General features: G+C 45.5%; 3 protein-coding genes across 15 annotated transcripts; 2 read left to right on the top strand and 1 right to left on the bottom strand.

Moving 5' to 3' along the window:
* Positions 1–15,217: 15,217 nt before the first annotated feature.
* Positions 15,218–22,753, top strand: myo1eb (myosin IEb). Of its 7 annotated transcripts, none has more exons than XM_049730177.1 (27): positions 15,218–15,380; positions 16,291–16,428; positions 16,508–16,597; positions 17,053–17,147; positions 17,225–17,312; positions 17,382–17,471; positions 17,544–17,675; positions 17,852–17,986; positions 18,084–18,216; positions 18,276–18,472; positions 18,540–18,620; positions 18,719–18,805; positions 18,880–18,966; positions 19,164–19,331; positions 19,400–19,485; positions 19,562–19,643; positions 19,702–19,907; positions 19,972–20,143; positions 20,227–20,341; positions 20,405–20,574; positions 20,658–20,803; positions 20,983–21,129; positions 21,224–21,381; positions 21,442–21,516; positions 21,591–21,774; positions 22,031–22,206; positions 22,305–22,753. In XM_049730177.1, the coding sequence occupies exons 1-27, from the start codon at positions 15,378–15,380 to the stop codon at positions 22,415–22,417; spliced, it is 3,354 nt and encodes a 1,117-aa protein (XP_049586134.1). In that variant the 5' UTR covers positions 15,218–15,377; the 3' UTR covers positions 22,418–22,753. The 7 variants fall into 7 exon arrangements, 5 of the variants coding, with proteins under 5 accessions (XP_049586134.1, XP_049586136.1, XP_049586135.1 ...); XM_049730179.1 differs by having other exon boundaries at positions 22,318–22,753; XM_049730178.1 differs by having other exon boundaries at positions 19,972–20,116.
* A 154-nt stretch (positions 22,754–22,907) lies between these two features.
* On the top strand, positions 22,908–37,859 carry prune (prune exopolyphosphatase). 3 transcript variants are annotated; one of them, XM_068651876.1, is made up of 9 exons: positions 22,908–24,700; positions 25,772–25,882; positions 25,952–26,157; positions 33,771–33,955; positions 34,019–34,177; positions 34,248–34,339; positions 35,810–35,968; positions 36,113–36,203; positions 37,586–37,859. In XM_068651876.1, exons 2-9 carry the CDS (start codon positions 25,844–25,846, stop codon positions 37,792–37,794), a joined length of 1,140 nt encoding a protein of 379 aa, XP_068507977.1. In that variant the 5' UTR covers positions 22,908–24,700; positions 25,772–25,843; the 3' UTR covers positions 37,795–37,859. The 3 variants fall into 3 exon arrangements, with proteins under 3 accessions (XP_068507977.1, XP_049586146.1, XP_068507978.1); XM_049730189.2 differs by lacking the exon at positions 22,908–24,700 and adding an exon at positions 24,958–25,348; XM_068651877.1 differs by lacking the exons at positions 22,908–24,700; positions 25,772–25,882; positions 25,952–26,157 and adding an exon at positions 26,177–27,813.
* Positions 35,134–58,219, bottom strand: LOC125975076 (DNA-directed RNA polymerase III subunit RPC7-like). 5 transcript variants are annotated; one of them, XM_049730207.2, is made up of 8 exons: positions 57,946–58,206; positions 54,850–54,956; positions 54,642–54,780; positions 54,505–54,576; positions 43,996–44,052; positions 39,425–39,516; positions 39,108–39,206; positions 35,134–36,239 (listed from the first exon to the last, which is right to left on the bottom strand). In XM_049730207.2, the coding sequence occupies exons 2-8, from the start codon at positions 54,949–54,951 to the stop codon at positions 36,165–36,167; spliced, it is 636 nt and encodes a 211-aa protein (XP_049586164.1). In that variant the 5' UTR covers positions 54,952–54,956; positions 57,946–58,206; the 3' UTR covers positions 35,134–36,164. The 5 variants fall into 5 exon arrangements, with proteins under 5 accessions (XP_049586164.1, XP_049586160.1, XP_049586163.1 ...); XM_049730206.2 differs by lacking the exon at positions 35,134–36,239 and adding an exon at positions 38,840–39,051 and having other exon boundaries at positions 57,946–58,195; XM_049730203.2 differs by lacking the exon at positions 35,134–36,239 and having other exon boundaries at positions 36,705–39,206; positions 57,946–58,210.
* Positions 58,220–70,676: the final 12,457 nt, after the last annotated feature.

Genomic DNA, 70,676 nt, shown 5'->3' on the forward strand with positions numbered 1-70,676 from the left:
ACACAGACAAAGGGATTCTAATCCATCTCTCATGTAGCTTCTTTTGATACAATCTCCTATCGGTAACTGTATAGCAGACGTTTTAGCATATAATCCCATACTCTGCTCTCTCGCTTCTACTTTTTCATGTCGGTGCAGTCGTAGGTGGCCCCTATTGCAGTCATTGTCTTGTTAACTGTCGCCTTGTGACTCCTATGCATGATTGTGTGAATGTCAAAAATTGAACGTACCTAACTTTCTGACCATCCAACCTCCACTGTGGAACAAAAAACCTTACTATTGTATTGAGTAGGTACATTAAGCAACCTAGCTTCCTCCTGACTGCCAAATGTCCTGTTCTAAAATTTATATAACTCGACCTCTACATTTTAAGCTTGATGAGCCAAAATATCAGATCTTGCTCTTGTTTCCTACCGTTTTAGCCTATTTGTTTTATCCAAATCCGTTCAATCTCTGATTATAATGCTTTTCTCTGTAGCCCTACGTATTTTTCAAATTTTTATTTATTTATTTATCAAATCTCCTCAGTTCTGTCAAACTCAGTGCACAATGAACCTCCCTTCCACTTTGAACCAAGCTTCACCAAATTTGGTAACGCCGTAGCAAGGAGTGCGATTTGGTTGTCGGACACTCCAAGTCCATATCTTTTTGCTGCACTTCACCCTCTCAAGTTGGTGTTCTTTTGTTGTTGCTTCAGAGCGACCCCATCCATCACGCTTGAATGAGTCCATTGTTTAAATGAGTCAATTTTCATCATTGTGAGTTCCTCCGCTTTTCACTGTCTTTTCTCGTCCCCGAGGATGTTGTCTGTCCTCCGGAGTGTACTTGTCCTTCTCCAAGCACGACAGCAGTCTTTTCTTGTCCTTCGCCAAAGGTCAAAGGTGCTTCAGAGCCAGGCACCATTTTGTAGTTGTTCACGGCTGCAGGCGAAGACTCGGATTGGGTTTCAGGGGCCCTGACACTGAGAATGACAGGCTGGGACGTCAAACTTGTAAGACTATCTCCAAATGTAGCTGCTTCCATCAATTTGCTGGTAACATGTATTTACCAAACTTCAACTTCTCCTAATAACAGCGGTCTCGTTTTTATATCGTAAATCCTGCAACTCATCCTATTTTTGAGCTACATTTTATCTATAGTTCCAATTTAATCGGACAGTATCATTATTGAAAATCAACTCATCGAGGTCTGCTTTCCACATCAAGCCCTGATCTGTATGTCTTGACCTCTCACATGTTATTGTCATGCTTGCTCAAAAATGTGACTTAGAGTATGGTGCTGTGAATTCTCAATCTCCCCAATGAAATTGGATCCCACCTCGTAGTTCTTATCGTTCTCATGTTCCTGTTAGCCTGCAATTGTCCAAATCAAAAATGTTTTCTTTTAACTGTCTTTCTTTTGAACCTCTAAATCTCTCGTGTTGCTAACCTATCTACACCAGAACAAAAAAATTACCACAATATAACACCAAATGTATTCGAAAATTCATTGTCATAAAGTGTTGTATTATTACTATCTTCCACTATCTGTCCTACTCACTCCCCCCTTTTGAGGCTTGGCAACGCCCATGCCTCACACCTTGACCAACTTTTTGGGAGAATGCGTTCTTTACTACATACGATTCCATCATCATTTAATTTGACTTTCTTTCCAAAACGCTTCTCAATTTCTCAGTTCACACATCTTCTACATGTGTTACTGGTTCTCCAGTTTTTTTTTCTAGTTAATTATCAATCCAAAAGCTACGTGTTTCTTTCTAACATTCAACCTACTCAAAATCACTCTTTCATCAAAGACGCTCTACTAATTTTCTATAGTAGTCGCCAACGACTTCAACCATTCAACCTTTCATTCATCAATGCTCATCATATGCATCTCACACAGTCTCCAAAAAGGAGTCTTCCCATCACATTGGTCCCAATTCATCCAAGCTCACCACACAACATTCATATATCATTTTCAACTCAGGTTTCCTGGTAGAACAATCCACCAATTCAAAAAAACTTAACTAAAACAAACAACTGGCAAATTAATCTAAATGTTTTCTTTGTTTTTAAATTTGAAGAACTCAATCTCTCAGATTTAGCTTGCATTTAGAATTTTGCATAATCTTATAACACAACCAATCAATTATTCCTATTAAATGTAGCATTGCAAAATCTTAAATTCACAATTTAGCTTCTTCCAATTCCTGAAAGCATGTTCTGTTGTTTTGTTAACTCCGAATTTCTCATGAGGGCTTGACACTAACATGCACTAGTGTGGATTAGTTTCTGCTCGCAAACAGATTTCTCTCTTTTTCTTTCATTTTTATCTGTCAAAATTGTTTCTGTTCTGCGGTGTAAATTGAATAGAAAACAGTCTAGCAAATTTCTTTATACTAAAAGTTTAGCCAATCTTCATCAACTTAACACATACGCACACACATGCACAGCTCTCGCGTGCGGAAGGTAGGTCTCAGCAACAATGATTCGTCACAGGCTGGCCATTTCCTGTGGTCGATCATGAGCTGGTCCCTCCCATGCACACGAGGACAGCACATTCTAATTTTATTTATTTATCTTCTAGAAGCAAGTTGCATTTCTTTACCACTTGATTTGCATATTTTAACTTTAGTGTAACACAATTTGATCCCTATTCATTTGTAATTGGGCCTAAAAACAGCATTGTCATACTTCTTGTGTGGACATGGGCTCTAACAATCTAAAAAGATTTTTGATAACCTGACAATGACATGTTTTGCTGTCATATGGGAGAGGTTTCAGATGTTTTAAATTTCGATACATGATTTGCATAGGACCGGAAACTTCTCTTGCCCCTTGCTTGAGCCGCGGCTTGAGCTGCGGCCTTGCACCTGCTCACAGGGGCCTTATTGTCTCCTGGTCTGACAAACACTTGTGACCGCATCAGTTTTCATCTTTCTAGCTTTTGTCTCTTGAATTCGTTCTCATCTCTTTGTGAAGATTTCAACCACACTCTAGCACTTCTACCACTTCTTCCACATTTCAAATGTCCTTGTACTCCATACATTTTCTTCCACTCCAGCATCTATTGCATACAATTAAGAAATCTACTTGCCATGAACTTCTCGTTTTAAAGAAGAGCAGAGCAAGAGATTTACCGTTCTTATTTCCCATCTTAATTTTAGTACCGTAATTTCCGGACTATAAGTCGCGCTTTTTTTCCCATAGTTTGGGTGGGGGGGCGACTTATACTCAGGAGTGACTTATATATGTTTTATTTCACAAATTTTCACTTGAGCATTAAGACATCACTTACTTACAAGTATAGTTGACCACTTCCCATGTTATTTTTAGTATAGTTGATCACTTCACATGCTTTTATATCTTTATCTTGAACATATTCAAAACATAAAAAATAGAGAAAACATCAAATAAAGCAATTAACACTTTAAAGCACCATATCCAAGTCCACTGTCTGCTGTATGTACACTTGCTCTATTTTTGCTCCTCTTATATTTATTATTATTATTTATTATTATTTGGCCCGTTCTCAGCTCTTTGTTTGTGTTTGTCACGTTAGCATACCTATCGTTTAGCCTGTTGTTGCTATTTAATGAATTGGAGTGACACCGATGGTTTTATGAACATGTTATTCATGTAATAGTTGTCCTTAATCACTCTATATGTTACGTCTTTGTTTGTATTTGTCACGTTAGCATACCTATCGTTTAGCCTGTTGTTGCTATTGTTTAGCCTGTTGTTGCTTGTTCATGACTGTTTTTGGTGTGGGATTTTGTCGAATAAATTGCCCCCCAAAATGCGACTTATACTCCGGAGCGACTTATATGTTTTTTTCACTTTTTGGGGCATTTCATGGCTGGTGCGACTTATACTCCGGAGCGACTTATAGTCCGGAAAATACGGTAGTTTAAGGTTTTACAATTTTTTTCAAATTTTTTTTTCTTTGAGGATCCTCAATGCAGGTTTAAATTGACCTTTCAACAGATTACTAGCCTGTTTTATTGCCGTGGATCAACGCTAGAACTGCTTTTTAGTCAATTTATCCTACCAGTCACACACTCAATCACACAAACTCCAGCGCTTTTTTAGGCCTATCCAGGGATGGGTGTAAAACCCTCCCAAACAGCTTTGGAAAAACGGACAAAAGAAAAAATCTACGCCCTTCTTCAATTAAGAAAAAGAAGCTCTGTTTTTCTTAGCCCGTTTCTTCCACTGGGACTTGAACCCAAGCTGTTCTTTGGCTTGGAAAAACATACAAAGAAAAATCTACGCCCTTCTTTGATTAACAAAAAAGAAGCTCTGTGTTTCTTAGCACGTTCCTTCCACTGGGACTCTAACCGAAGCCAGATCCCTCAGCTCGGAAGAACAGACAAAGAAGAGTCTACGCACCTCTTCCAAGAACAAAAAAGAAGCTCTGCTTTTCTTAGCCTGTTCATTCCACTGGGACTTGAACCCAAGCTGGCTCTCGTGCACCTCTACATTTTACGCGTTTCACAACAACACAATCACACAACTTCAGGCCTTTAACTTACTTGTCCCCTGGTTCGTTGCACTGCCGGGTCCCGTCAATCCACCTCTGTCAGACGAAGGCAGACCTAAGATGCTGGCCCAGCGAAGAATTCTCTTCCCAGGACTTTCTCCTCCAGGTCCTCTTAATGGACGCTGGCTTGTCGACAATGCAGCACGTCCTCCTTCGTCAGCCAGATAGCGGGTATGAGAGGTCCCGGGTTTCGGCACCAAAATGTTAGAGATTTGCTCACTCCAACTTATTTTGCAAGAACCACACGGTAGACAAGCAAGTTCTTTTAGACACCTGCAGGTGGAGAGTCCATTCGTCGCTGTGCGTGCAGCAATGTTCGAATAGACCTCTGGACTCTCCTTCCTGCAAGAGAATATTTATTAAGAGAAACAGAGTGGGGGTATGAGTGGGCTGAATAGAAAGCCCTTGTCCTCTAGTCTAAACATCTCAGGGGATGTTTTACGATCTTGTGATAAGGAGGACAAGGTAAGGTATTTATTACCTGTTGCATTCCAACATAATCCTATGATAAAGATAACCTGGAAAACCCTAACATCATCCAAGTAAACGAAAACAAAGTGGTCTAAGAAATCACTCAGAACGTCATTGATCATGGCTTGGAAGACCGCGGGGGCATTGGTGAGGCCGAACGGCATTACCCGGTATTCAAAGTGTCCCCGGGGGGTGTTGAAGCCCGTCTTCCACTCATCACCTTCCCGAATGCGCACGAGGTGATACGCGTTACCTAAATCTAACTTGGTGAATACCCGAGCCTGCTGCAACTGATCAAACACGGCCGACATGAGTGGGAGGGGGTACCGATTCTTTATAGTGATTTGGTTGAGGGGACTGTAATCTATGCAGGGGTGCAGGGTTCCGTCTTTCTTCCCCACAAAGAAAAATCCGGCCCCTGCAGGCGATGATGACGGCCTGATCAGACCTGCTTTAAGTGACGCGTCAATATAGTCATTTAAGGCCTTCTTTTCGGGGCCCGAAAGGGAATAAAGTCTACCCTTGGGGATCGAAGCACCGGGCAATAGGTCTATGGCGCAGTCGTAGGGACGGTGGGGTGGTAAGGAGCTCGCCTTGGCTTTGCTAAATACCTCCGCAAGTTGATGGTAGCATTTGGGTACTTGGTTTAGATCTGGAGCTCTAAAATCTGGTTCAGGAGACGCAAGGTCCGAGGGAGAATTGCAGGTGGACTCGATCGAAGGGTTCGGTTTGACACACGATACTTGGCACTGGGATGCCCACCCCTTTATCTCCCCTGACTCCCAGTTTATTGCAGGGTTGTGGTGTTTTAGCCACGGATAACCGAGGATAAGCGGATTCAGGGGGGAGGTGACTACATGCAGTCTTACTAGTTCATAATGAGTGCCAAACGACAATGAGAGGGGTTCGGTTATATAAGATATGTCAAAAAGGGCTTGTCCGTTAAGTGCCTTAGCCTTTATGGTTGTGTTCAAGGGTTCGGTCTTTACGCCTATGCTGCGAGCAAAAGCCCAGTCAATCAAATTCTCGTCGGCCCCTGAGTCAATCAACACCCCGAGCTCGAGTTCCTTGCCTTGGCAGGTTAGCGTCCCGACGGGTAGAACCCTATTCTTCTGCCGGACCACGGAGAAGGTGCTTACCCTCAGCGCACTCCGCTCCGGGCAGGAGAGGAGGAGATGACCAAGCGCCCCGCAGTATTAGCATCTGCCCTCCTGGCGTCGACGCTGTCTTTCCTCTTCGCTCAATTTGGCCCGGCCGAGCTGCATGGGTTCCGTCCCCTCGAGTGGCCCGGCCGGGATCGATCTTTGGTGGTGCGTCTCGTGGGATGACCGCCCGCCCAATGATGCGGAAGGAGTAACGATCGCACCCCGGCTTGCGCGCTGCTTCCTCCACTCCTTTAGTCGGTTGTCAGTTCGGACGGCCAACGCGATGAGAGCGTCGAGCTCCACAGGAAGATCAAGGGAAATGAGTTGGTCCTGGATGGTCCCGGAAAGACCCTGGAGAAAAGCATCGTACAGAGCCGTCGAGTTCCATCCGCTTTCCGCGGCCAGAGTGCGGAAGCGGATCGCGTAGTCGCTGACTGTCTCTCGACCCTGGGTGATATGGGACAGCTCTCGTGCCTTCTCTCGGTCCATGGGAACTGGATCGAACACCATGCGCAGGGCCTCGATGAATCCGGAAAACGAGTGACAGGTAGCGGAATTCCTGGCCCATTCTGCGGTTGCCCACGTCCGGGCTCTTCCCGTCAAATAGGAGATTGTGTATGCCACCCGGGAGCGTTCCGTTGGGAAGTCGCCGGGAGCTCGCTCGAACTGCATCTCGCAATTCGTTATAAAGGCTCGACTCAGCCCGGGTTCCCCTGCATATCGTTCTGGGAAAGCCAGTCTGATCCCCCTCGCCAGAGGCGCGGGCGCCGGGTGGTCCACAGGGGGCGCCGCTGTGGAACAGGGCGTCGCAGCTCGCCCCGTGGTCAGCAGAGCGAGGACGTCTTGCATCTGACGACTCAGCGAATCCACCTGGGCGGCCACCGCCTCTCTGAAGCCTTCCTGGTTCTTTACCAGTTCCTGAACGCCAACACTCAGAGCGTCTACCTGCTTCTGCTGTTGGCCCAGTTGCGCAGTCTGGGAGCGTACTTGGGCGACCAGCTGCGCTGTCTCTGCCGAGTCCATGTCTGGCCAGTGCGTAATGTCAGGCGCAGAGCAGGGAGAGGACTCGAATGCAAAGAGTTCAATGTCCAAAAAGGCTTTTATTGTCGCCACTGACAGTCGAACAAAAAACGCCTCACTAGGAGGGAAAAAAGGGAAAACAAAGGCGCCTTGAACCGAGGGAGAAAAAGGGGAAATCAAAGCGCCTCGAACCGAGGGAAATACAAAAACAAGGTAGCGATGTAACCAAGTTAACATCGGTGATCAAGGTTGCTCAAACAAGGCTTCTACGTGGAACTCGAGGGTTTTGTGATCGCTAGTGTTCTGACAAGGCAAGACGCACTGGCACTGGATACGGGGAAAGACGCGGGTTATATGGACACAGGAGGGGAACACAGGTGAAGACAGTTGGTCATTGGCGCAGGTGCACACACTTGGAATCAGGGGTTCACGTGACCGGACGCACAGGGGAAGGACACACCGACTGGAACGAGAGGAAAATCACACAATAAAACAGCTCAATTTACCAGCTCAGTGGCCTAGTAGTAGAGTGTCCGCCCTGAGACTGGAAGGTTGTGGGTTCAAACCCCGGCCGGGTCATACCAAAGACTATAAAAATGGGACCCATTGCCTCCCTGCTTGGCACTTAGCATTAAGGGTTGGAATTGGGGGGTTAGATCACCAAATGATTCCCGAGCGCGGCACCGCTGCTGCTCACTGCTCCCCTCTCCCCCAGGGGATGGATCAAAATCACATGGGGATGGGTTAAATGCAGAGGACAAATTTCACCACACCCAGATGTGTGTGTGACGATGATCATTGGGACTTTAACTTTTGACTTTAGGAAGTGATCTGGACGACACATGACAGCATGACACTTTTCCTCCTTTGAAGCGACTATGTACTTCAAACCCAAACGGCACCATTTTATAGGGAAAAAAATTGTTGAATTTATTCGTTTTCGACATAATACTGGTCGCAAATTTGCATGTGGAGCATTTTTGAGTTGTTGATCATAGACATCAGTTGAACACTCTTTCTGGTCTGTGTCTAAAGTCTTCAAACAACTCATCTTTTTGTTTAGTTCGGCCAATGTCTGTGTAATTTGCTCTACGTTGGAATTTTATTTTTATCCTGCCCAATAGTTGGTCAATTTGTATTTGTAATGGCACCCCGTTATATTCCAATGGACGGCCCTGGAGATCAAAAGGACTCCAGGTGCCTTTAACGCTTGCCCAATGTTTGGTTAAGGATGCCATGAAAACCTGTTGTACTTCATCACCTCTCAAATTATAGGAAGCAATGAGTTGTTTAATTTGGGGTACAAAGACGGAAAGGATGGTTCGCTTTGCCGTGCCGCAACATCTGTCTTTGTAATTTGATCATTTTTCTCATCTTCATTCGTCACATTCTCAGCTGCGGTTCATAAGCGAGCTCGCGCTGACACTGTGTCATCATCTTCCTGTCTGTGCAACAGCAAGTTCTTTTTTATCTTTTCTTAGTCTTCCTTATCTTTCAATTTTCCTCTCATCTGGGAAAATGAGAATGTAATTTTGCTTTTTAATTTTTAATTTTAAGTCTTGCAAAATTGCTATATCCTTACTGCACCGAGATAAACTGTTAAATATATCTTTAAAAATAAACAAACAAAAACAATCTATGCTCTTCAAAATGGGACCCAAATGTCAGATTACAAATCAAACCTCCTCCTTCACGCTCACATTTTTTGATAGAACAGTCTACTTAGCTAGACACTGTCATATCATACTAAATAATGGCCTGCAAATTAAATATAATGTTGTTGCTGTGGTCCCTCAAAACATGTGACTAGAATTTGGACCATTACTAACCCCCATCAATTGATAAATTATCTCCTCACTAAAGTCCTAGCCTGTTAACCTATCTGCATCAAGAAGACATTTGCAATGCAGGGGATAAGAGAATAATAATAACACCATTGATTTCTATTCATTAACCTAATTTTATCCAGTTCTACAATGTATGTTTTCTCTTACTCTCACATTTTTATGAGGGTTGGGCACTCTCCTCGTCGGACGGGTTTCTGCCCACAACCTTCATATTAGTCTATAATTTCTAATTTTTACATTTAACAATGCAAATCTGATAAACCATTGTCTAGCACACCGTTTTCGTGCACCAATTTAACGCAATTCCAACCTTTATAACGAACTAATACACAAAGACAAACATACACAGAAACAAACACACGGGCCCAGCTGATAACAAGGGTGGGGGGAGCAACTGAAGTGCGGAGAGCCTCGCCACCGCCACGTCGCATAATGCCACCCCCCATCTCTGTCCAAAATATGCATTTGTCAAGATATTTTATATTTTCGGTGTCGACCCCTTCCATTAATTTCCAATCTTTGCATTTTAATTCATGTTGGGGTAGCGACTTTTGTTTGCTATTTGATTTTCCCATGGTTTACTTTTCTAAAGTTGGCAATTCAAATGGCACCTACAGTGTCCTAAAGCCAATTTAATTCACAGGACAGTGGTAAAATATTCAATGAGTGGTAAGTCTCCTTTCCTCTGCTTCCACACAAAGCCACTGTTTACAATCCAGTGTGTTTTATATAAAGGAGAGCTCAAATGAGATCACTCTCAGTCAAACCATACACACACACACACACACACACAATGCGCACTCTTATCGTCTCACAGGCAAGCAGGGGAGTCCGCCCTCCCGTGGATTTTAACAAACTCTTTAACCTTCCAATGTGTAAAAAAACTTATTTTTACCCTTTTCTTGAAGTAGATATAAAACCTAACTTTTCATGGATAAGGGACCCAAACCAGCTAAACAAGAGTTAAGAAAAACATTGGATGAAAAAGATTGTTTTTAGGGTATTATTTTTTTGGCTGATTCAATACACGGGTCAAAAATGACCCGCTAACACCACAGATGGCAGCAGAAAGCTAACACATTAGGAAGGTTAAGTTAGGAGGCCCCACGACACCTCAGCGGAATTTAACTGCTCCAAATTACCTGTACTTCTTTAGAAAACAGAGGAGTCCGCCCTCCCATGGAATTTAACTGACTTATAAGTCAGGGGACTCCATCATCCCAGCGGAATTTAACTGTTTCTAATTGCACTTGATAGGGTCTAGAATTGTTAAGGTTTTAAGTGACCTCTTGTCACTGCACATTCATTCCTTTTAACAGAATCAATATTCGTACTCACAGTCTGCTGGTTCTTTTCCTCGGATGTTCTCGTCAACCACTCTGGTGTCCAGCCGACTGATCGAGTCAGCCCCGTGATAAGGGTTTCTTTATGTGCCTTGGAAAAGGACTTGTCCTGCGTCGAAAAGTCAGCTGGACCCCCGAAATAGGTCTGTTGAGAATCCCGGACGAGCCCCCAATTTCTGTCAGGTTCAAAGTGCTAACTGAATATCTGAATAAAAGAAAAGGATCAGCAGACAAAAACAAGTGAGGCAAAATATTGATTTTTCTCGCGAGGAGTGCGATACAGATTGCTTTCTACAATCTGACTACACTAAAAATCTGTTTACACTCTCGCTCTTTTTATTTGGAACGCCCTACCCACAGTGTGAGACGATTAGCCCCTGAGGGTGAGGGGAAAGAGATTGTGGGCTTCGTCTCGTAAGAAAAGAAACAAAAAGTAATGCACAAAGTGTTGCGTGCAGATATGGCTATATCAGCAAAACAGTTTAAGCAATATTCCGAGAGATAAAAAGAGAAAGTGATGTACTTTAAGGAAGATCAGAAGGTTTATGGCGCATCGTTTGACGTGTTGTTTTCACGATCTGTTCTGGTGGACGTCATTTTTCTGCTGAGATGTCAGCAGTATCTTGTTTGACACAACCGTCATCTCGCCCCTGACCCAGCCGTAATCCTTCTGTTCTGTTGCACAAGATAAGAATAAGCAAGGCAAAGCAGCAAGCAGACTGAGCAGTAACATTATGAATAAGTACTCATTAGAGAACGCATGATAACATATATATACAAATTTTCTAACGGTGTTTGTTTTTTTCTAGCATGAAAATTTGCACTCAATGTTATTGGAGTGGCAAAAAAGTCACAGTTGTAACATTTGTGCTCAGCAAAACATGAAAACACGCACAATCCCCTGCTGTTCTTAATGTGATTTGCTTTATTTTTTGGGTCGGTTGGCAAAAAATGGTGCATTTGTGCTGCCAGATGGTTTTGGACTGCCACTTGTGGGCAGATGTAGCAAATGATGCCGGCGCTATCTAGCTGCAAAGGGTCTGTATTGCATCACCATCTTCCATTTATCTTTTTTATCCATCAACATAATGAAAATGAATTTTAAAAAAAAAAAGTATCTCGCCATGCAAGTGGAAACTTGGCGACCGGCGTGTGTTGTGTGTGTCCTTACCGTAGTCATAGTCAAAGGTGGCCGTGTAATCGTCGTGGGGGTCACGAGGTCGTCCTCCCAGTGGCTCGCTTCTGGACTTCCTGCTGGGATGATGACAGACAAGGTGATAAAGGGAAATGACCTTTGACCTCTCAGCACGCCGGCGACTCGTCTTCCCGAGCGGGGCCACGTCGCCACCACGCACGACAATAGGTGCAGGGCTGCCGCCATTGCACACGCTCACTGAAAAAGTCATGCGATCCTCCACGCGAGTTCTCAAGAACAAATCCTAAATGTGCACACGCATGCTGCATGTGTGGAGGCAGTCGCTGATGGTGTAGGGGTTCGCTTGCCTGTCTTGTGTGGCGATACCGTGAGTTCGATTCCTGCATATGACGGTGCGTGTGTGCGCGTGTGCGTGCATCTTTATGAATACAATACTCAAGAATGTCAAGCCTCGAATCAACAAATCCTGACACGTTAATCGACTTTTTCGTGACAGTTGAGAAGGATGCCCGAGCGTCTCGAAACTCTCCATGCTGGAGCTGTCGTGGTGAGTGTATGCAATGGCGACGTCCGTCAGAGCAAAACGAGCAAAACAACCTCGCTGACATGAGTACCGCGCTGGAGCGCCGCTGTGATCTCTGCACATATGGTGTTTATTTTGTGTCAATATAGAAAACTTTTTAAAACACAAGCAAAAAATATCAATTCAAATTACTAAACGCAAAAAAAATCACACGAAAAATGCAACATTGCAAAAAAAATTGTGAAATGGTATAAAATATTTGATTGCGCTCCCTGACAATTTGCTTCTGCTCCCTGACATTTTGCTTCTGCTCCGTGATTCTTTGCTTCTGCTCCGCGTTTCTTAGCTTTTGCTCCCAGATTGCGGTTTTGACACAAACGTGACGCGTGGGTGGGATTTCCATGAGTGCATTCCCATTAGTGTATTTCTGTTTGACGGGCAGCTAAGCAAGCGTATGAAGCTGCTCTGGCCGCACCAGTTATTCTGTTTCTGATTGGTTCTTCTAACAATGTCATCACCAGATTGTGGATGCAATGTGGCTGTTGTTATCATACGGTAGATATTTATGGTCGTTATCGTCACACACACATACAGTATCTCACAAAAGTGAGTACACCCCTCTCATTTCTACAATGTTTTAATTATAACTTGTCATGGGACAACACTGAAGAAATGACACTTTGACCCAATGTTGAGTAGTCACTTTAGAGCTTGGCTAGCAAAGTAAATTTATTGTTACTTCAAAGTATCTCAAAATACAACAATTAATGTGTAAAATGCTGGCAACAAAAGTGCGTACACCCCAACTGAAAATGTCAAAATTTGACCCAAATGTCAATATTTTGTGTGGCCACCATTATTTTCCAGCACCACCATAACCCTTTTAGGCATGGAGTTCACCAGAGCTTCACAAGTCGCCGCTGGAATCCTCTTCCGCAATGACATCACAGAGCTGGTGGATGTTGAAGACATACACTTCTGAAATAGCCAATTTGCTCAATTTGGCTTTCACCATGTGTTATTATTGTCATTTGCAGTTCAGATGTAAGTGTGATTTTAACAAGAATAGCAAAAATAGTCAAACCTTGGTTTTTGACCACAATCCGTTTCAGAAGGCAGTTCGAGAAGCAAATCGGTTGAATTCCGAATCAATTTTTCCCATTACAAGTAATGGAACATTTTTTAATCCGTTTCAAGACAAAAAAAACCCTCCTTTTTTAAGCATTTTTTCATTTGCGCATATTTGTCTGATCGCGCAACTGCAGCGCACCGCCGAACGCGCAACCGTAGCGCGTCGCCCACCGCGCAACTGCACCGCGCTGGTCCCATTATTGTGACAGACCCGTTGCTAGAATTTAGAAAATATTTTTAAAGTCCTGATGTACTTTCCAAAATTTAAGTGGAACTAAGTGCGCAGGGAGCTTAATTTTGTTCGATCGCGCAACTGCAGCGCACCGCCGAACGCGCAACAGTAGCGCGTCGCCCACCGCGCAACTGCACCGCGCTGGTCCCATTATTGTGACAGACCCGTTGCTAGAATTTAGAAAATATTTTTAAAGTCCTGATGTACTTTCCAAAATTTAAGTGGAACTAAGTGCGCAGGGAGCTTAATTTTGTTCGATCGCGCAACTGCAGCGCACCGCCGAACGCGCAACAGTAGCGCGTCTCCGACCGCGCAACTGCACCGCGCTGGTCGCATTATTGTGACAGAGCCGTCGCTAGAATTTAGAAAATATTTTTAAAGTCCTGATGTACTTTCAAAAAATTTAAGTGGACCTCAGTGCGCAGGGAGCTTAATTTGGTCCGATCGCGCAACCGTATCGCGCCGGGCGCTCACTGTCGCATTGCTTTAAGAGCGTCTTTCTGTTTTAGGATGGCTTTAGTGCTCCTACTTGCTTTTTTTGGAGGCATGATTAGGGGTTAATACAACCCTCAAAGAAACGAAAATACAATAATAACGGAATCAGTCGGCATCTGGGCCGCGCGGTCGAGTTTTCTCGGTTCCACCCGGCTCATCTCGCGAGGTTCGACCTCCGAATTTTGTTGGACAACCGAAGCAAAAAAATCTCGATTTTTTTATTTCGAATTCCGATTTGTTCAATAACCAGGACGTTTGAAAACCGAGGTTTGACTGTAAAATAAATAGATGCAGCTCACTGACAAGTGCCGCTATTTGAGATAATTTTGGAACAGTCCTGCGGGCGACTCATGCGGTCCTCATGGGCGGGTGTTGGTGACCCCTGGTGTAGACTGATTTTAGACGCGTATATAATTCGGCTATCTATAGACCTAATATCCATCCATCCATCCATCCATTTTCTGAACCGCTTAGTCCCCACGGGGGTCGTGGGCGTGCTGGAGCCTATCCCAGCTGTCATCGGGCAGTAGGCGGGGGACACCCTGAACCGGTTGCCAGCCAATCGCAGGGCACACAGAGACAAACAACCATTCGCACTCGCACTCACACTCACACTCACACCTAGGGACAATTTGGAGTGATCAATCGGCCTACCAAGCATGTTTTTGGGATGTGGGAGGAAACCGGAGTGCCCGGAGAAAACCCACGCGGGCTCGGGGAGAACATGCAAACTCCGCACAGGGAGGGCCGGAGGTGGAATCGAACCCGCACCCTCCTAACTGTGAGGCGGACGTGCTACCCAGTGCCCCACCGAGCCGCCCTAGACCTAATATAGACGGCATAATTAAATCCATCAAATATGATCATATTTAGAAATATTAAACTCTAAACCAGCTGTAAGTTGTATAAATAATGTACAGAAGTTGTACTGCTTCGTTTTAAACAACCATTAATCCGTGTAAAGTGTGGTTATTATTTTAACCACATTTAGACGTCTAAATGTAGACCTTCTCTACACCATGTACGATTGAATTAAATACATTAAACAGTGTATATTCATCCAAAATATAACTCCACAACTGGATCTGAGTAAAATAAAATATCAACTCGCACGAAGGGCGATCGGGGAGAGTACCCTAAATCTTAAATAAAACGCATGGACGTAAATAAAACTTAAACTAGACGTATATGGCTCAGTGGGGAGGTTTTGGTCAGGTTGTTGTGCTATCGATCTTACCGTAAAAAAAAAAAAAAAAAAAAAAAAAAGGCATGAAGACTTGTTGTTTTGTTTCCCGACAGCAGGGGGCGGGCACGCGTGGGTTTTCCCCGGAATTCCATGAAGGAGGAGGCGCGGCCATACCTGGCCACACCTGCACGGACTCGACTTGCCTTGACACTGTCTGCCTCCGAAGTAGCTGGGTGGACTCAAGTGGACTCGTCTGATCTGGATACATTGCGGGTCAACTTTCCAGGAAGTGACAGCAGCAGACATGGTGAGGCCAACGTCTTGGTGACACACCTTTATCTTGGTTTTGCTCCATGTGTGTGTGTGTGATCGTAGTTCTGGTCCTTGTCTTGTTGCTGGTTCTAATCCACATCTAGCCTCCGATCCTTGTACTTGGGGCTGTGAACGCTTGCTTCTGTTCTGTAACATTTACCTTGACTTGTTTCTTTTTCCTGGTGGTCCTGGTTTCAGTTTTGTTTAGCAGATCAGAAGATCAGTGTATCAAACGTTTTTCAAGCAAAATGGTTGAAAAAAAAAAAAGAGACAATGCCAAAAAAATATTGTAACCCAAAAGTACATTGCCATATCAGCTCTGGGCATCAACACACATGCACGCACACACACACACACACACACACATGCACTCACACACATGCACACACATGCACACACACACACGCACGCACGCACGCACGCACACACACACACACACACACACACACACACACACACACACACGCGCACGCACACACACACACACACACACACGCACACACGCTACCCTAACTCCAGGCACAGGCTGAGTGTGTATGTGTGTCCACTAACATGAGCCAACAGGACTTTGGAATGCTGGAAATTCAGGAGACACACCCGCAGCTCACATTATCAGGACGTTCTCTGACATTGTGCACCAGTCAAGCCTGAAGCCAGTTCGAGTGCAAAACCACCATTTTTACCTTTGCCCTCAAATCTGTCTTCAAATGTGTTAAACAGAGTGGGTTCACTCAATTTCCTCAGCCTTGCACTGGAGGTGTGTGATTGATAGCTGCGTGTGTGTGTGTGTGTGCGTGCATTCGTTCGTGTGTGCGTGTGTGTGTGCGTGTGTGTGTGTGTGTGCACGCGCGTTTTTGGGGACCAAAAAAATTAAGTAAGTGGCCGTGATTGCCCCACCCACACAGGGCAGCAAAGAGCGCTATCACTGGCTGGCTCAGGACGTGAAGGTGAGCGGCGTAGACGACATGGTGCTCCTGTCCAAAATCAACGAGGACACCATCACGGAGAACCTCAAGAAGAGATATATGGATGACTACATCTTTGTATCCTCAAACACACGTGCGCACTGTTTTCAGTCCATCACAGCCACTGCTCGTGTAAACCTTGACCCATTTTTGTCAGACCTACATTGGACCAGTTCTGATCTCCGTCAATCCGTTTAAACAACTTCCCTATTTCACGGACCGAGAAGTAGACCTCTACCAGGGCGCGGTAGCACACGCACGCTTGCACATCCGCATTTCTAATCGTCAATCTGCAACGTCAGCTTTGGCTTGCTGGTAGATTTTGAAGCTGTCGCATATGAGCCTGGCGCGGAGATACTCAAGCGTTGAGTCCAAAAGTGCCTTTGAAAGCTCTTTAAGAAAGTGAGGCCCAACGCAACCCCATAAAAGTCAATCCAGTCCAAGGAAATATCCCAAGTGCACGAAATGCAGTTTCCATATGTCACATCATCATGTTTTATTTTAGGAAAGTCTCTGAAGCCGCGAGGTTGCTTGCGGGGTGTAGCAATGCGCAAGACGGTCAGAAATGCAAATTATTATTATTTTTTTTACTACTAGTTGTCGTAACCACCCCAAGGTGGCTCCACCGGCTTGTTTTGAGTCCTGAGTCCCCCACCACCAACACCACCACCATGTGTCTCTTGATGATGTCCTGTGTCGCAGGCTCAATACGAGAACCCGCCTCACGTCTACGCGTTGGCTGACGACGTTTACCGCAACATGATGATTGACTGCGAGAACCAGTGTGTCATCATCAGGTGGGCAGGACTTTGTTTCCTAAAGCAGAGAGTGCCTCTCCACTGACTTCCCATCTGACTTTGTGGCCCATCCTCAGCGGTGAGAGTGGCGCGGGGAAGACGGTGGCGGCCAAATACATCATGAGCTACGTATCCAAGGTGTCAGGGGGTGGTGACAAGGTGCAGGTGAGTGGAGGTGGTGGGGCTCCAGCGGAGGCGGGGCCCTAAGTAGTGTGCGTGCTGGTTCTGGTGCAGCACGTGAAGGACATCATCCTGCAGTCCAACCCCCTGCTGGAGGCCTTCGGGAACGCCAAGACGGTCCGGAACAATAATTCCAGCCGCTTTGTGAGTACTGGAACGAGCACGCAGGTACACACCCCAACCCAAATGCGCATGACAAGTGCACTCCCCTGACAGGGAAAGTACTTTGAGATCCAGTTTGGCCGTGGCGGCGCTCCCGACGGAGGAAAGATCTCCAACTTCCTGTTGGAGAAGAGCCGAGTGGTTTCGCAAAATCCAGGAGAGAGGAATTTCCACATCTACTACCAGGTACTAGCAGGTCCCAGCGGGCATCAGCAGATATGAGTCAGGACTGCCGGATAGCATCCCGGATTTTGCCAGGCACGAGCTGTTCCCACTGCAGCAAGCTATTCCCACTGCAGCAGGCAGCGCTCGGCCAGCGCTTCAAACTCAGTCTGCTCACCTTTGACCTCTCTGGCCCTCAGCTGCTGGAGGGAGCGAGCGGGGAGCAGAGGGAAAACCTTGGCGTGACAATCCCCGACTACTACAACTACCTTAACCAATCGGGAACTTTCACAGTCGAAGACGTCAATGACAAGAAGGAGTTCTCTGACACCTTGGTGGGTCCGCACCTTCCCCCTCCCTCCCCGTTCGTCGCTGCTTCAATGTCTCCGTCCCCTTCTGTACGTCTGTATGAATGTGTGTTTACCGTGTCAGGGCGCCATGTCGGTGGTAGGCCTGTCCATGGAAGACCGGGATTCGGTCATTCAGCTGGTCGCGGGCATCCTCCACCTGGGCAACATAAACTTTCGCGAGGAGAACAACTTTGCGGTGGTGGAGAGCGCTGACTGTAAGTTACGCATGATGGGGTGGCGGGTGAGCTCATGTAACGCCGTGCGCTTGCTTCAGTTCTGGCCTTCCCGTCCTTCCTGCTGGGGATTCCCCAGGACGCTCTATGCAGCAAACTGACCAGCAGGATCATGGACAGCAAGTGGGGCGGCAAGAGTGAGTCCATCTCGGTCACCCTCAACACGGAGCAGGCCTGCTTCACCCGCGACGCCCTGGCCAAAGCCCTCTACAGCCGCCTCTTTGACTTCCTGGTGGACGTGAGTCTGCATCCGCACTGTCCTGGTCCATCGCTTTTCGCTGATTGTGTGTGTTTGTGTGTGTCAGTGTGTCAATAGAGCCATACAGAAGGACCGGGAGGATTTCAACATCGGAGTCCTGGACATCTACGGCTTTGAGATCTTCCAAGTGCGACCACCATGTGCACGCACGCACGCACACACACACACACACACACAAACACACACAGACTCCTCGCTAAGCCCTCGTTTGCTTTGTGACTTCAGCAAAATGGGTTTGAACAGTTCTGCATCAACTTTGTCAACGAGAAGCTGCAGCAGATTTTCATTGAACTCACATTGAAGGCGGAGCAGGTGTTATGATTTCACGAGCCATTCCTGCCATCCAAGAACCTCCCTCTCAGACTTCTGTCCCTATGCGTGTGTAGGAGGAGTACGTTCAGGAGGGCATCAAGTGGACGCCCATCGAGTATTTCAACAACAAAGTTGTGTGTGACCTCATTGAATCCAAGCTGGTGAGTTGTCCAATGGCACAGCCTTTCGACATTGTGTCCTCTTCATTTCAAATTCACTCTTTGTTAATTTTGGCTCAGGTTCTTTGCAATCTGCCATTTTGGCAGCTGCTGAGGACCTTTTAATACCAAAGTTCTTGAGCAATGTGAACGAGTCTTTTGGATGCAATGTCTGAGTTGACCACCCTACATCTTCCCAGAATCCTCCTGGCATCATGAGCGTGTTGGATGACGTGTGCGCCACCATGCACGCCAAAGGCGATGGCGCTGACCAGACCCTGCTGCAGAAACTCCAAGGTCAAGTGGGCTCACACCAACACTTCAGCAGCTGGAACAAAGGCTTTGTGGTGCACCACTACGCCGGAAAGGTGTGGGCAGGCGGAGCTTGTGCGTCCCCTGCTCAGTGACCCCGTCTGACGGAGTGCGTGTCTTTCAGGTGTCCTATGACGTCAGCGGCTTCTGCGAGAGGAACAGAGATGTGCTGTTCAACGACATCATTGAGCTGATGCAAGGCAGCGAGTTGTAAGTCCCCGGCAGCGTGCTACGCCACAACCTTGTAGTCGTGAGCTGATGGCAGCGCGCCACGCTTTTATGTCAGCCCCTTCATTCGAGCGCTTTTTCCTGAGAACCTGGAGGCGGACAAGAGAGGACGGCCCACCACGGCCGGCAGCAAGATCAAGGTGGGCGGCTCGCTCTCGCCCTCGCTCGCCTCCTTCTGATCCTCCCTCCTCTGCGTAGAAACAAGCCAACACGCTGGTCCAGACACTCATGAGGTGTACGCCTCACTACGTTCGCTGCATCAAACCCAACGAGACCAAACGCCCTCGGGACTGGGAGGAGAGCAGAGTACGGCACCAGGTGGAGTACCTGGGCCTCCGCGAGAACATCCGGGTCCGCCGAGCCGGATATGCGTACCGGCGCCTTTTCAGCAAGTTCCTGCAGAGGTCAGCGTCGAGAGATGACACGGCAATGGCATCGCCCGCCTTCTCTGACATCTGGGCTGCTCAGGTATGCTGTCCTGACCAAAGAGACCTGGCCCACCTGGCAAGGTGATGAGCGTCAGGGTGTCCTGCACCTCCTGAAATCTGTCAACATGGACCAGGACGAATTCCAGCTGGGGAAGACGAAAGTCTTTGTCAAGGCTCCCGAGTCGGTACGAAGGCATGCGGCGACAACGCAGGTGCCGGTGCAGGTGCCGAGGCTGGCGCAGGTGCAGGTGTTTTTTTTCCTTTTAAAAGCAAAAATCCGCTGTCTCTCCTGCAGCTCTTCCTGCTGGAAGAGATGAGGGAGAGGAAGTACAACGGTTATGCCCGGCTCATCCAAAAGGCCTGGCGGAAGCACGTCGCCGTCCGCAAGTACGTCAAGATGAGGGAGGAAGGTGAGACCTCATCTCCGCTCGGCACCGTCATCGTCCTCGCGGTTTTCTTTCTTTGTCTTCCAGCGTCCGACATCCTGCTGAACAAGAAGGAACGGCGCCAGAACAGCTTGAACCGCAACTTTGTGGGCGATTACATCGGCACCGACGTCCATCCGGAGATCCGGCAGTTTGTCGGCCGCAGGGAGAGGATCGACTTTGCCGACGTGGTCATCAAATTTGACCGCAGGTTCAGGGTAAGAGGAGGGACACTGAACTGGAGGCGCCATGGAGGAGAAAGCTGCTCGGCCTCACACCTTGCTCTTCTCTTTTGGAGCAGATGGTGAAGCGTGACCTCATACTCACCCCCAAATTCTTGTACCTGATCGGTCGTGAGAAGGTGAAACAGGGGCCGGACAAGGGTCAAATACAGGAGGTTCTCAAGAGGAAGGTGGAACTCGCCAATATCCAGTCTGTCTCCTTAAGGTACGACAGTACGGTCAGAACCGTATCACGGGAACCCAAAGGCAGACTTGGACCGGTCTTGGAAAACCAAGCGCAAAAAACATTGAGCAAATGGCACGACAACAATTTGAGGAGCTCACCGTTTGGTGACAAAGCTGCAAGCCTGCTGAAATGTGGCAATCTTTGCGTATTGCATGTAGTGCCCTTCAAGACGACATCTTCATCGTCCACCAACAAGACTACGACAGTGTTCTCCAGAGTGTTTTCAAGACCGAGTTCCTCAGTCTACTCGTCAAACGTCATCACGAGAAAACTCAGAGTAATCTTCCGCTTAAGTTCAACAACCTGTTAGTACCCACAAGTCCATCGGGCGTCCTCGCGCCAGCCGAGTCGGGCTCCCGGTTCAGATGGATTGGGCTTCACCTTCCCCTCCACTTTCAGTTTGGAGTTCAAGGTCAAGAAGGGAGGTTGGGGCCCGTTCAGCTCATCGGGTTCCAGACAGATCCAGTTCCAGCTGGGTCAGGGGGACGAGGCAGTCCTGAAACCCAGTGGCAAGGTTCTGCGTGTCTCCATTGGACCGGGTCTTCCCAAAAGCTCGCGTAAGCACCAAACGCTCTGGTGAGTGCAAGCAGGCTTTCTGACTCACTGTCTTTTCTCAGGACCCACCAGGAGGGACAACCGTAAGAGTTTCTACCGAGAGAATCGGGCCGCACCCACTGCCCAGAACGACTCGGGTATCAGTTGAACATCCCACCATTTTAAGGACAGGGAGTGTGGGGTTGATTTTCCCCATCCGTGACTTCCTCAGGTCCTCACAACGGAGGCGTCGGGACACGCCGAGGAAGCTCCTCCAGAGGCGCATCGCTGAGGCAGCAGTCTAACATGGAGCAGCCCAGTCTTCCTCGACTCCAGAACCGGCATCGGCGCAACAGCGGCCATGCTCAGCACGTGGACATGGGCTTCATGAACGTCCCGGACCAGGGCGCTGCCGGGTGAGAACGCTCAGTGCTCATTCTCATGCCAACGGATTTTGAGCAGGGGGCAGGCGAGTCGAGCCAAACGCATTGGCCAATCGCTATGTGACGTGCGCACAAACCCGAGTAAAGCCTTTCAAAGTCGACCTGACACATATACTTAGTGACCTTAATGATAGCTGCATGCAAAGTCCGGGACATGAAGTTAGGCGAGCTGGCGGGGGACGTGTCACACCGGTACAGCTCCACCCACTCGGCTTGTGTTTGCCTTTAGGCTGCAGCGTCGGCGTTCCAAGGAGCTGAAGCCGGTCCCTGGAGCAGGTCGACCAAAACCGGCGCCCAAGTCAAAGCCTCGTTCCCCGCAGTGTCGCGCCCTCTACGCTTATGATGCCCAAGACACAGATGAGCTCAGTTTCAACATGGATGATGTCATTGAGATTCTCACTGAGGGTACCAGTGCACCTGCCGCACTCGTCTTCTTCGCCTCCTCCTCTTCATATTTCCCTTCCTCCTCTTCCTTCGTTTTCTCTTTCTTCTAACCATCATAGGTTTGTCATTTAGATCCGTCGGGCTGGTGGTTTGGACGCCTTCGCGGACGAGAGGGAATGTTCCCCGGAAACTACGTGGAGAAGATCTAGATGTTGAGGTCATAGCAAACTGACCATTCTTTTACTCCATCAGTGGATGGATGGATGGATGGATAGATGGATGGAGTTCTTTTACATTTTCTTTTACATTCTTTTACTATTTCAGAAAAAAAACGTTCTTTTTACAGACTGACATGTCAGTCTTCACCCCAGGGGTCACGGGTCAATGTGCTGCTAGCTGGCATAAAAGTGGCTTGTTGCCATGGAAAACGGGGAAAAAGTCAAATTGACAGCTGAGATTGGTTCATTCACCTTTATTCATTTGGAGCCAATTGATGTTACTGAGGGTTCTGTTCGACTGAAATCAACTAAGTCACTCATCTTGAATAAAATGAATGAGTTGGGATTCACACTTTTGTTCTTTTTAAGCCTTCCAAGTGTTCCAGCCGGAGGTCAACGACGCCAAGAAAAAGTGACATTTGTTGTGTTGTCTGGATTAGAAAAGGCAAGGCACCTTTATTTCTGTAGCGCATTTCATGCACAATTAGCAACTCGTTGTGCTCTACATGATTGACCTTTGAACACTGTTGGATTTTGTCCACAATTTAGGGAGCGCGTTATCTGCGCCTCACGGCAAAAACCTTTGCCAATCGCCTGTTATCCAATTTACTCACTGCATGCTCGTTTGATTTCTTCAGATTTAGGAAAATGCAAAGACACTGAAGCAGAAATTAGACTTACACAGATTGGTTGAGTTCAATTACAATTCTTGTTCAAAAAGCTCTGTTTTCAGGAAATTACAATACAGCGCTGGGCCCTTCAAGAGCGGAAAGTCTCCATTCAGAAAAGGCAACGTCCAAGGTTGTTAGATCAGTTTTATATTCAGTAGCACATTGTGGGCCGAGATTGATGGGTGATGAGTCTTCGGGGTGGGGCAAGTTCGAAGGAGAGTCTGCTTCCATGGGAGTGGTGTTGGTTATGGGCGATTCGGTGTGTAGGTGGGGGGGCTGTTAGTGTGTGTGTGTGTGGAGGGGGGCTGTTGTCTTCCATCCCGTCTTTTGGCCTTGGTGATCATCTTTGGCCGAGTTCTCGGGTGGGGGCTGTTGTCTTCCATCCCGTCTTCCGGCCTTGGCGATCATCTTTGGCCGAGTCCTTGGCTGGCTCCCAGTGGCACCTGCTGGTTTTATCTCCACGTGACCTTCCTGTGAACATTCTTCTCCAATCTTGGACATACACTGTCGTACCTCATTCTTTTAATTTCGTCATTTTGTACGAAATTATGTTAGCTTTTGGCTGTGACATCATTAATCTATTGCTGTTCTTTTGATACATCATGTCTTTGCTTATTCTTAGTTTAATCATGCTTCCAACCGTATCTTTTCTTTGTTAGGCAAACTATTTCCCTCTGTGCAGAGCGTTCAGTAGTAATCAAAAACTGGCGTCCAGCATTCGTAAGATACAATCAAGTACTGAACGGTCAAGACGACTCTGGCCGTGTCCATGATTCAGAGAAAAAACATCAGGCATGCATTCCACAGTTCCTTAAGGGTCATTAAGCTATTTAGGCAATATATCAAAAGTCATTTGTTATTTCAAAGTGCTCAAATATATCAGATCATAAAGTTATAGAACCCTTTCTCATCACCACTTATCAAACATGTCTAGTTATGTCTTCTTTATTGATTTGGTGTGTAGGTATAATTATATACTTAAAATGTTTCTTTTATTTATTTAATATGTGAATATACTTGTCTGCTTATGTACTTTATTCAATGAGGTTTGAGCATACCTGTTTTTGTAGCGAGGCAGGACTTTTTGTATTTCGACCTCATTCCTTCAACACCAACCCCACTAAAGCTTACTGAAATTACTAAAAGAACGTAGCTAGCGTGCAAATAAAATATTTGAAAATGCTCAAATATGAGAAACAGTTCTCGAAAAACATAAATTCAAGATTTGCCTTTTTTGGTTCGGTCATGTTGCTTCCAGATGCTGGTGGGAAACGTACGTGCCTCGAACACGAGTCCCGTCCTGTTCAAGATTCAAGAGTTTTTTATTCGCCATGTTTGAGCGTGCCAAACAAGGAATTTGATTTCGGTAAATCACAGCCTCTGTTCAACATTTAGGTGACTAACAACAACACTCGGACATGTGAAGAACGAAAGATATTCTCAAACACCCCCTGATCTTAAACTGATCTTAAACTCCCAAGAGGGCAAGGAAAAACTCAAAACTCCAGCTAGGGGAAATGAGAAACCTTGAGAAGAGACCACAGATGGGAGGGTCCCTCTTCTAGGATGACCAGGCTGCAATGGATGCAGAGAGGACACGTAGTACAAACAGTGTAGACAAAAAAGGTGTGGAAAGTGGGATGTTATTGCACAGTAATGTTATGTTTGAACGTGAGTGAACGCAGCGACGTTGCTCGGCGCACGCGGGAATATTTCGTAAAAACCACCAAATCGTGCTGGCGTGATATGTATTTGCTCGTTAATGGCGTCACTATACATCAAAGGAAATGATGTGTGTGTGTGTGTGTGTGTGTGTGTGTGGGGGGGGGGGGGGGGGGGGTATTTGAAAAAGAGCAACGTACACGTATTTCGCCGAAAATTAGGCACGAGCGACACAATGTGTACGTGTTGATTCTGTTAATTGGAGGGGCTTCTAAAGCGTCTCTTCATAAACAAAACTCAGAAACACTTTTTTTACAATTGCGATAATCGTACGAGATGGTCGCTTTTTGATGACGTATTCATCGCGCCGAACAACGACCAGGCTTCTCTCACAGCCAACGCTCGGACTGGAGCTTGGATGGATGTCAAATATGGAGCCTCGGTGACATAACAGTAGACGAAGCAAAATATTCCCATTGGGAGAAGACCGTGAAGGCAACGTAACCTCTCACACGCTCATCGCCACACAGCAACACAAACATTCGATCACTGGACCGGAACCGTGCATGACCCATGGACGACTTTCTCTCCGCTTGCCACGCAACCGTCCAGGTAGCGCACGCACACACACGCACACATGACAGGCATGCGTCCACGGCGGGGATGACAGTCATCGAAGGTGGGGTCGTTTGACATATTTTTTGTTTGACATTTTCTCCCTGGAGCAACGCGAACGTGAGCTTGCCTCAATCCCGCGAGACATGGAGCTGCGTCAAGCGCAAGAGAATGGCAGGCAGTCACACGTGGCCACTGCCAATCAAACTTTAAAGAGAACAGTTTTTGCGGTTGGAGATTTGCCTTGTGTTGCCAGTCTGATGTAGGCTGCTAGACGTCGAATGTCGCCTGTTGGATGTTGACTGCCCAGTGTCGATTGTCACATGTTGTGTGTCGAATTTCACGTGTCGGGGGGTGGCTGTTGTAGCTCGTGAGATGGATGCTGCATGTCACGTTTTTTGTGGGCTGCCCTTGGCTCAGGCAAGTGCCGGCTTGCCGTCGGGCTGTCCGTTCCACGTGGTTCTGGGAAACGAGGCCTGCGACCTGGATTCCATGGCGTCCTCATTGGCGTACGCCTACTTCCTGTCCAAGGTGAGCCCATGTCCCGTCTCGCCTCGTCTTGTCCAATGTGCTGTGCAAGCGGCCACCTTTTCTGGGCAGACCTGTGGCATCGAAGAGGCGCTCGTTGTGCCGCTGCTCAACATCCAGCGGGAGGAGTTACCGCTCCGCTCCGACAACGTGTTCCTGCTGCGCCAGATAGGCCTGTCTCCGGACCTCCTGCTCTTCCGGGACCAGCTTGACTTGGTGGCGCTGCGGCGGTCGGATCGCCTGCGCCTCACGCTCGTCGACCACAACGTCCTTCCCAGGTAAAAACTTGGAAGCTGTCTGTCCTGCAAGTAGGCACGAAAAGCTCATAAAAAGTGCATCAAAACAGCCAGACAGGTTCCACTTGTAGTGATTGTTAGAGGTTTGCTCACTCCAACTTATTTTGCAAGAACCACACGGGAGACAAGCAAGTTCTTTTAGACACCTGCAGGTGGAGAGTCCATTCGTTGCTGTGCGTGCAACGATGTTCGAATGGAGGTCTGAAATCTCCCAACTGCAAGGACATATTTATTAAGAGAAAGAGTGGGGGCTGGTGTAGACTGAATAGGAAGCCCAAAACATATCAGGGGGTGTTTTACGACCTTGTTTAGGATGAGACAAGGTAGGTTATTTATTAGTCAAAGTCAAAGTCTTTATTGTCAATTTCTCCACATGCCAAGACACACAAAGAAACCGAAATTTCGTTCCCCCCTATCCCACGGTGACAAGACAGACAAACAAGTAAACAAGTATAACAAAAGCGTGCTGAATAAATAATGAATAAATAACACAACAATAAATAAATAAATAAGAGGAGCAGAAAAAAAAGGAGCAAGTGCGCGTACAGCAGACATTCCCGAAAATAACGCAACAGTGCCGCACGCTACGCAGAAGGGGGGTAGCGTGTTCAGGGCCCTAACAGCCTGGAGAAAGAAGCTGTTGGCGAGTCTGGTGGTGCGGGAGCGCAGGCTCCTGTACCTCTTCCCAGAGGGCAGAAGGTCAAACAAAGAGTGAGCCGGGTGACTCACATCTCTGGCAATCGAGGTTGCCTTGCGGGCGAGATGGGAGGTGTAAATGTCCTTCAGGGAGGGGAGCGAAGCACCAATAATCTTACCAGCCGTATTCGCTATGCGCTGCAGGGCCTTCAAGTTCTGTTCAGTGCAGTTACCACCCCAGACAGCGATGCAACTGGTGAGGACGCTCTCAATGGTGCCACGGTAGAATGTAGACAGGACTGCCTGAGGAGCACATGCACGCCTGAGCTTCCGCAGGAAGTACAGGTGGCGCTGAGCTTTCTTTGCCAGTGACGAGGTGTTTGCGGACCAGGAGAGGTCCTCAATGATGTGCACCCCCAGGAACTTGGTGCAGTTCACCCTCTCCACCACAGCACCGTCGATGATCAGCGGCAGGTGTGTTGTGTGACCCTTCCGGAAGTCAACAATGATTTCCTTGGTCTTATTGACGTTCAGCAGGAGGTTGTTGTCCCTGCACCACGTGGTCAGAAGGTCAACTTCCGACCTGTACCGAGTCTCGTCGCCCTTCGTGATGAGACCCACCAGAGTCGTGTCGTCAGCAAACTTCACTATGCGGTTGTCGCTGTAGGTCGCAGTGCAGTCATGCGTCAGCAGGGTGAAGAGCAATGGACTGAGCACGCAGCCCTGGGGGGCCCCCGTGCTCAGCGTGATGCTGGTGGAGATTTTGTCGCCAACACGCACCACCTGAGGCCTCTGACAGAGGAAGTCCAGTATCCAGTTGCAGAGGGAGGTACTGAGGCCCAGCTCGTCGAGTTTGCAGATGAGTCGCTGCGGCACAATGGTGTTGAAGGCAGAGCTGAAGTCCACAAACAGCAACCTCACATATGAGTCCTTTCTCTCCAGGTGGGTGAGGGCCGAGTGGAGGGCAGAGCAGATGGCATCCTCAGAGGACCGCTTGGCACGGTACGCAAACTGGAAAGGGTCAATGGTGGGGGGGAGAACGGACTTGATGTGCTCCATGACCAGCCGCTCAAAGCACTTCATGATGATGGGCGTCAGTGCCACAGGGCGGTAGTCATTGAAGCAGGACGGTGCAGGTTTCCAACATAATCATACGATAAGGATAATCTGAAAAACCCTAACAGTGATGTCCAACCAGAGGCGATTCTGGCTACTTTTGCCCTGGGGGAACCATCCATCACGGCCCCCCCACCCTGCTCACCCCCCAAAAAATTTTTGGGCAAACACCATCTGGTCTGTCAAACATCCTTAACATGGATCACGTCACGCATGCGTGCATCAGGTAATGCGTACACTGTCCAATTTTTCATATAATAATAATAATAATAATAAATAATAATAATACATTTTATTTATAAGGCGCCTTTCAAGGCACTCAAGGTCGCCGTACAGACATAAAATAGCATGCACAATTAAAAGGAAAAAAGAAAAAAAACAGTATAAAAGCAAAAAAACATCTGCAGCAGAGTGATGAATTCAGACATATGCCTGCCTAAACAGGTGAGTTTTGAGGTGGGATGCGAACAGATGAATGGAATCAATGTTTCTGATGTCTTGGGGGAGAGAATTCCAGAGGCGAGTGGCAGAGCAACTGAAGGCTCTAGCCCCCATAGTGGACAGACGGAATGAGGGGACAGTGAGGGTGATAGTGGAGGCAGACCTGAGAGACTGGGTGGGAATGTTGATGTGCAAGAGGTATGGAAGGGCAAGGTTATGGATGGCCTTGAATGTGTGGAAGAGAATTTTATAGTCAATGCGCTGTTTTATAGGAAGCCAGTGGAGTTGGTGTAGAACAGGAGTGATGTGATGGTAGACAGGGGTTCTGGTAACGATGCGAGCAGTAGCACTCTGGACCAGTTGCAATCTACGGAGGAGTTTGTTGAGGAGACCAACAAGGATGGAGTTGCAATAATCCAGATGGAGGTGACGAGCGAGTGGACCAGGATAGCAGCGCTGTTTGGAGTGAGTGATGAACAATGGCGGTTGATGTTACGGAGGTGGAAATAGGCAGAACGGATGATGTTGTTGATGTAGGTGCTAAATGATGGGGTGCTATTGAGGACAACACCCAGGCTCTTAGCCTGAGGGGAAGGGGAAACCGAGGAGTTGTCAATGGTGAGTGTGAAACTGGGTTGTTTGTTGAGGGAAGCTTTAGAACCGATGAGTCAAGTTTATTTATATAGCCCTAAATCACAAGCAGTCTCAAAGGGCTTCACATATACAAAACAAATTGACAATTATTCTCAAAGCATCCCCTGATCTTAAGTTCCCAAGAGGGCAAGGAAAAACTAAAAAAAACCCTACTAGGGGAAAAATAAGAAACCTTGAGAAGGGACCACAGATGGGAGGATCCCCCTTTCAGGATCACCAGGCTGCAATGGATGTTGAGAGGGCACATAAAATACATAATGTAAAAAAAAATTAAAGAAAAAGTGGATATCCAATTCAAAGCGAAGAGCTGCAGGAGGTGCCCTTGATTGTCCTGGCAGTTTCTTCGAGGGAGGTAATCCGCTGCAGTTCCCTCATCTTGATTGGTCCACGAGAATCCAGACAGCCGCTGTCAGCTTGGATGTCACCAACCCACCAGGGGTGGAGGGGGATGAGGGGGAGGGAGCGAAAACACAAACTCCAGCCGAATCGGTCATCCGTCCGTCCATCCATCCATCCATCCATCCATCCATCCATCCATCCATCCATCCATCCATCCATCCATCCATCCATCCATCCATCCGTCCATCTTCTTTCGCTTATCCGGGGTCGGGTCGCGGAGCAGCAGCTTTAGGAGGGAATCCCAGACTCCCCTCTCCCCAGCCACTTCATCCAGCTTATCCTGGGGGATCCCAAGGCGTTCCCTGGCCAGCTGAGCGACAGTCTCTCCAGCGCGTCCTGGGTCGTCCCCGGGGTCTCCTACCGGTGGGACATGCCCGGAACACCTCCCCGTCCAGGAGGCATCCTGATGAGATGCCCGAGCCACCTCATCTGGCTCCTCTCAACGTGGAGGAGTAGCGACTCTACTCCGAGTCTCTCCCGTATGACCGAGCTTCTCACCCTATCTCTAAGGGAGAGCCCAGACATCCTGCGGAGAAAACTAATTTCGGGCGCTTGTATCCGAGATCTCGTTCTTTCGGTCACGACCCATAGCTCGTGACCATAGGTGAGGGTAGGAGCGTAAATCGACCGGTAAATTGAGAGCTTTGCCTTTTGGCTCAGCTCTCTCTTTACCACGACAGACCGGTACAGAGTCCGCATTACTGCTGACACTGCACCGAACCGCATGTCGATCTTGCGCTCCATCCTCCCCTCACTCGTGAACAAGACCCCAAAATACTTGAACTCCTCCACTTGGGGCAGGATCTCATCCCCGATCCGGAGAGGGCATTCCACCCTTTTCCGACCAAGGACCTTGGACTGGCATTTGGAGGTGCTGACCCTCATTCCGACCGCTTCACACTCGGCTGCGAACTGCTCCAGTGAGAGCTGAAGATCACCGCCTGAAGAAGCCAACAGCACCCCGTCGTCTGCAAAAAGCAGAGACGCGATGCTCAGGTTCCCAAACCGGACCCCCTCAATGCCTCGGTTGTACCTAGAAATTCTGTCCATAAAAATTATGAACAGAATCAATGACAAAGAGCAGCCTCACTGGGAACAAATCCGACTTACAGCCGGAAATGCAGACCAAACTCTGGCATCGTTGATACAGGGACCGAACCGCCCTTATCAGTTGGCTCGGCACCCCGTACTCCCGAAGCACCCTCCACAGAACCTCTCGAGGGACACAGTCGAACGCCTTCTCCAAGTCCACAAAACACATGTGGACTGGTTTGGCGAACTCCCATGCACCCTCGAGGATCCTGCTGAGGGTGTAGAGTCCTGTTCCATGGCCATGACGAAAGCCACACTGCTCTTCCTGAATCCGAGTTTCGACCTCCCGACCGATCCTCCTCTCCAGCACCCCTGAATAGACCATACCAGGGAGGCTGAGGGTTGTGATTCCCCTGTAATTGGAACACACCCTCCAGTCCCCTTTCTTAAAGAGGGGAACCACCACCCCAGTCTGCTAATCAAGAGGCACTGTCCCCGATGTCCACGCAATGTTCTAGAGGCGTGTCAGCCATGACAGCCCCACAACATCCAGAGCCTTTAAGAACTCCGGGCGGATCTCATCCACCCCCGGGGCCTTGCCACCGAGGAGTTTTTTAACTACCTCAATGACTTCGACCCCAGAGATTGGAGAGTCCGCCTCAGAGTCTCCAGGCCCTGCTTCCTCAATGGAAGGCGTGTAGGTGGAATTGAGGAGGTCTTCGAAGTATTCTCTCCACCGACTCACGATGTCCCAAGTCGAGGTCAGCAGCACGCCATCCCCACTGTAAACAGTGTTGACGTTGCACTGCTTCCCCCTCCTGAGACAGCGGATGGTGGACAAGAATTTCCTCGAAGCCGTCTGGAATTCATTCTTCATGGCCTCGCCAAACTCCTCCCACGCCTGGGTTTTTGCTTCACCAACCGCCGAAGCCGCGTTCCGCTTGGCCATCCAGTACCTGTCCGGAGTCCTGCAGGCCAAAACGGCCCGATAAGACTCCTAAGGCTTTTTGAGCCGTGCTTTGTCTGGCCCCTCACCTAGGACCCTTTTGCCATGGGTGACCCTACCAGGGGCATGAAGCCCCAGACAACATGGCTCCTAGGATCATTGGGACACGCAAACCCCTCCACCACAGTAAGGTGACAACTCACGGAGGGGCCGAATCGGTCACTACAGGTTAATTAAAGGCCATATCATAGAAATGTGTCTTTAGACGTGTTTTAAATGTTCCTACTGAGGTAGCAGTTCGAATATCCATTGGTAGGGCATTCCAAAGCTCTGGAGCCCGAATAGAAAATGCTCTAGACCCTGCAGACATTTTTTGGGCCCTCGGGGTCACTAAAAGACTAGCGTTTTGCGAGCAGAGGTTACGAGACGGAACGTAAGGAACAACTAGGTCGACGAGATATGAAGGCGCTAAGCCATGCAATGATTTATAGGTTAATAGAGGAACCTTGAAGTCACATCTTAAATGGACCTGGAGCCAATGTAAGTTGGCTAATATGGGGGTAATGTGATCAAATTTTCATTGTCCGTGAGAGCAGCCGTGCAGCAGCATTTTGTACTAACTGTAGACTTTTGATACTGGACTTAGGAAGACCAGAGAATAATGTGTTACAGTAGTTCAGGCGCGACGTAATAAACGCATGTATAATATGAGGACGACCTCAGTTTTGTCACTGTTAAGTTTAAGGAGGTTTGAGGTGAACCAAGATTTGATTTCTTGAAGGCCCGCACAGAGGGGATAGAGTGGTAGGGTGGAAGGGGGTTTAGAGGAGACGTAGAGCTGGGTGTTGTCTGCGTAGCAGTAAAAATTAATGTTATGTTTCCGGAAAATCAGGCCAAGTAGGAGGAGGTAAATGATAAATATGATGGGACCAAGGACAGAGCCCTGAGGAACACCAGAGGACAGATGGGAGGGGAGAGATGTGAATGATTTTAACTGGATAAATTGAGAGCGGCCAGAGAGATATGAGTGGAACCAGTGCTCGGGTGTGTCAGACAGTCCGATAGAGGCTAGTCGGTCAAGGAGGATGGAGTGGGAGATGGTGTCAAAAGCTGCGCTTAAATCAAGGAGAATGAGTATGGATATTAGACCAGAGTCTGCTGCAATAAGGAGATCATTTGTGATTTTAATGAGGGCTGTTTCTGTACTGTGTCAAGGGCGAAAACAGGACTGGAACTGTTCATATAAATTATTACTAGAGAGGTGAGTGTGGACCTGCGATGTTTTTCGGGGCTGAAGTTATTGAGGATATTGGGGTGTGAGCCAGGTTTCTTAAGAGTTGGTGTAACTGCAGCAGATTTGAAAGATAGAGGGACAGAGCCAGAGGTGAGGAAAGAATGGATGATGGCAGTAATTAGGGGCAGCAGAGAGGGGAGAGCGGCTATGACCAGGGAAGAAGGCAGGGGGTCAAGTTGACATGGAGATGGCTTTGAGTTTCGGATGAGTTCAGATAGGTCAGCAGCAGAGGGAAGTTGGAAGCAGGAAAGAGAGAGGGGGTGGGTTGGGGGAAGAAAAGAGATGGACAGCAAATGGAAATCAAACACACGAGCACACAGGTATTACTGGGCGGTCAAAGACACGCTTCAGACAGAGAAGTCCGCTTGGGAGTTGACCCAGAATGAAGCCAAGAGTACCACATTCATCAAGGTTTGGTGGTCTTCTGCAGACTTTGCAAGAAATCAAAGCAAAACGTTAAAAATGAGAGCAGCAGCAAGTCGCGCCAGCGTTCACTCACATCCGGTTCCCAAAATGCAAACGGAGCAGCTTTCGAGGTGAGATGAGGTGAGATGAGGTGACGAGGTGATATATTTTTTTTGTGTGTAAATTTTTCACATAACCCAATTGATTACATATGGATAGTTATTATTATTATTATGTATAAATACAATTTATTAGGAGGCAGTTGTGTGGCCTTGGAATCCCTCGCTCCCCTTCCTTTGCTTTTCCTCTCTGGTCTCTGCTGTCCCCCGCCGGCCGCCGCCTGCAGGCAAGAGAGGCGGGGAGGGAGGGGCAAGGCGAGAGGGGAGGGCTGCTCTTCTGACACACACGCACAAAGAACGAAAGAACCCCAACTCTCAGCAGCAAATTGACATCACCCCAGTGCCCGCTGAACAGATTTGAGATGGAACTGAGTGAACTAGAAAACTAGCGACTTTTTTATTTTTTTTCTTGAGCTCGCTCATGCGCCCCCACGTGGATTGCGCCCTGGGCGATCGCCCATATTGCCCATAGCTAAAACCGGTCCTGTGTCCAACCACCGGCAGTGGGGGCTTAGGTGGAGTGGGGTGACCTGTCAGGTGTTTGTCCCTGCAGTTCAGATGCCAGCCTTGAGGGGGCAGTGGTGGAGGTGATCGACCATCACATGCTGGAGCAAGAGCCCAGCCCCTCCTGCCCCGCTACCGTGGAGACAGTGGGCTCCTGCGCCACTCTGGTGACTGAGCGCCTCCTCCAGAAAGCACCACACATCCTGGACCAGCAGCTGGCGCAGCTTCTCTACGGTAAGAGAGGGTTTAAAGCCGCCTGGTCGCCCATGACTGACGAGCATTGGGTGCGTTGTTTAGCGACCATCCTGGCGGACTGCGTCAACATGGCACCCGCGGCGGGGAAGGTGACGGCTAAAGATAGCCTGATCGCTACCGCCCTAGAAGCACGTTTCCCCTCCCTGCCACCGCGTGCCGCTCTTTTCCAGGCCCTGCACAATGCAAAGTTTGATGTGTCAGGTGAGTCCGCCCTGCTCGGGGCCTTTTATGTCACGCGTGAGGTCACGTGTGATGATGTCATCGTCTTCAGGCCTCAACACGGAACAGATGTTAATGAAGGACATGAAGATGCTCAAAGGAAGTTTGTCCATGGCCATCTCCGTACTCTACCTGCCCATTGAGGTTTTCTCTCTCTCTCTCTCTCTCTCTCTCTCTCTCTCTCTCTCTCTCTCACACACTCACTCACTCACTCACTCACTCACTCACTCACTCACTCACTCACTCACTCACTCACTCACTCACTCACTCACTCACTCACTCACTCACTCACTCACTCACTCACTCACTCACTCACTCACAGCCCTTTGTGTGTGTGTAACTTGAGGTCAGGAAAAAAATTGTCAATGAGCATGTGTGTTAAACCTTACATATCACTATATAAATTGTGTGTTAAAGCTTACATATCACTATAAATTTATTATGTATAAATTCTTCCATTTTACGCATTCAGTTGTGGTCTATGTAAAGTGGAACAGCGCATGCTGTTTTGGTGCGGTCTCTTTAAATGCAAATGAGATACTTCACACCCCACTTCTTCCAGTTTTCTAGTTTTTTTTAGCTGAGGTGGTGTTTACTTGCGCCGCAAAATTTTTGATTGATTAAAAGATGGCAATGACAGGAGACTTGTCAATACGTACATAACACTTAACAAAATAAATCCCCTCACAATGTTTATGAACCCGTCTTGTAAATAAGCACTGCAGTCAAGCTATGAAGTAAGCTAATGCTAGCGTTAGTGAGAAGTTGAAGAATGCATTCAACACATTATTGTGTTCTTAAGAATAAAACAGCACCTTCAATGCAATTCATCTGATACAACTACTCAAAATACACTCAAGTGAAAATAGAGCGCACAGCTCTAAAATCAGCAGAGACTGACACTAATGCTATGAAAACAAGTGCATAGAAACACAACATTATTAAAGTGAAATATAGTTTATTATTTTTATGTCATCTCAAGTTTACCGCTTTACTGTGTTCGCCATTTCCATAGATTGAAGGAACTGAACCATCAACGAAACAAAGTTGGCAAATCCTTCTCTATACAGACAAATATTTTCTGAAACACTCGTCCTTGAACTAGCAGGACTCTGCCCACAGATGTGGGAACCAAGCTTGAAAAATAACATTTGACCAGGCACTTCTATGATATTCTGATGCTGGGGGACAGTGCAATAAGTTGTGTGATGCATCCAACAATGAAACATTTTGATCTCTCTACTTCAGCATCCTTGAGTTGTTTGGACTTTAAAAGTCTCTCAGAGTAATAAAGATGGCGGATTTGCAAAACCATTTGGCCGCACCCATCTTGTTTGATAGTTCTGCCCCAACGAATGTGACGTAACCGATAAATACGTAATGGATAATGGAGAAAAACGAACGGAGTAAAAAATAGCCCCCAAACAGATCGTAAAAGTATCTCTGCAACACCAGGAGGGATAGATTACACTTTTCTACAATCTTGGAGACTCCAAGTGCACAATAAAATGAATATAAAAGCAAAAAAAGTGGATTTCCCACGATATGTCTTCGTGGGTCATTGTGAGTGTGTGTGCGAGTGTTAGCTTGCGTGTGTGTGTGTGTGTGTGTCAGGTGTTCCTGCAGAGGGCGGAGCTAGAGGAGGAGCTTTCTGGATTCTGCCGCAAGTTGGCTTTGGATGTGCTGGTTTTGATGAGCATCTCCTTCACAGAGGCCAAGCAGCCCATCCGAGAGCTGGCACTCTTTAGTCACAGCGCCACCTGCAGGGAACAGGTAAGCTGTGCGCGTGTGCGTGCACTAGGCTGGCTCTGGAAGCCCCGTGTGCCCTGTCTCTTTATCTGTAAGAAGCCGCGGTGAAAGTGGTGCATATGTTGTGATGAAATAACCTCTTACCACTCCCCCGCCCGCTCCTGACAGGTAAGCCACTTCCTGGAGCGGGCCAGCGACCCCGCCCTCGACCTGCATGCCATCAGCTGCCCTCATGACCACGTGGTGGCCTTTCACCAAGGTAAGGCCCTCCAACGTTAAAAATGAGCACCATGAGCTGCCGGTGAAAAACAAACACCATGCCGCAGTTAGAGTTGGATCTCAGCCATTGGAAAGTGATTCGGCATGGGCAATCGGGTAAAATGGAATTGTGGTTTGAATTTTGGCTACTCATCATTTTAAAAGCCTTCTCATCCAAGAAAAACAAAGCCATCGATGTGCCTCCCTGCGAATGCACTGCTGTGGCCAGACTCTCAGCGAGGCGAGCCCGCCTTTACCTCCGCCGCTCGGTGATACGCCCAGCCCAGCCGAGCTTTTTAGAACCGTCTCGGCTGTTGATTCGCAGCAATTTGTTGACTTTTGATCAGGCGCAAAAGTTGAGTGCAAAATCCCTAATTGCGTTCCCTGCATCCAAATTCAAACTTTTGTTCCATTTGTCCTCATATGGCTTTATTTTTTTTCTCTTGTGGGAAATAGGTCACTTAGTGACATACAGTATCTCACAAAACTGAGTACACCCCTCTCATTTCTGCAATGTTTTAATTATATCTTGTCATGGGACAACACTGAAGAAATGACACTTTGAGACAATGTTAAGTAATCATTGTAGAGCTTGGATAGCAAAGTAAATGTAGCGTTACTTCAAAGTAACTCAAAATACAACGAATGTCTAAAATGCTGGCAACAAAAGTGAGTACACCCCAACTGAAAATGTCAAAATTGGACCCAAATGTCAATATTTTGTGTGGCCACCATTATTTTCCAGCACACTTGTCTTTGAACTCTTCACCTGGTTGCCGCCACACACGCTGGACACCATCTGAACCAAATATGTTTATCTTGGTCTCATCAGACCACAGGACATGGTTCCAGTAACTCATATCCATATCCTGAAGACAAGCAGACTAAGGTTACTAGGTTACTGGAACCATGAATGGTGTCTAGCGTGTGTGGCGACAACCAAAAACTAAAAGATGAGAGGGGTGTACTCATTTTTGTGAGATATTGTACATGTCGTTGGCGTTAGGATGAAAGTGTGAGAAGGTGTGAAAAAAACATTGTTGAGCTGCAGCTTTCACCCCACAATGAGTCGTGGGTGCGCACCCACGAGCAAGCTGCCCCAATGCGACTGACGACACTATGTGACAACTTGGACCAAGCAGCTTTTCCTCTCAAGGACAGGCTGCTACTGATTTCTCAGCCTTTCACTCTCATTGATTGCTGTCGCTCTCTCTGCTGTAGTTTGTCAACCTCCTCAGACAGGTTATTGAAATATGTCACCACCTGCAAACTTTGGGCCTTCTTCTATGGGTCGGGGAAAAGGCCTCAACGAGGCCTTGTGAGGGCAAAGCAGCGTGGAAGGTCACCGCCAATGGGGTTGACTTTGGTCCGTCTGTTCTTCAGGTAATGCATTGGCGTCGCGAAAGAAGCTTCTGCCGCTACTCAAAGACTTTGTGAGGGTGCGCCGCGGCCAGGACAAGGACGACGAGGAGCGCCGGGTGCCGCCCACGCCCGCCAACAGCCTGGTGGAGGGCTGTCCCCTGGACGCTGGACCGCCCCCCATCAGCGCCCACGCGCTGCACGACAAGTTTGGCCAAATCGACGCTCGTTGAGCCCGCAAGATGTGCTCTTCTCCAACCGCACTGTCATGTATGTGCAAATAAAGGTAACAACCTCACATGGGTCGCTTTTCTTGCGCATCGCAGCAGGCAATGTCGAGTTGGGTGAAAGCGCCTCGGTGTGTGTGAGAGGAGCGCTTCGGAGGAGCGCTTTGTGCATGTTGTGGCTTGCGCTTGCATTCTAAAGTCAAGGTACATCTGTCAGTGCCACTTGAGGACTGCTCTGCCCATCGGGAAATGAATCGGCTGGCAAATGTCGAGCTCGCCCGCAGATTTCACCACACTAAGCTGACGTGGTCTGGATGGCGGGATTGGTTCCCAACTCCATCCTGTTGCCAAGCATGCAGGATGGCCGCCCTCTGGCACTTCTCAGTTGCGCAGGATTTTGTGGGACACCCCATGGTCTGACTTTCTACCACTGACAGCTAAGTGTGTGTGCTACATGAAACACTGCGTGTGTGTTGATGACAGCGTCTCCTTCACACAGGACGCCTGTGTGTGAATTCAGATACGAGAATAATGCGCAATGATAGCGGCGCCACGACAACCGGTGCCTGGCCTGCCAGTAGGCAACTACACATCGACAATTTATGCCACGTTCTAGGAAGGTGGGCTTGATACCGCCTGTTGCAGCAAAGATGGCTGACAGCTACAGCTTAACTTGTGTGCGCATGATCCCAAGGGGCGCTCAACTACCCGCCTTGCAGCAATCAAAAAGCGGTTGCTCTCCTCAAATTGGGGCAAACACCTTTCACAACACCCTTGACGCTCCTGTCTATGGGCTTCCGAATTCTGGCTTAGCATTAAGCTAGCCAAGGCCAACTGATCTGTTTGGTGAGCTGTTGTACTTTGTGGGTGTCTTTGCCCACGTATGTACGCACACCGGCATCATTTTCATTTTCGTACATCTTTTTCTCACTGAAGCCCACTCCTGTCTCAGCTTTTGGCTCTCACACAAAGCAACCCAAAAGGCCAACTTAATGATGCCTAAGCTGAAAGCAGACCACTCCTATGCTACTTTGTCAAACAAAAACAAGGATTTGGCATAAAACTCACTGTATTTCAGTAAAAAGTGAACATTTAACATGAAAAGGAATTAAAAAAAAGAAAGCTCGCAAAATGGTCATTTCGTCTGAGTGTTGCCACGGCAATGGCCTGAAGGTTTCAGTAAACGGCTTCGTCCATGTCGTCGTCGCTTTCGGTGCCAAAATCTTCACCGTTGTCAAAGTAGGACATGATGTAATCGGTGTCCTGTCACAAACGCAGAGTGACCTTTCAAAATAAAAGCCGTTCGTGCACGGGCTCACCTCCTCCAGCTCTTCTTCATACTCCTCGTCCACCTCCTGATCGTCGTCCTTCTTCTCCTCCTCGTCCTCGGAGCCCCGCTGCTCCTCGTTTGCCAGCGTCTCCATGACGACCACATGCGGCAGATGATTAGTAAAAAGAGAAGTGACGGACGGCAGCCACGTGTCTACAGCGCAACCGAAGGTAGCAAGCGAAACGTGCCGAAGGTGGTGAAGAGAGTGGAAGGCAGCATGGGTGGCAGCGTGTATTGAAGGCGGAATGAGGGGTGTTGACGGCGGCGAGGTGGACTTGATGTTGGCGTATTTAGTGGTTGGCTCACCTCCAGTTTGAGGAGGACTTGTTTTTCTTTCACACGTTCCTTCTGCTCATCAGCCCGACCTCTCTTGGATCGCAGCGCCGCTCCAGACACACCTAATGTTTGGGTTTGAGCAAGGACACTGCATTGCGTTCTGGATTTATTTTCTAAATTTGGCCAAGTTGAGTGCCACGCCAGACACACACATCCTGCGTTGGATTGTCACTGCCAAAACTGGTGAGCATTTCTCTCCCTCTTTATTAATTTAGGTGACAAGCTGACAATCACTGTAAATTTGGCCAAGTCATTGACTGCCACGCTAGACACACACATCCTGTGTTGAATTGTCAGTGACAAAACATGCGACACGTCGAGGTTTCTCTCGCCCTTCATTAATTTAGGTGACAAGCTGAAAATCACCGCTGAATGTTTAACTGACCAAAATGTTGCGCTTAATTCAAATCCAAAGTGATGCATGCTACCATCTCCTGGTGTCTGTTAATCATTGCAGTGGACGTAATCTGACCGATTGATTAGTGGCTGGCGCCTGGCGGGCAACGCTTGGCTTCAACGTGGCCCAAGAAAAATATTCTTGGCCAGGGATGTCCAAAGTCCGGTCCGCGGGCCGTATTGTGGACATCAATCATTGGACATAAATTCTCATCAGCCTGTCATAAAATCTATAATATGTGGCCCGCCAGCATTGTTGAAGTATAAAACACACACGCAGGCTACAAAAGCTATTTTATATTTACCCAGCAGATAGTAGCACCACTCTCTCGCACTCTGACTGCATGAACCTGTGACTCCTTACGGCCAATTACTGAAATGGCGACCACAAATAAAAATAGGAAAGTTGACAGGGAGAGTCGCGGCGCTTCCAGAACAAGTGGAAATATGACTATTTTTTTCATTGATATGCGAAACAACTGTGTCCGCCTAATTTCAAAGTCAAAGTCAAAGTCAAAGTCAGCTTTATTGTCAATTTCTCCACATGCCAAAGACACACAAAGAAACCGAAATTTCGTTCCCCCCTATCCCTACCTGAGCTTTCTTTGCCAGTGACGAGGTGTTTTCGGACCAGGAGAGGTCCTCACTGATGTGCACCCCCAGGAACTTGGTGCAGCTCACCCTCTCCACCACAGCACCGTCGATGATCAGCGGCAGGTGTGTTGTGTGACCCTTCCGGAAGTCAACAATCATTTCCTTGGTCTTATTGACGTTCAGCAGGAGGTTGTTGTCCCTGCACCACGTGGTCAGAAGGTCAACTTCCGACCTGTACCGAGTCTCGTCGCCCTTCGTGATGAGACCCACCAGAGTCGTGTCGTCAGCAAACTTCACTATGCGGTTGTCGCTGTAGGTCGCAGTGCAGTCATGCGTCAGCAGGGTGAAGAGCAATGGACTGAGCACGCAGCCCTGGGGGGCCCCCGTGCTCAGCGTAATGCTGGCCAACACGCACCACCTGAGGCCTCTGACAGAGGAAGTCCAGTATCCAGTTGCAGAGGGAGGTACTGAGGCCCAGCTCGTCGAGTTTGCAGATGAGTCGCTGCGGCACAATGGTGTTGAAGGCAGAGCTGAAGTCCACAAACAGCAACCTCCTATATGAGTCCTTTCTCTCCAGGTGGGTGAGGGCCGAGTGGAGGGCAGAGCAGATGGCATCCTCAGAGGACCGCTTGGCACGTTACGCAAACTGGAAAGGGTCAATGGTGGGGGGGAGAACGGACTTGATGTGCTCCATGACCAGCCGCTCAAAGCACTTCATGATGATGGGCGTCAGTGCCACAGGGCGGTAGTCATTGAAGCAGGACGGTGCAGGTTTCTTTGGCACAGGAACGATGGTGGCAGCCTTGAAACACGAGGGGACGATGGCCTGCTGCAGGGAAACGTTAAAGATGTCCGTGAAGACACCCGACAGCTCCCCAGCACAGTCCTTCAGCGCTCGACCCGGGATGTTGTCAGGGCCCGCCGCCTTACGGGTGTCAATAGCGGCAAGCGCCCTCCTCACACCGTCGGCAGAGAGGCGCAGGGGCTGCTCGTGTGGGGGGGGAGTGGACTTCAGTGGGCAAGTGCTGTTCTGGGCGTCGAAGCGAGCAAAGAAGCGGTTCAGATCGTTCAGCAGACGGACGTCGCCCTCACAGCTCCTCGGCGCGGGCTTGTAGTCCGTGATGGTCTGAATGCCCCGCCAAAGGCTACGTGCGTCCTTACTGTCCTTGAAGTGGGTGGAGACCTTGCACGAGAACGCCTTCTTCGCTTCTTTGATGCCTCGGGACAGGTCGGCCCTCGCTGTCCTCAAGCCAGCCTCATCCCCCGCTCTGAAAGCCTTGTCCCTGGCCCTCAACAGTCTGAGGACAGCCCCCGTCAGCCACGGCTTCCAGTTCGCGCGAGTGACGACGGATTTCGAGCAAGAGGTAACAGAGTCAGTATACTCCTCTATGTCCGTCCAATCGTTGTAGGTGGCTGCCTGCTTAAACAAGTCCCAATCAGTGGTGTCGAAGCAGTCACGAAGTGCATCGGAGGCACCCTCAGGCCACACTCGAACCTGCCTCCGAACCGGCCTGGATGCCTTTACCAATTGTCTGTATGCGGGCAATTTGCCAAGAGACTGTCTGTTTTAAAGCAATACAATGTCAATAGACACGACCAGACAAAACATGGTGACATATACAACAAGGTAACGGGGAAGGAACGCAGCGAAAAACTGCAGCAGCTGGAAGCTGGTTTAGCAGCGATTTTTCATAAGAGCCCGAGTCAAATGAAAATGCCACAAAGGTGAGCTACGAGGTGGCAAGGCTGATTGCGAAGCACTGCAAACCTTTTACCAAGGGTGAATTTATCAAAGACTTGTGTGATGTCAATGGTACAGAAAATCTGCCCTGAGAAGAAGCAAGAAATGTTTGCCTGGTGTGAAGAATTGAAGATGTGATATTTCATCACATATTTTTCATCAGATATTAAGAGACAGTTGGGGGCCAGAGGAGAGGAGTTTGACTTGTATTCCTTAACTTGCGACAAAAGCACGGACGCATTGGAACCACTTAGTTACTTATTTTTTGAAAGGAGTGGACAGTGAAATGAATGTGACTGAAGAGCTACTTGACCTCAAGAGCTTTTACAAGCCAAACAAAAGGAATGGATTTATTCACTTTTGTTTGCTCTGCTGTAGATTACATGAAACTCCCGTGGGATAAAGGGATTCTTACGAATGGCGCACCTGCTATGGCTGGCGACTGGAGAGGATTATCAACCCTAATCCGTAACAGGCTGTGAAGGAGGTAAATCTGTAAAACGCCATTGTATTAATCACCAGCAAGTTCTCTTTGCCAAACATCTAAAATATGATCATGTTATGAAACTGTTGATAAAGGCTATTAATTATATCCGCTCTAAAGCCGTGTGCCACTGTCAGTTTCAACAGTTTCTAATCAACATCCAGAGTGAATACAGAGACGTCTATCACAACGACGTTGGGGGTTTGCACTGCAGCGCTTCTACTCTCTTAGGTGGGAAGTCAGAGAGTTCATGGCAAAACAGGAACAATAGATCCCAGAACTATGTGATCCAGTTTGGCTGGCTGATTTGGGTTTTTTAGTTGACACAAAAATGCACCTGAACATGCTGAACACTAGCCTTCATGGGCCCAATGCAGTGGTAAGCCAACTGTATTCACACATCAAAGCCTTTGGAACCAAGATGCAACTTTTCCAAAGGCACCTGTCACAAACGCAGCTTAATATCACACACTATCCAACAATGCAGGAAATCATGACCAGCTTTCCACAGAGCAATATCAACGCTCAAACGAAGAGGTATGCGGCAGACATCTAATCTCTGGCTGAGGAGTTCCAACGCTTTCGGGATTTTTCAGCAATTGACAAAGAGATCACGATTTTTTCCTCTCCTTTCTCCCTGGACCCTGATGTTGCTCTATACCACCTGAAATTGCAACAAACTGAAACATTAAGCTGCAGTCGACAACTACAGCTCTCTCTTGCAGACTTTTACAGCCATCAGGTTCCATGAGATTCAAACATTTGCTAAGAAAATGCTGAGCTTGTTTGGCTCGACGTATTTGTGTGAGAAGACTTTTTTGGTTATAAACAAGAGCTGCATGAGAACACTACTAACTAATCCTCCTTTGCGTGACATCTTGCACATCAAAACCACCGCCTTTGAGCCAGACCGTGTACTGCAGTTCAGACAATTTTGTTTTGTGACTATCAAATCCACATTTATGTTTGTACTCCTGAATAAGATTAGCTATTTCTCAGTTTTGAATTTAAAAGTTCCAATATCTTGTCGTGTTTACAGTGAGCATTTACTTGCCAATAATGTCATTTTTCAAAAAAAACGGACATGTTTAAGCTTTTAGAAATATAAATAAGAAAGGCTCATATAAAATGAGTGACTTAGTCAAGTTTGTTTAGATTTGTGTTCTATGTCAAGAACGTCAGGCTGAATGGTCAGCCCTCACACATTTTCACCTCACCAAATTTGGCCCCCTTTTAAAACAGTTTGGACACCCCAATCTCGGCAGTCAACAATGATTAGCTCGCTTCTACTCGCCGCTGTGCGTGCGCGTGTTTCTATGCACTCACCTGTTTTTAGTGATCTTCTAACACAAAGTTGTATTTCTTTTGGGAACCTCTTCCAGTCTGGACAACAAGAAAAAACAAAAAATAAAAGTGAACCTGTTGAGGCAAATCTGCAAAAGACACCCATGTGCCTGAAGACGGCAGCAGCGAGCTGGCCAATGCAAGCGCATGTCAGGGTTTTTCAGATTATCCTCATCGTATGATTATGTTGGAATGCAACCCGTAATAAATAACCTAGCTTGTCCCATCCTACACAACGTCGTAAAACACCCCCCTGATATGTTTTGACTAGAGGACAAGGGCTTTCTCTATTCAGTCCACTCTTACCCCCACCCTGTTTCTCTTAATAAAAACGCTCTTGCAGGAGCTGAGAGTCGGACCTCCATTCGAACATCGCTGTACGCACAGCGACGAATGGACTCTCCACCTGCAGGTGTCTAAAAGGACTTACTTGTCTCCCGTGTGGTTCTTGCAAAATAAGTTGGAGTGAGCGAATCTCTAACATTTTGGTGCCGAAACCCGGGATCCCTCATACCCGCTATCTGGCTGACGAAGGAGGACGTGCTGCATTGTCGACAAGCCAGCGTCCATTAGGAGGACCTGGAAAAGAAAGTCCTGGGAATAGAATTCTTCGCCGGGCCAGCATCTTAGGTCTGCCTTCGTCTGACAGAGGTGGATTGACGGGACCCGGCAGTGCAACGAACCAGGGGACAAGTAAGTTAAAGGCCTGAAGCTATGAGTTTGGTTTGTCCGAGCTATGAGATACGGCTTTGGTTTGTCCGAGCTATGAGATACGGCTTTGGTTTGTCCGAGCTATGAGATACGGTTTCGGTTTGTCCGAGCTATGATAGGCCTAAAAAAGCGCTTGAGTTTGTGTGATTGAGTGTGTGACTGGTAGGATAAATTGACTAAAAAGCAGTTCGAGCATTGATCCACGGCAATAATACAGGCTAGTAATCTGTTGAAAGGTCAATTTAAACCTGCATTGAGGATCCTCAAAGAAAAAAAAAATTGAAAAAAAAATTGTAAAACCTTAATCTACTATAATTAAGATGGGAAATAAGAACGGTAAATCTCTTGCTCTGCTCTTCTTTGAGATGAGAGGTACACGGCAAGTAGATTTCTTAATTGTATGCAATACATGCCGAAGTGGAAGATAAAGTATGGAGTAGAAGGGAAGTTGAAAGTTGAAGTGTGGAAGATAGTGGTTGATGATTTGGAGGAGAGTGTGGATAGGAAAACAAAGGGACTGAAAAAGAAAAGAAAAGAGAGAGAATTGAATTGTGCTAGAATGTGGTTGAAAGCTTCACAAGAGAGAAGAGAACAAATCCAAAAGACAAAAGATAGAAAGATGAAAAGTGATGAGTCTGCGACTGTTTGTCAGGCCAGAAGACAATGAGGCCACAGTGCGCAGGCGCACTGTCGCGGCCACGGCTCCAGCCGAAGCTGAAGAGGAGAGGAGCAAGAGGGGCCTTCCGCTCTTGTATCCAAGCTTAACAGACCTACACCCTCCCCCATATAACAGCAAAAAAAAGTCAGGGTCACATTATTAGAAGTCCTGTCCATCCAAGAAGTATGACAATGCTGTTTGTATGCCCAATGACAAATGACTAGAGATCAAATTGTGTGTGTACACTAAAGTTAAAATATGCAAATCAAGTGATAAAGAAATACAACTTGCTTCTAGAAGATAAATAAAAAAAAATTAGAATGTACTGTCCTCGTGTGCATGGGAGGGACCAGCTCATGATCGACCACAGGAAATGCCCAGCCTGTGACGAATCATTGGTGCTGGGACCTACCTTCCGCACGCGAGAGCTGTGCATGTGTGTGCGTATGTGTTAAATTGATGAAGATTGGCTAAACTTTTAGTATAAAGAAATTTGCTAGACTGTTGTCTATTCAATTTACACCGCAGAACAGAAACAATTTTGACAGATAAAAATGAGAGGAAAAGAGAGAAATCTGTTTGCGAGCAGAAACTAATCCATACTAGTGCATGTTAAGTGTCGAGCCCACATGAGAAATTCGAAGAAGGAAAAAAAAAAGACAGAACATGCTTTCAGGAATTGGAAGGAGCTAAATTGTGAATTTAAGATTTTGCAATACTACATTTAATAGGAATAATTGATTGGTTGTGTTATAAGATTATACAAAATTATAAATGCAAGCTAAATCTGAGAGATTGAGTTTTTCAAATTTAAAAACAAAGAAAAAATTTAATTTGCCAGTTGTTTGTTTTAGTTAAGTTTTTTTTGAATTGGTGGATTGTTTTACCAGGAAACCTGAGTTGAAAACGATATATGAATGTTGTGTGGTGAGCTTGGATGAAGTGGGACCAATGTGATAGGAAGACTCCTTTTTGGAGACTGTGAGATGCATATGATGAGCATTGATGAATGACTGCCTGAATGAAAGGTTGAATGGTTGAAGTCGTTGGTGACTACTATAGAAAATTAGTAGAGCGACTTTGATGAAAGAGTGATTTTGAGCAGGTTGAATGCTAAAAAGAAAACGTAGCTTTTGGATTGATAACTAGAGAAAAAACTGGAGAACCAGTAACACATGTAGAAGATGTGTGAACTGAGAAATTAAGAAGCGTTTTGGAAAGAAAGTCAAATTAAATGATGATGAAATCACTGTAGTAATACAACACTTTACTACATATGGATTCTTTAAATCATACAATTGAGTAAAATAAAACATACATTTTGATTTGTATTCAAATTTCTAAGATTCTTGTGATAAACAATGAGAAAACGATTGAAAAGTAACTAAAGAAACTACAAGAAAGTGAAAATGTCTAATCATTTGCTAGCTGAGTCGCTCGCCATTTGGGGAGGCCATCCATTTACTTGCTAAGCTAGTTGTGAAAACAGTCCAATTGCCACGAAAAGTAGCTATATGCACGTGTGCAGTACACACACACACACGAGACTGATAAGATGTCAAGAGGTAACAAGCTTGCAGACAGAACCACAAAGCTGCAGCGCAAAAGACACTTCAAATTTTATACACACAAGAAGCAGATTAAATCACTGAAACCTCTTTAAAGATGTGCAGCGACAAAGTCCATAGAGTGAAATTCAATTATGGACGAAAAGAGGGGCAAGATTAGAGAATGGCATCTATAAATGACCAGAAGACAGACCTATCCTACCAAAGAACCTATGCAAATGGGCAGCAATATTGAGCCATGGTGCGTGTCACATGGCTCAAGAGGAGGGATAGTGGGGCAGGTCAGTCAGCTTTATACAACATACGGATTTGATTCATATTCAAAACATTTTCAAAACAAAATTTTTTTTTTTTTTGGTAGAGCTTGTTTCAACAAAAACAAAAACACTGAATGCCTTAACAGTGGCAAAAACGTCATGGAAAGAAATAATACCGAGATATGGGATTTCAGAGATTAATTCTCATGACAGGACTGGTATAAAGTGTGAAATTGTGCTTGGAAAAAAAAAACTGGAAGATCATGGACAAAATGTTTAGACCTGGTCAAACTGTACATAAATATTACAAGTACTGTGGGTTTAACACCGTATAAAAAATTGTTTGGGCGACAATATAGATTACCATGTTTTGAATCCAAGTGGGAAACTAAGGATGATTAAAATTTGGCAGATTACATGAGAAAAATATTTAAAAGGCAAAAAGAACAAACCATATTCTCAAACGAAACACTGGTGTTCTTCCAAGGGGGAAGGGCTATGTTGAATCTTGATAACTACACCAACTGCCATTAAAATAGCAGAAAGGTCAGCTGAGGTGGTCCTAGCAAATTACAAAAGGGTCATTTCTTTTGAGGTAACGTTCAATCGCAGAAAGTAAGCCAAAAGAAGCCTTACCTCTTAGAGAAATGACGGGAACAAGAAAATGGAACAATGACGTTATTGCATGTTGGGTGGCTATCTTTGTTGTCATTTTGTTACCTTCAACAATATGGTATTTGTGGGTACTAAGAGTCATAATGAATAGGGGAGAGATGAGTGGGCAACTTATATAGGTCACCCCAAAAATTATACTGCATTGTATCAATTTAAAAGATCAATTTGACCTTTGCAGGATGATCTGCTGTGTCGGATCTGGACTGCCATGAAAGTATGATGTTTATATGTGTACTTTGTCAACAACTGCTGTAGATGTTAAAGAATGGGATGAATATCTAGAATGAATGTGGATAATTTATTTCAGGTAACTATAAGAGTAACTGAAAAAGGAAACAATTGATTGCTTATGGCAAAAACAAGCTGCAAAGACAGAAAAAATTGAACATGTCATATGTATGGATTTGCGACCAATTATTTATGTTGTACCGTTGCCATTGACCGAAGATTGTGTGAAATCTGTCACGTCTACTGGATTGTGAAATGTGTGACAGAGCATTCTATATAATATCCATTGAGAGAAAAAAGAAAAAAAAGAAGCCATTGCTTTCAGAGAATGTAGTCAAGCGAAATTGTATATACATCAACACGCCAAGATCTGGGAAAAAAGCTGGTAAAAACCAAAATATCTTTAAATTTGAGAGGCGACGATGATCTGACCGAAATTGATGCAATTGGAGTCCCTAGAGGAGTTCCTGATTAATAAGAATTAAATGACCAAATTGCAGCGGGATGGGAGTCCTCCATTTGCTGCTGGTGAACGATGAACAAGAACGTAGACAGGATAAATTACATCCATTACAACATGCAGAAATTGGGCAAACGGACACAAGCGGGGCTCGAGGCAGTGCATGAACAGCTAGCCACGCCTTCCCTAATGTCGATCCAGAACCACAATGCTCATGATATGTTGTTGTCTGAGAAAGGAGGGGTCTGCGCAATGTTCGGAAAACAATGCTGCACCTTCATCCAGAATGACACCGCCCCTGATGGGAGCCTGACGGAGGCGATTGCAGGCCTGCGATCCCTCAAAACGAGGATGAAAGAGCACTACAAGTGGATGACTGCTTTTGGGAAGTATAACGCCCTTGTGTCCTCAATTTTACCATCAGTTGCCGTGTTTGCTGCTATGCTCACCTTGTATGGATGATGCATACCATGTCTTCGTGCTCTGTTTAATCGTCTCGTCACTACAGTAATATCGCCCATGGAGGACGAGATTGCTCAGATATACCTAATGTCTGAGCGGTAACGTATTGATGTTGATGGCAAAATTCCTGCATCTGTATTACCAGACTTTTCCCAGATCCGTGGGATTCTGAATGATGAAATCGCAACGTTTATCCTTTGGTGTAAACATATTTGTCCTCATGAATGTGATCCGACGACTGCGAGTCGAGAAAAGGGGTTGGTTACGGTGATGTGCGGATTTGAGCAAATATGTGATAAACAGGTGGGAAATGTTAGAATAATTAGTTTTGTAGAAGCGCTGGCAGACCTGAACCAGAGGTCTCATACCTTCGCTCAAGGCCAACATATCTGCCAGGCTTTAGGGAGTTCTTATACTCCCTTCCTTGTCTTACTGTGAGAGGCCCTCACAAGTTATAAACAGAACACCTTTGTTCTTTGTCTAGCTAAAGAGAAGTTCTTTCTCTATTATACCTTGTAGTTTCTATTTATGAATTGTTGTTGACCGGGACAGTTTTTAAGTTATCCCATATTTACTCAATGTTTGGTTAAGTAGACTTCATGCAAGTTATTTCACATCTACTTAACGTTTGTTGGAGTGTATGCACGAGAGGTATCTGATGATTTACTCATCATTATTATGGTGTGAAACGTAGCAAGAAAGTCTAGAGCATTGTTTTACAGGGACACGGCATCCAGGAGTTGGATATCAACACCGAGCTGTCACAATCAGTGTTGCCGACCCATCCCGCTCTGGACTTGCAGACAGAGGAAACTGGATGGGAGCTTTGAACATCACCGCTGTGTGCCAGGATGAGAGAGCCGTTTTCAAGGTGTAAGGGCTCTACTACCAACATGGCTGCACCATCGGACGGGACCTACTTCATCCAGAAGTTCAGAAGCACTGCCTCACCTGCATCCTATGAGTGCACGTGCCTGTTCAGAACGGATCGTGGTTTTGTGGTCACAAGAGTTGTCCGATGCTGCCTGCCAACTGGACACGAGTGTGTGCGCCAGTGTGTGTGACAGACCACACCTACAGACTAGAACATCATCAGCTGACGAAAACACGAGCACATATACAACTTCTTAGACGTGACAGATGTGATAATGATAATGAAACGTGGATTGCGTAGATGCTGTTCTGTTGAGCATGTTTTACAGAAACTTGTTGATTTGACCATCAAAAATGCTTTGCAAGTAATGGATACAATGATGTACTGTTTCTGTGTTTTTCTTTTTCTTTTTTTATTGATAGCATTCTGGTCGCCTAAGGCAGAGGGACCGTGTGAGACTTTTCCTGCTAATAACGTCTGGCCAGCAGGTTTTTCGCTTGCACAATAAGTTTGATCTGGGGTATTGAGGGTAAACCTCATCTTCACTGGAAATTGTTGCTATCATTGTTTGTTGTTTTTTAATTTTACTATTCTTCTTTCTTCGTTATATTTTATTGCTTGCCTTTGTTGTTTGGGGTGGCATAATCATATGATAAAACAGGAGGGAGATGTCAGGGTTTTTCAGATTATCCTTATCGTATGATTATGTTGGAATGCAACCGGTAATAAATAACCTAGCTTGTCCCATCCTACACAAGGTCGTAAAACATCCCGATATGTTTTGACTAGAGGACAAGGGCTTTCTCTATTCAGTCCACTCTTACCCCCACCCTGTTTCTCTGAATAAAAATGCTCTTGCAGGAGCTGAGTCAGACCTCCATTCGAACATCACTGTACGCACAGCGACGAATGGACTCTCCACCTGCAGGTGTCTAAAAGGACTTACTTGTCTCCCGTGTGGTTCTTGCAAAATAAGTTGGAGTGAGCGAATCTCTAACAGCGCACACCTGAGTTCTCAAGACTCAAAAGGAAGCTGGGAAACGGGGCGACCAGCTCAAATGGAAAAGGAATGGTGGAGGTAAAACAGCTTGCAGATGCTCTTGGTTTGTGTGCCAATGTTGCTCAGGCTTGTAATATTTGCACTTGGGACGCAAACACTGCTGCTGTGTTGCCCTGCTTGGTTGAGTCTTGGATTTATTTCATTTCATGGCAAGAGGCAACAGTTTTTTTTCATGACTGAAATTCAAATCTAACTTCAAGCATGTTGTACCTCCTTAGAGGACACACGCCGACTGGGCTCTTGTATTTTTTTTCCATGGCTCTTCGGTGTGTTCAACTTGTTTTGAAGACAAAACCTTATGAGAAACAAAGAAACAACAAGAAGTTCCGTTGTCTGCGGTCGATGACATTGAAGCTTAAATTTGCTTTGCTTTATAGCCGGTGACTTTGGAACATGGCGTATCGTTTGACAACTCTTGAGTACATACAAAAATGCCAATCGAGCATATCAAATGTAGTCGTTGGTAAACCAAAAGACAATGGCCCAGTAGAGACGCAAAAAAAGCCGGTCGCAATTGAATGGCTCCAAAATGTATTGAAAGTAGGGCTCCTAAATTCTGAAAAGTAGATTCAAGAACCATCATCTCTTGGCAGCAATTGTACACCTAGTTGTTGAGCAGATCTCCCTGATGTGGAGACCGATAGCATCCCTAGTGGCGGGATGCTGAGTAAAATCGTCCCCACACATCGTGGCAAATGTCGTTGACCCTCAACCCCCCGCTTCTGACTGCTTTGAGAGCGAACCGTGTTGGTTTGCGAGCCTCGAGATGGACCCCACTAGTTTAAGCCTACGTCTCGCCATTTGGGACTCAGGCGGCAGCAATAAACGGAGGGTCGGCCATTCGAATCCCGGTGATCTTGCCGGTCGTTTGGTGGCGGTCGGAGGGTCCTTGGTGCGCATCGGCAGCCACGCCTCCGTCTGTCGGCCTGCCTGCATAGGGCAGCCGTGGCGACTGTCTAAAGCCAATGCATAATAATCGCGACTGGAGTACTCGATGGTCGTGAGGCTTCGCCTCACACATAATTTGTCTCCTGCACTTGTGCGCGAGCAGGAAGTGGTCTCCCCCATTTTTACTTTCCTGGGAAAACAAAGCCACCTTATCGTGGTGGAGGGGTTTGCGTGTCTCAATGATCCTAGGAGCCATGTTGTCTGGGGATTCATGCCCCTGGTAGGGTCACCCATGGCAAAAGGGTCCTAGGTGAGGGGCACGGCACGGCAAAGCATGGCTCACAGAAGCCCCTTATGAAGAAAAACATAAATGGACTTCGTTTTCCATCGCCCGGACGCAAGTCACTGGGGCCCTCCTCTGGAGCCAGGCCTGGAGGTGGGGCTCGAAGGCAAGCATCTGGTGGCCGGGCCTTCGCCCATGGGGCCTGGCCGGGCACAGCCCGAAAATGAGACGTGGGTCCCCCTTCCCATGGGCTCATCACCTGTGGGAGGGGCCAAAGGGGTCAGGTGCTAAGTGAGCTGGGAGGTGACCCGATCCCTGGCTGCAGAAGCTGGCTTTTGGGACATGGAATGTCACCTCTCGCTGTTGTGCGAGGCAGAAAAGTTCCAAGTAGATATAGTCGGACTTGCCTCCACACACAGTTTGGGTTCCGGTACTAGCCCTCTCGAGAGGGGCTGGACTCTCTTCCACTCTGGAGTTGCCCACGGTGAGAGGCGTCGAGCAGGTGTGGGTATACCTATTGCCCCCCAGCTGGGCGCCTGCACATTGGGGTTCACCCCGGTGAACGAGAGGGTAGCCTCCCTCTGCCTTCGGGTGGGGGGACGGGTCCTGACTGTTGTTTGTGTCTATGCACCAAACGGCAGCTCAGTGTACTCACCCTTTTTGGGGTCCTTGGAGGAAGTGCTGGAGAGCGCTCCTTCTGGGGACTCCATCGTTCTACTGGGTGACTTCAATGCTCACGTGGGCAATGACAGTGAGACCTGGAAGGATGTGATTGGGAGGAATGCCCCCTCCCCGATCTGAACCCGAGTGGTGTTCTATTATTGGACTTCTGTGCTCGACACGGATTGTCAATCATGAACACCATGTTCAAACATAAGGGTGTCCATGTGTGCACTTGGCATCAAGAAGAGCTTCAACTCCAGCCTCCAGCAGAGCTTTTCCCACGTCCTGGAGGAGGCGGGGGACATTGAGTCCGAATGCCTCCATTGTTGAGGCAGCCGACCAGGGTTTTTAAAGGCTCTGGATGTTGTGGGGCTGTCCTGGCTGACACGCCTCTACAACATTGCGTGGACATCGGGGTCAGTGCCTCTGGATTGGCAGACTGGGGTGGTGGTTCCCCTCTTTAAGAAGGGGGACCGGAGGGTGTCTTCCAACTACAGATGAATACACTCCTCAGCCTCCCTAGTAAGGTCTATTCAGGGGTGCTGGAGAGGATGGTCCGTCGGGAGGTCGAACCTCGGATTCAGGAGGAGCAGTGTGGCTTTTGTCCTGGCCGTGGAACAGTGGATCAGCTCTATACCCTCGGCTCAACCAGCCCACGTGTTTTGTGGAAATGTAGAAGGCGTTCGACCGTGTCCCTAGGGAAGTTCTATGGAGGGTGCTTTGGGAGTACGGGGTGCTGAACCAACTGATAAGGGCGGTTCGGTCCCTGTATCATCGATGCCAGAGTTTGGTCCGCATTTCCAGCAGTAAGTCGGAGTCGTTCCCAGTGTGGGTTGAACTCCGCCAAGGCTGCTCTTTCTCACCGATTCTGTTCATAACTTTTATGGACAGAATTTCTAGGCGCAGCCGAGGCGTTGAGGGTGTCCGGTTTGGGGACCTCAGCATTGCGTCTCTGCTTTTTGCAGACGTTGTGGTGCTGGTGGCTTCTTCAAACCATGATCTCCAGCTCTCGCTAGAGCAGTTCGCAGCCGAGTGTGAACCGGTCGGAAAAGGGGGTCATGTTCTCTCCAGATCGGGGATGAGATCCTGCCCCAAGTGGAGGAGTTCAAGTATCTTGGGGTCTTGTTCACGAGTGAGGGCAGGATGGAGCGTGAGATCTGTACCGGTCTGTCGTGGTGAAAAGAGAGCTGAACCAAAAGGCAGTTTACCGGTTGATCTATGCTCCTACCCTCAGCTATGGTCACGAGCTATGGGTCATAACCGAAAGAATGAGATCCCGTATACAAGCGGCCGAAATGACCTTCCTCCGCAGGGTGTCCGGGCTCTCCCTTAGAGATAGGGTGAGAAGCTCGGTCATCCGGGAGAAACTTAGAGTCGCTGTTCCTCCACGTTGAGAGGAACTAGATGAGGTGGCTCGGGCATCTCATCAAGATGCCTCCTGGACGCCTCCCTGGAGAGGTGTTCTGGGCATGTCCCACCGGCAGGAGACCCCGTGGACGAGCCCAGACACACTGAGAGACTGTCTCTAAGCTGGCCTGGGAACGCGGGATGAGACCCGACCCCGGATAAGCAGAAGAAGATGGATGGATGGATGGATGGATGGATGGATGGATGGATGGATGGATGGATGGATGGATGGATGGATGGATGGATGGATGGATGGATGGATGGGAAAACAAAGGTATGGCAAGTCCGTAAATGTACCTGTGATCCAGTTGGTCAGCGCGTCCATTTGCTCGCTGGAGTTGTGGTATTTGTCTGAATATCTTTCCACATCTGAATATCAGATCAAAATCAAACAATGGATCTAGATATGTGCAGCAGCAGCCAAGGTCTCTGACCTGCGTGTGACCTGTGACCCGCGTGCGGCTGGATGAAACCTGGTCGTGCGCCCATGGCGCCTCTGAGCTCCTGCTTGAGGGCCAACAGGTACTCTGCCTCTTCGCCACACGTCAGGGGGAGGGGCTTGAGCTCCATCGCCTGCGCCGCACAGGAAAAAGGTCAAAGGTGACAGGTCAAGCCGGGCTGATTCCGATGTCGGTCACTTACGGGAAACAGAGGACTGGGCTGCTGGACAGACGGCAGGAGCGGTTCGCCTCTGGTGACACTTGTGCCCTCTGCACCGCGCCGGCCACGACCACACCCCGACATCCCGCCTACGAGCCATTTGAGCAACGACAACAGCAAAAGCGTGACTGTTTTTGCTTGGGAGGTGGTCGCCGTGGCAATGCAAGAAAACCACAACTAATGTGTTCATGTAAGATGCCACGGTAGCGACCTTTGGCAGCCGGTTATGAACTACAGTGCCTTCAAAAAGTATTTCCCTCCTGAAGATGGCACAAAATAAAAAGGTTCAAGAGTGCACCATATATCATCCAAAAGTAGGACTGCAAAAATAAATAACAGGTCAAATCAACCATAGATGAGAGGCAGAAAAGAAAAAGTTAAAATAAAATCATTCATGTTCAGTAGAATATATTAGACCAAATGTTTGGTCAAATCAGCAACACTTATGATTTTTAAATTGAATCACTATTTTATATTGATTAAAATACATCAATTAACCAGCCAATTAATGACAGAGTCAAACCTCTACAGTTAAGGACAAAATTATTAGCCCCCCTTTGAAAATTTCAGCACAGCATTTATGAGCATATCAGATTTATTAGGAAACCTTCATTACACATAATTTTGCTCAGAAGCAGAACATTACATACAAAACCAAAAAATACCATGGTCAAAATTATTAGCCCCCCTAGCATCAATGGTCAATTGTGTATCCTTTTTGCTCGACAACAGCTTGCAGTCGTTTTGTATAGTTCTCAACAAGCTTAAGACAGGTCTCCTGAGGAATTGCAGCCCATTCTTCCTTGGCAACTCTCTCAAGTTCCTCTAGGTTTGATGGTCGTCTGGCGTGAACTCTGGTCTTCAGTTGTTTCCATAAGTTTTCGATGGGGTTTAAATCTGGGCAGGCCACTTCAGAACATTGACTTAGCTCTTCTGAAGGTATTCCTTAACCATTATCGATGTATGTTTCGGGTCATTGTCATGCTGAAACACAAAACGATGACCAAAACCTAACTTCCAAGCAGACTGTTTAAGGTTTTCCCTCAAAATCTTCTCATAATCTTCTTTCCTCATGATTCCTTCTATCCTGACAAGATTCCAAGTGCCAGCTGCACGGAAGCACCCCCAAAGCATAATGCTCCCACCTCCGTGTTTCACAGTCGGGACAGTCTTCTTAGGGTTGTATGCTTCTCCCTTCTTCCTCCAAACAAAGGCTACATCTCGGTGACCAAACAGCTCCAGTTTAGTCTCATCTGACCACAGAACACGCTTCCAATATTGATCGCCTTTCTCCATGTTGTCCCGAGCATACTGCAATCTTGCTTAAAGGTGTCTCTTTTGAAGGAGTGGCGTTCTTCTTGGTCTGCACCCTCGCAGACCATTTCTGTGCAGGGCTCTTGTGACTGTCTTCCTTGAGACATCTATTCCAGACTTCCCCAAGTCATTAACTAGTGTCTTGGCAGTTGTTCGTAGATCTTTCGATACATCTCTGACTACCTTTCTTTCCAAAGATTTTGAAATCATTCGCTTCCTGCCTCTGCCTTTGTTGTTCTGTACTGTGTGAATTTCCTTGAACTTCTTTATAATGCTTTTGACTGCAGTTCTTGAGACTTTGAATTACTTTGATATACTTGTATAACCTTCTCCTTCCTTGTGAGGATCAACAATTCTTTTTTTAAGTCAAGACTAATTTCTTTTCCTTTCACCATGATTGCAGACTAATGTGAACCACAGGTAAACTTCAGCCAAGCGTAATATTGAAAGCAACCTCTAGATTTGATTTCAGGTCAATCATTGAGAGCTTGGCAAAGTTTTAACAACTTGTTAGACCAGTGTTTTGGAATATAACTCAACAGATCAACCATTACTCCCAAAGGGCTAATAATTTTGACCATGGTATTTTTTGGTTTTGTATGTAATGTTCTGCTTCTGAGCAAAATTACGTGTAATGAAGGTTTCCTAATAAATCTGATATGCTCATAAATGCTGTGCTAAAATTTCACTGCTCTAGTAAGTAGCAGTCAGGAAATATTAAAAAAAATAATGACATTTTCAAAGGGGGGCTAATAATTTTGTCCTTAACTGTACATACGATTGCTTAAACATAAGTTTTTCAACATGTGATGTGAAATTAGATAAAATATTTGACTCAATATCAATATAAAACACAAAAAAAATCATCATACCATGTGAAATTAGATCAAATATTTCACACAATATCCAAAGTAATTCCCAACATACGACGTCATCATGTTTAGCCCGCTAGACAGCGGCACGACGAGGTGACATCAGTTAGCGTCCCAACGCAAATGGTAGTCGTGGTGAAAAAAGAAGTTGATGATTTCCTTACAATTAAAACAAGACATCATAGGAAAACATGAGCGCGGGGTGCGTGTGAGTGATCTTGCAAAACAATATCACCGTAAAAAGGTGTCAACAATCATTAAGCAGAAGGGAGCCCTCAAAGCAGCCAAGCGATTCAAGGGGATCCGAATCATCTCTAAATGTCAGAGCCCTACCCTGGAAGAGATGTACGCCTTTTGCTTATATGGATAAAGGACAAGGAGATTGCTGGTGAAACCGAAACGAATTAAATTTGTATGTAGAGGTTTGTGTTTGTTTTAATTGGGACGACGATGAATGACTATGAGAATGTTGCGTTTAAATCACCACCAAGCCATACTTTGTTCAGCCATCAAAAATTCGATTGTGGGTTTACTTTTACTCTATCTCATATCCAACTTGGACGTAATGTCATTGTAGACTAGTGATGAAGTCGGTTCTCCTTTCAGTCGTGCACTGTAGAACGTCGATAGGATGGTGACCGTGATGTTGTCAGCGATATAAAAAGCGCGCCGTCAAGCACAATCGGAGAGCGGACATATTTTGTCGTAGTTGTTGTCCGTCTTACTGGCCACAGTGTGAAACAAACGAAGCAAGTTCTCCAAGCAGACACGACAACAAACCTTGCTTAAAGCTCCACTCAAGCGTTGAGTGAAGTTCCACTCAGCAGTCGTCGTAATGCACTAAAGTCAAATCTTTTGCACAAAGCTTTCTCCTTTCCATCCAAAGTCTTACTTCGGCTGTGAGTCGTCAGTCGGCTGAAAAATGAAGCCTTTCGTAGTTGCCCGAGTCATTACGCGCCAGCCGCCATCTTCCCATTCTTTCTACTTTGTGCTGTTTGGATCCTTCAGCCAATCAGACATTAGCACGCCGCCTCCTGGCGGCTCGCCGAAGCACTGCAGCAAAGTCACAATCCGAGCCTAGCAAACCAGGTGTGACTATAATAAGACACACTCGACTCCGTGCGTGGCGTTTGTGATGACGTACTTTATTTTCTCTCAGACACGTACCACCTCTCAACATCCCGCATGGAGCAACACTCGATGGACGCGCCCTTAGTTCCAACAGTGGGGACTGGGTAGTTGTGTTGAGGTGGGGCAAACCTCAGCAGACAGACAGTTCGAATGAACCAATCAGCAAAGAGCATAAGTGCCGTTGGGGAAATTAATCCACGTATCCTCCTGAAACAAATGCTTCTTCCACTGCCGTTGTCGATCGGGTCTTTAGTAATGACTCGACGTGTTTCTAGTTATTCAAAACGGAGTTTAAAGCTGAATTAAACTAACTATCGCGCGCCTTTTTGTGATGTTGCACACGAAGGATACACCAGATCACGTCAACGAATTTAATTTTGTTGTTATATGATTCTAGCTGGCGGCTCGGTGGCGCACTGGGTAGCACGTCCGCCTCACAGTTAGGAGGGTGTGGGTTCGATTCCACCTCCGGCCCTCCCTGTGCGGAGTTTGCATGTTCTCCCCGAGCCCGCGTGGGTTTTCTCCGGGCACTCCGGTTTCCTCCCACATCCCAAAAACATGCTTGGTAGGCCGATTGATCACTCCAAATTGTCCCTAGGTGTGAGTGCGAGTGCGAATGGTTGTTTGTCTCTGTGTGCCCTGCGATTGGCTGGCAACCGGTTCAGGGTGTCCCCCGCCTACTGCCCGATGACGGCTGGGATAGGCTCCAGCACGCCCGCGACCCCCGTGGGGACTAAGCGGTTCAGAAAATGGATGGATGGATGGGATGATTCTAGCTCGGGGCAACGTGCGGCCCGCGGGCCACATCCGGCTCACGGGGCCGTTTAATCCGGCCCCCCAAACCTGAATAAATTCTATTATTAAACTTTTTTTAAAACAATTATTTTGCCTGCAATGACTGCGTTTCCCCAGTAGATAGAGAACCGCCCGCGCACGCATTTACTCCCGGAAGCCGTGTCAAAAAGCTCGGTGCACACTCACAAGTGCGTGTACGTACTCAGTAGTACGGACACGGCGCACTCCACGCTCTATTTCTATCAGTGCCGAAGTTTGAGTGTGGGCTGTGACGTTAGCATTCTCGTAATTCGCGCGCTGAGCTTTCAGATACAGTTTTAGGCTAAAGCCACCCACAAATCTTCCTCTGGAATCCTTCCATTAAAATGAGTGGCACAAGGAAAAGAAAGGTGGACAGAGTGCCGAGTGTTTAAAAAAGAATGGACAAAATATTTTTTCGCTTGAGTCCGATCAATTCCGGTTTGTCTGAAATGCCAAGAAACAGTTGCAGTATTCAAGGACTACAATATTAGCCATCACTTTGCTACGAAGCATACTAACTACGCTAGCATTCAACACATAAACGGGCGGCTGCAGCGGAGAGGTTGACAGCTAATTTGAAGACTCAGCAAAACTTTTTTCACCGACAAACTGCGGATCAAAAGTCAAGTACAGAGGTAAGTTTTTGATGCACCACCTGTTTTCGACTAATCTTGACTTTTAAAGTTTTTAAGGCCGATTTCAAGGAAGTGTTTCCCGTTTCCTCACCTCTGTCACCAGGTGTTTGTGAGTTAAAGCTCTGCTCTGATATCCGTCACCATGTTGCCGATTTGATTTCTTTGTTGTGTGTTATTCTACACCATTCCCTATTATTAGTGTGAAGGTGAAGACCTTCACACTATTGTTATTCCTGTCCTTTATCATTTTAGTGTGAAGGTGAAGAGGTTCACACTATTGTTATTCCTGTCCTTTATTCCTGTCCTTTATTATTAGTGTGAAGGTGAAGACCTTCACACTATTGTTATTGCTGTCCTTTATCAGTGTGAAGGTGAAGACCTTCACACTATTGTTATTGCTGTCGTTTATTATTAGTGTGAAGGTGAAGACCTTCAAACTATTTTCATTGCTGTCCTTTATTAGTGTGAAGGTGAAGACCTTCACACTATTGTTATTGCTGTCCTTTATTAGTGTGAAGGTGAAGACCTTCACACTATTGTTATTGCTGTCCTTTATTAGTGTGAAGGTGAAGACCTTCACACTATTGTTATTGCTGTCCATTATTATTGTGTGAAGGCGATGGCCTTCACACATATGTTATTCTACACCATTCTCTATTATTATTGTGTGAAGGCGATGGCCTTCACACATATGTTATTCTACTCCATTCACTTTATTGTGTGAAGGCGATGGCCTTCACACATATGTTATTCTACACCATTCTCTATTATTATTGTGTGAAGGCGATGGCCTTCACACATATGTTATTCTACACCATTCTCTATTATTATTGTGTGAAGGCGATGGCCTTCACACATGTCATTCTACACCATTCTCTATTATTATTGTGTGAAGGCGATGGCCTTCACACATATGTTATTCTACACCATTCTCTATTATTATTATTATTATTGTGTGAAGGCGATGGCCTTCACACATATGTTATTCTACACCATTCTCTATTATTAGTGTGAAGGTGAAGACCTTCACACTATTGTTATTGCTGTCCTTTATTATTATTATTATTAGTGTGAAGGTGAAGACCTTCACACTATTGCTATTGCTGTCCTTTATTATTAGTGTGAAGGTGAAGACCTTCACACTATTGTTATTGCTGTCCTTTATTATTATTATTAGTGTGAAGGTGAAGACCTTCACACTATTGTTATTGCTGTCCTTTATTAGTGTGAAGACCTTCACACTATTGTTATTGCTGTCCTTTATTATTATTATTAGTGTGAAGGTGAAGACCTTCACACTATTGTTATTGGTGTCCTTTATTATTATTAGTGTGAAGGTGAAGACCTTCACACTATTGTTATTGCTGTCCTTTATTATTATTAGTGTGAAGGAGAAGACCTTCACACTATTGTTATTGCTGTCCTTTATTATTATTAGTGTGACGGTGAAGACCTTCACACTATTGTTATCGCTGTCCTTTATTATTGTGTGAAGGCGATGGCCTTCACACATATGTTATTCTACACCATTCTCTATTATTATTATTATTATTGTGTGAAGGCGATGGCCTTCACACATATGTTATTCTACACCATTCTCTATTATTGTGTGAAGGCGATGGCCTTCACACGTATGTTATTCTACACCATTCTCTATTATTATTGTGTGAAGGTGATGGCCTTCACACATATGTTATTCTACACCATTCTCTATTATTATTATTGTGTGAAGGCGATGGCCTTCACACATATGTTATTCTACACCATTCTCTATTATTATTATTGTGTGAAGGCGATGGCCTTCACACATATGTTATTCTACACCATTCTCTATTATTATTATTATTATTATTGTGTGAAGGCGATGGCCTTCACACATATGTTATTCTACACCATTCTCTATTATTATTAGTGTGAAGGTGAAGACCTTCACACTATTGTTATTGCTGTCCTTTATTATTAGTGTGAAGGTGAAGACCTTCACACTATTGTTATTGCTGTCCTTTATTATTAGTGTGAAGGTGAAGACCTTCACACTATTGTTATTGCTGTCCTTTATTATTGTGTGAAGCCGAAGGCCTTCACACATTGTTATTCTACTTTATTAGTGTGAAGGTGAAGACCTTCACACTATTGTTATTGCTGTCCTTTATTATTATTAGTGTGAAGGTGAAGACCTTCACACTATTGTTATTGCTGTCCTTTATTATTATTATTATTAGTGTGAAGGTGAAGACCTTCACACTATTGTTATTGCTGTCCTTTATTATTATTAGTGTGAAGGTGAAGACCTTCACACTATTGTTATTGCTGTCCTTTATTATTAGGTGAAGACCTTCACACTATTGTTATTGCTGTCCTTTATTATTATTAGTGTGAAGGTGAAGACCTTCACACTATTGTTATTGCTGTCCTTTATTATTAGTGTGAAGGTGAAGACCTTCACACTATTGTTATTGCTGTCCTTTATTATTATTATTAGTGTGAAGGTGAAGACCTTCACACTATTGTTATTGCTGTCCTTTATTATTAGTGTGAAGGTGAAGACCTTCACACTATTGTTATTGCTGTCCTTTATTAGTGTGAAGGTGAAGACCTTCACACTATTGTTATTGCTGTCCTTTATTATTATTAGTGTGAAGGTGAAGACCTTCACACTATTGTTATTGCTGTCCTTTATTATTAGTGTGAAGGTGAAGACCTTCACACTATTGTTATTGCTGTCCTTTATTATTATTAGTGTGAAGGTGAAGACCTTCACACTATTGTTATTGCTGTCCTTTATTATTAGTGTGAAGGTGAAGACCTTCACACTATTGTTATTGCTGTCCTTTATCATTATTAGTGTGAAGGTGAAGACCTTCACACTATTGTTATTGCTGTCCTTTATTATTATTAGTGTGAAGGTGAAGACCTTCACACTATTGTTATTGCTGTCCTTTATTATTATTATTAGTGTGAAGGTGAAGACCTTCACACTATTGTTATTGCTGTCCTTTATTATTAGTGTGAAGGTGAAGACCTTCACACTATTGTTATTGCTGTCCTTTATTATTATTATTATTATTATTATTATTATTAGTGTGAAGGTGAAGACCTTCACACTATTGTTATTGCTGTCCTTTATTATTATTAGTGTGAAGGTGAAGACCTTCACACTATTGTTATTGCTGTCCTTTATTATTAGTGTGAAGGTGAAGACCTTCACACTATTGTTATTGCTGTCCTTTATTATTATTAGTGTGAAGGTGAAGACCTTCACACTATTGTTATTGCTGTCCTTTATTATTATTAGTGTGAAGGTGAAGACCTTCACACTATTGTTATTGCTGTCCTTTATTATTATTATTATTAGTGTGAAGGTGAAGACCTTCACACTATTGTTATTGCTGTCCTTTATTATTAGTGTGAAGGTGAAGACCTTCACACTATTGTTATTGCTGTCCTTTATTATTAGTGTGAAGGTGAAGACCTTCACACTATTGTTATTGCTGTCCTTTATTATTATTATTAGTGTGAAGGTGAAGACCTTCACACTATTGTTATTGCTGTCCTTTATTATTATTATTAGTGTGAAGGTGAAGACCTTCACACTATTGTTATTGCTGTCCTTTATTAGTGTGAAGGTGAAGACCTTCACACTATTGTTATTGCTGTCCTTTATTAGTGTGAAGGTGAAGACCTTCACACTATTGTTATTGCTGTCCTTTATTATTAGTGTGAAGGTGAAGACCTTCACACTATTGTTATTGCTGTCCTTTATTATTAGTGTGAAGGTGAAGACCTTCACACTATTGTTATTGCTGTCCTTTATTATTAGTGTGAAGGTGAAGACCTTCACACTATTGTTATTGCTGTCCTTTATTATTAGTGTGAAGGTGAAGACCTTCACACTATTGTTATTGCTGTCCTTTATTATTATTAGTGTGAAGGTGAAGACCTTCACACTATTGTTATTGCTGTCCTTTATTAGTGTGAAGGTGAAGACCTTCACACTATTGTTATTGCTGTCCTTTATTAGTGTGAAGGTGAAGACCTTCACACTATTGTTATTGCTGTCCTTTATTATTAGTGTGAAGGTGAAGACCTTCACACTATTGTTATTGCTGTCCTTTATTATTATTATTGTGTGAAGGCGAAGGCCTTCACACATTGTTATTCTACTTTATTATTATTAGTGTGAAGGTGAAGACCTTCACACTATTGTTATTGCTGTCCTTTATTATTATTAGTGTGAAGGTGAAGACCTTCACACTATTGTTATTGCTGTCCTTTATTATTAGTGTGAAGGTGAAGACCTTCACACTATTGTTATTGCTGTCCTTTATTATTAGTGTGAAGGTGAAGACCTTCACACTATTGTTATTGCTGTCCTTTATTATTAGTGTGAAGGTGAAGACCTTCACACTATTGTTATTGCTGTCCTTTATTATTGTGTGAAGGCGATGGCCTTCACACATATGTTATTCTACACCATTCTCTATTATTGTGTGAAGGCGATGGCCTTCACACATATGTTATTCTACACCATTCTCTATTATTATTATTGTGTGAAGGCGATGGCCTTCACACATATGTTATTCTACACCATTCTCTATTATTATTGTGTGAAGGCGATGGCCTTCACACATATGTTATTCTACACCATTCTCTATTATTATTATTATTGTGTGAAGGCGATGGCCTTCACACATATGTTATTCTACACCATTCTCTATTATTATTATTATTATTATTCTTCTATTTTATTCTCCACACTTTTTTGTCCCGCTTCTTCTTCCACATAATTCATCCGATTCACTCCGTTCCACTTTTCACGTATTCCAAATATTCACGAGATGAGCGCTTCCATTTTTCTTGTTCCGAAAATTTTCCGATTTCGCAAAATTCGCGAATTTACGACAAATTTTTCCCCATTCATTCTCAATGGCAGATTCTACATTTCACATTTACGTCATTCCCCGTTTAAATTCACCTCATTCAGCACATTCAATCCACATTCGGAATGATTCTCGACATTCCCAAAATTCCCAAATTCAAAAATTTCACGTTTTCACGTTAAAAATTCCGACAAAATTTCACGAAATTTCGTTTTTCACCTCTAGTTTCTACATTTTTCAACCGATTCAACCCATTCCAATTTTCAACTGTTCATCTTTTGCCTGCCTATTCCACAACTTCTCACCTACCAAAAATTCCAAAATTTCAAATTTGAAATTCAACCAAATTCTCCAAAATTTCGTTTTTCTACTCTAACTTCTACGTTTTTCAACCGATTCAACCCATTCCAACTTTCAACTGTTCATCTTTTGCCTACCTATTCCACACCTTCCCACTTACCAAAATTTCCAAATTTTCAATTTTGGAATTCAACCAAATTCTACAAAATTTGGTTTTTCTACTCTAATTTCTACATTTTTCAACCGATTCAACCCATTCCAACTTTATTCACTTTGGTCACCTCATCCTTACCATATTCACCCCCTTCACCCCCACTTCCACTATGCTTACACAATTCAACCCTTGACCCCCACTTCCAGTGTGGCGGCCATCTTGGATTAACCCTGAAGTGCTCCCAATGACCCTAGAATGAACCGGAAGTGCCCCAAATCGAACCGGAAGTGACCTTAGGTAAACAGGAAGTGACCTCAGGTAAACCGGAAGTGACCCCAAATCAAACCGGAAGTGACCTTTTTAAACCGGAAGTGACCTTTTTAAACCGGAAGTGACCCCAAATAAACCGGAAGTGACCTCAGCTGGACCGGAAGTGCCTCTAATCAGACCGGAAGTGACCCAAATAGACCGGAAGTGACCCAAATCAACCCGGAAGTGAACTTATTTCAACATTAACTGCCATAAATAGCTACATTAGGCGCTAACTTTTGCATTTTTTGTCCGATTGAACCCGTTTCAACATTTTAACCCCAAAAGTGAAACTCCTGAAGCTGTTTTTTTACGTTTTGTTCCAAATTTCAAAATATTTTGGCGCAATTGCTTTTTCTTTTAATTCCCATTCATTCTCTATGGGGATTCAACATTTGCTCTCACTTCTACATTTTTTAACCGATTCAACCCGTTCCAACATTCAACTGTTCATCCTTTGCCTGCCTATTCCACAACTTTCCACTTACCAAAAATTCCAAAAATCAAATTTGAAATTCAACCATATTCTCAAAAATTTAGTATTACACTTCTATTTTCCACATTTCTCAAGAAATTCAACTCATTTCAACATCATTCGCCATCATTCCCCAAGAAGTGATTCAAAGTCTTCGCCTTCACACGCAATTTCTCCAGAAATTGCATTTTCTAGTTATTATTATTATTATATTTTATTCTCCACACTTTTTTGTCCCGCTTCTTCTTCCACATAATTCATCCGATTCACTCCGTTCCACTTTTGACGTATTCCAAATATTCACGAGATGAGCGCTTCCATTTTTCTCGTTCCGAAAATTTTCCGATTTCGCAAAATTCGCGAATTTACGACAAATTTTTCCCCATTCATTCTCAATGGCAGATTCTACATTTCACATTTACGTCATTCCCCTTTTAAATTCACCTCATTCAGCACATTCAAACCACATTCGGAATGATTCTCGACATTCCCAAAATTCCCAAATTCAAAAATTTCACGTTTTCACGTTAAAAATTCCGACAAAATTTCACGAAATTTCGTTTTTCACCTCTAGTTTCTACATTTTTCAACCGATTCAACCCATTCCAATTTTCAACTGTTCATCTTTTGCCTGCCTATTCCACAACTTCTCACCTACCAAAAATTCCAAAATTTCAAATTTGAAATTCAACCAAATTCTCCAAAATTTCGTTTTTCTACTCTAACTTCTACGTTTTTCAACCGATTCAACCCATTCCAACTTTCAACTGTTCATCTTTTGCCTACCTATTCCACACCTTCCCACTTACCAAAATTTCCAAATTTTCAATTTTGAAATTCAACCAAATTCTACAAAATTTGGTTTTTCTACTCTAATTTCTACATTTTTCAACCGATTCAACCCATTCCAACTTTATTCACTTTGGTCACCTCATCCTTACCATATTCACCCCCTTCACCCCCACTTCCACTATGCTTACACAATTCAACCCTTGACCCCCACTTCCAGTGTGGCGGCCATCTTGGATTGACCCTGAAGTGCTCCCAATGACCCTAGAATGAACCGGAAGTGCCCCAAATCGAACCGGAAGTGACCTTAGGTAAACAGGAAGTGACCTTAGGTAAACCGGAAGTGACCCCAAATCAAACCGGAAGTGACCTTTTTAAACCGGAAGTGACCTTTTTAAACCGGAAGTGACCCCAAATAAACCGGAAGTGACCTCAGCTAGACCGGAAGTGCCTCTAATCAAACCGGAAGTGACCCAAATAGACCGGAAGTGACCCAAATCAACCCGGAAGTGAACTTATTTCAAAATTAACTGCCCTAAATAGCTACATTAGGCGCTAACTTTTGCATTTTTTGTCCGATTGAACCCGTTTCAACATTTTAACCCCAAAAGTGAACCTCCTGAAGCTTTTTTTTTTACGTTTTGTTCCAAATTTCAAAATATTTTGGCGCAATTGCTTTTTCTTTTGATTCCCATTCATTCTCTATGGGGATCCAACATTTGCTCTCACTTCTACATTTTTTAACCGATTCAACCCGTTCCAACATTCAACTCTTCATCCTTTGCCTGCCTATTCCACAACTTTCCACTTACCAAAATTCTCTACAATTTCGTTTTTCTACTCTTTTTTCCACATTTTTCAACCGATTCAACCCATTCCAACTTTATTCACTTTGTTTACCTTATGCTTACCATATTCACCTCCTTCACCCACACTTCCAGTGTGGCGGCCATCTTGGATTGACCCTGAAGTGCCCCCAATGAACCCAGAATGTACCGGAAGTGCCCCATATCAAGCCGCAAGTGACCTTAGGTAAACAGGAAGTGACCTTAGGTAAACCGGAAGTGACCCCAAATCAAACCGGAAGTGACCTTTTTAAACCGGAAGTGACCTTTTAAAACCGGAAGTGACCCCAAATAAACCGGAAGTGACCTCAGCTGGACCGGAAGTGCCTCTAATCAAACCGGAAGTGACCCAAATCAAACCGGAAGTGACCTTATTTCAACATTAACTGCCCTAAATAGCTACATTAGTCGCTAACTTTTGCATTTTTTGTCCGATTGAACCCATTTCAACATTTTAACTCCAAAAGTGAACCTCCTGAAGCTGTTTTTTTTCGTTTTGTTCCAAATTTCAAAATATTTTGGCGCAATTGCTTTTTCTTTTGATTCCCATTCATTCTCTATGGAGATTCAACATTTGCTCTCACGTCTACATTTTTTAACCGATTCAACCCGTTCCAACATTCAACTGTTCATCTTTTGCCTACCTATTCCACAACCTCCCACTTACCACAAATTCCAAACTTCAAATTTGAAATTCAACCAAATTCTCCAAAATTTAGTATTACACATTTCTCAAGAAATTCAACTCATTTCAACATCATTCGCCATCATTCCCCAAGAAGTGATTCAAAGTCTTCGCCTTCACACGCAATTTCTCCAGAAATTGCATTTTCTAGTTATTGTGTGAAGGCGATGGCCTTCACACATATGTTATTCTACACCATTCTCTATTATTATTATTATTATTATTATTATTATATTTTATTCTCCACACTTTTTTGTCCCGCTTCTTCTTCCACATAATTCATCCGATTCACTCCGTTCCACTTTTGACGTATTCCAAATATTCACGAGATGAGCGCTTCCATTTTTCTCGTTCCGAAAATTTTCCGATTTCGCAAAATTCGCGAATTTACGACAAATTTTTCCCCATTCATTCTCAATGGCAGATTCTACATTTCACATTTACGTCATTCCCCTTTTAAATTCACCTCATTCAGCACATTCAAACCACATTCGGAATGATTCTCGACATTCCCAAAATTCCCAAATTCAAAAATTTCACGTTTTCACGTTAAAAATTCCGACAAAATTTCACGAAATTTCGTTTTTCACCTCTAGTTTCTACATTTTTCAACCGATTCAACCCATTCCAATTTTCAACTGTTCATCTTTTGCCTGCCTATTCCACAACTTCTCACCTACCAAAAATTCCAAAATTTCAAATTTGAAATTCAACCAAATTCTCCAACATTTCGTTTTTCTACTCTAACTTCTACGTTTTTCAACCGATTCAACCCATTCCAACTTTCAACTGTTCATCTTTTGCCTACCTATTCCACACCTTCCCACTTACCAAAATTTCCAAATTTTCAATTTTGAAATTCAACCAAATTCTACAAAATTTGGTTTTTCTACTCTAATTTCTACATTTTTCAACCGATTCAACCCATTCCAACTTTATTCACTTTGGTCACCTCATCCTTACCATATTCACCCCCTTCACCCCCACTTCCACTATGCTTACACAATTCAACCCTTGACCCCCACTTCCAGTGTGGCGGCCATCTTGGATTGACCCTGAAGTGCTCCCAATGACCCTAGAATGAACCGGAAGTGCCCCAAATCGAACCGGAAGTGACCTTAGGTAAACAGGAAGTGACCTTAGGTAAACCGGAAGTGACCCCAAATCAAACCGGAAGTGACCTTTTTAAACCGGAAGTGACCTTTTTAAACCGGAAGTGACCCCAAATAAACCGGAAGTGACCTCAGCTAGACCGGAAGTGCCTCTAATCAAACCGGAAGTGACCCAAATAGACCGGAAGTGACCCAAATCACCCCGGAAGTGACCTTATTTCAACATTAACTGCCCTAAATAGCTACATTAGTCACTAACTTTTGCATTTTTTGTCCGATTGAACCCGTTTCAACATTTTAACCCCAAAAGTGAACTTCCTGAAGCCTTTTTTTTTTGTTTTGTTCCAAATTTTAATTATTATTTTTTCTTTTCATTCCCATTCATTCTCTATGGGGATTCAACATTTTCTCTAACTTCTACATTTTTTAAACCAATTCAACCCGTTCCAATATTCAACTGTTCATCTTTTCCCTACCTATTCCACAACCTCCCACTTACCAAAAATTCCAAACTTCAAATTTGAAATTCAACCAAATTCTCCAAAATTTAGTATTACACTTCTATTTTCCACATTTCTCAAGAAATTCAACTCGTTTCAACATCATTCGGCATCATTCCCAAAGAAGTGATTCAAAGTCTTCGCCTTCACACGCAATTTCTCCAGAAATTGCATTTTCTAGTTATTATTATTATTCTATTTTATTCTCCACACTTTTTTGTCTCGCTTCTTCTTCCACATAGTTCATCCGATTCACTCCGTTCCACTTTTGACATATTCCAAATATTCACGAGATAAGCGCTTCCATTTTTCTCGTTCCGAAAATTTTCCGATTTCGCAAAATTCGCGAATTTACGACAAATTTTTCCCCATTCATTCTCAATGGCAGATTCGACATTTCACATTTACGTCATTCCCCTTTTAAATTCACCTCATTCAGCACATTCAAACCACATTCGGAATGATTCTCGACATTCCCAAAATTCCCAAATTCAAAAATTTCACGTTTTCACGTTAAAAATTCCGACAAAATTTCACGAAATTTCGTTTTTCACCTCTAATTTCTACATTTTTCGACCGATTCAACCCGTTCCAACTTCCAACTGTTCATCTTTTGCCTACCTATTCCACAACTTCCCACTTACAAAAAAATTCCAAATTTTCAAATTTGAAATTCAACCAAATTCTTCGTAATTTCGTTTTTCTACTCTAATTTCTACATTTTTCAACCGATTCAACCCATTCCAACTTTCAACTGTTCATCTTTTGCCTGCCTATTCCACAACTTCTCACCTATCAAAAATTCCAAAATTTCAAATTTGAAATTCAACCAAATTCTCCAAAATTTCGTTTTTCTACTCTAACTTCTACGTTTTTCAACCGATTCAACCCATTCCAACTTTCAACTGTTCATCTTTTGCCTACCTATTCCACACCTTCCCACTTACCAAAATTTCCAAATTTTCAATTTTGAAATTCAACCAAATTCTACA

This window comes from Syngnathus scovelli, chromosome 9 (genome assembly GCF_024217435.2).
Source record: "Syngnathus scovelli strain Florida chromosome 9, RoL_Ssco_1.2, whole genome shotgun sequence".
NCBI classification, from domain to species: Eukaryota; Metazoa; Chordata; class Actinopteri; order Syngnathiformes; family Syngnathidae; genus Syngnathus; species Syngnathus scovelli.

What these genes read in the sequence shown, in the direction of transcription:
- prune (XM_049730189.2), top strand. Translation starts at nt 25,310, where the DNA reads ATGGACGACTTTCTCTCCGCTTGCCACGCAACCGTCCAG. An exon ending in TACTCTACCTGCCCATTGAG is followed by an intron (nt 34,340 to 35,809) that starts GTTTTCTCTCTC and finishes TGTGTGTGTCAG; the next exon opens with GTGTTCCTGCAGAGGGCGGA. An exon ending in CGTGGTGGCCTTTCACCAAG is followed by an intron (nt 36,204 to 37,585) that starts GTAAGGCCCTCC and finishes TCTGTTCTTCAG; the next exon opens with GTAATGCATTGGCGTCGCGA.
- LOC125975076 (XM_049730203.2), bottom strand. Translation starts at nt 54,951, where the DNA reads ATGTCGGGGTGTGGTCGTGGCCGGCGCGGTGCAGAGGGCACAAGTGTC. An exon ending in TAGAAGATCACTAAAAACAG is followed by an intron (nt 39,517 to 43,995) that starts GTGAGTGCATAG and finishes CCCAAACATTAG; the next exon opens with GTGTGTCTGGAGCGGCGCTG. An exon ending in AAGTCCTCCTCAAACTGGAG is followed by an intron (nt 39,207 to 39,424) that starts GTGAGCCAACCA and finishes GTCGTCATGGAG; the next exon opens with ACGCTGGCAAACGAGGAGCA.
- myo1eb (XM_049730177.1), top strand. An exon ending in ATTTCCACATCTACTACCAG is followed by an intron (nt 17,676 to 17,851) that starts GTACTAGCAGGT and finishes TCTGGCCCTCAG; the next exon opens with CTGCTGGAGGGAGCGAGCGG. An exon ending in TCTTTGACTTCCTGGTGGAC is followed by an intron (nt 18,473 to 18,539) that starts GTGAGTCTGCAT and finishes TGTGTGTGTCAG; the next exon opens with TGTGTCAATAGAGCCATACA.